Raw genomic sequence first — 72,089 nt, forward strand, 5'->3', positions numbered from 1 at the left:
TGAGAGACATTAACAAGGTGGCATCCACTTGCTATTGCAAATTAAAATTACCTCCTTTCGCTAATCCTAACAAGAAGGCTGGGATTATATTACATTTTGACTAGATAAGAAATGGGGGAGCAGGGATGGCACAGTGATGAGAGCACTTGCCTCCCATCAATGTGAACCGGGTTCGATTCCCGGACTCTACGTCATGTGGGTTAAGTTTGTTGTTGGTTCTCGTCCTCGCTTTAAGGGTTTTTTCCGGGTTCTCTGGTTTTCCACCCTCCACAAAAAGCAACATTTCCAAATTCCAATTCAATCTGGAATCTGAGGGCCACAGGTTTGTCAGTCGTCAGACTGTTTAGTGTCCCCCTCGTTAAACAAAGTTGATTTATGCCAAGGTTTAATTTTGTACTCTTTGTTTGACTGGTTTATCTTCAGAGTCTTCCAGTGCTGAGCATTCTGAAAGCAGTTCTGGTGTGCCTGATCACGAAACAAACTCTCCAAACATGGAATCACAAAAATTTGTAGAGGTTAGTTAATGTTAATTAAATGCTTGTTGATCACCAACTGAAATAGGCAAAAAAAAAAGTCTTCTTGAGAGTAGAGTTACATTGTACAAGAACTACAGTACCGCTTGAAACTATGGGACCATTTGCACGCGGTAAAACCTGGTCTTTGCCGAACGTGATTGCCGCGAATTCACCGCGGTGGGACGAAAACCGCAATCGCGGCAAAGACGAAAGCAACCGAAAGCCGCGGGGAATAAGACGCGGCAATGCCTCGGTAAAAATACAATAATGACTAATTACTATTGTCAGGGTATTGTCAAACATTATCTCACCTTTCATCCTAGAGAAGCCCTCAAACAAAAGAATTTGTAAAGACTCACCGAATTGGAAACCGAACGACCGATAACAATTCGTTTGGCAGTCACTGACGAAAGTTTCTTTTTCTGCATTTGGGACATGTTCAGTTTTTGTCACGCTACATGTACATGCAATAATCATAGAGCAAAAGACATAGTTTCAGTTTAATTCTTGCTGTTTACGCCACACAATCAAGAATGATATTCTATTCGTTTGATAAACCTCCTGATAACCCTTCCTACTGATGTAAAGTGCGCAACAAAGTTCAATCGAAATAGCGACGCTGAATTCAAAATATGCAATCGGATTTCAGTACGGACGCGGAGAAAAACAAAGTGAAAATCCCTCCAAATGTATTGCCAATGTAATCCGGATTCGAAAAACTAAAACTTCGTAATAGATTTGATTCGGTATCGAGTGTGAGCAATAAGATCGATTCACGTGGAGCAAACACAAACGCGGAAAATTACCGCAACGCTTAACATATTTCTATTAATATTTACTTTGGATAAAATGCAAACAGCAACTTTAGCAAAAGTGAAAAGCTCTTTCCGATGTTTTAAAACGTTGAGAGAAGTCGTCGTTTGGACGTAGGAAGGACCGTGCCATGATGAAAACACCGGGAAGATTTCAATCACGTGCTAGGCAACCAAATTCCTTCACGTGTATCAAGTTTCATTCCGCAACAACACAACGCGGAAAAAAAATTATAGTTAGTTAAGTTACGGCAATTCTTGGTAGGAAACCTGGACGCTTTGCAGTTTGTTATTCAGCCACAACGGGAGTAGTAGTGCCGTTTCACTTATGCCCAACTAGTTCCATTGTAATTCCTTCAAAAAGACCTGGAAGCGCTCTCTTCTTTCGTCGACTAGCATTCGAGCTTTCACTGACCTTTGCGTTGCTTCGCGTATCGAAAGGAATTGTGCGAGTGAAGTTTAATGAATTGTTTTGCACGTTAAGCAAATAATTTTTGGCATAATGCAATCCGAAATATTATTACTCCGTAAAAACTAAAATCTTAAACTAAGATTTTACTTTACGTTTTCCGTCTTATGCAAGACCACCACCACATTAAATTGAGACAGTGATCATCTTATTTTAACACAGGAGATCTTAAATGAAGACTATCGGAGTCTCAGTTAGTATATAAGATAAAAGATCGTCTTAAATATTGTCTTTAAATCGTCTTCATTTGAGAAGCGCTTATCTTACTTTTAGAAAGACCAGTCTTAATTATATTAATCTGAGTCGATGGGGTCCTTATTTTAAGACGTTTTTTGGTCTTGTGGAAATTTTAAAACGCCTAAGCAGGCTATAAGATACTGCCATCCTACGTAAGATGCAATACGCCTTAAGCTGGCGACACACATGGCATTTTATACGACGATCGCAGCGAATTTGATCGCCAGCGAAAATCGCAAGGGTTAGCGATTTTCGCAACTGATTGATGCGGACACACCTGGCGATTTTTTTTCGCCGATCGCGGCGTTGTTCATGGGATAAAACCGCCCAACCTGACTGATTGACTTTAGCAGCGATAAGCGTAAAAAAAATTGCGGGAACGGGCACACTGGCATCGCCGATATCTGACATGCCAGATATCGGCGATTTAATACGCCATTTTAGTTTTCGGTAAAAAAAATAAATAAATAAAAAAGGCTAACTTGGAAGAAATAGAAAATTCCAACACAAAAGGATCCAAATTTTGGAAAGCCCTTCCTGATTGGTTCATTTAAAAAATGCAGACCTCATAGGAAACAGGACTTCTTCTCTGATTGGTTGATTTTGATCTGAACTCTGCAGACACGGAGTCTGGAGCTTTGATCCAACACAAACTCTCACCTTGTTTAGAACAAGCTGATTTAATATACTCCTCATGATCAAGCAGCGGAAAGTGGACAATTTACAAGAATTTTGAGACAGCAACTTCAATATTCAAATAACAAGACATCTGGACATAAAATACGGGCTAAAGCCCCGGTAAACGTGGTAACTTACACGAATTTGACGGCATGCGCGAGACAGAAGATTGAAAATGGAAATGAAGAAATTACTGTGGCTTTTTATTGAAAACCAAAGATGAGCCCAACAATTCTACTGCATCACCGATCAGAGGAGTGATTGTAGTGACAATCTGCATTCCCTGCTATTAGAGGTCTCTATGATTTAAAGGACTTTAAGACCAACAAAACAGTAGTTATTGGCCGCGGCCCGGCCTCTGTTTTCCGGTGAATTTACGGTAAGCTGATTTCGATATGTTGTCTCATTTAAATAAGATTTGGTGTAATAAAGTACTATGGATTGAAATTCGTTGTGTTTTCGTTGCTCCATATATCATGTTCAAGCTTAATGGTATTAAACGCTCCCTGTCAGTTTTTAATGTAGTGACCGTTGCAGTTAGATTTATACCTTGCTTCGAAACTTAAATCAGTTGAGATTCTAAAGCAACTAGAGTAAGATTGTTCAAATCTTGAGTTAAGATGAAAATGTGACTTACCACAGCACTTTGAATCTAAGAAAAAAATCATCTTAATCTAAGACGCCATCATCGTATAAATAAGACGAAAGTCGTCTTATCCTAACATAAATCGTCTTCAAATGAGATTTACGCGCTGTCTTACCACAGCACCAGAATTAAGTGTAAAAAACGTCTTAAAGTAAGATTTTAGTTTTTACGGAGTACAGTTACCAGTTCAATTCACGAGTTCGCTCACAGAGCGCTTTGATTATTTCCCTTGAGAGCAAATGCGCTTCCGTGAAATTTATCACATCTAAAACCCGACAGTTCGCTTATTGTCCTCAAAGAACATGAAAACAAAGCGAACAATTGCCTATTCAAACCCAACCGCGTCCTGCCTTTCACCGCGGCTTAAGTCAACCGAAAAAAACCTAGGTGAAACCGAGGTTTTTATTGCAGTTAGACGAGGTTTTGCCTAGGTGAAACCGCAGATCAAAACCGCGAATCGACCGAGGCAAATTCGCGGCAAATGGTTCCATAGTTTCGAGCGGTACTGTAGGGTCCATTGACATGTTAGACAAAAATCAGATACATGTAATTATGATCAAAATTTATATTAAAAAGGCTAAAGAAAGGAAAGAAAATAATAATTATTATTATAAAGTACATTACGTAACGACCTTGTATAATCTCTTTGGAATAATACATATATTATTTTAGATTTCTAGACTTTTGGTTTAAGAATTTTTTAATTTTTTTGGAGGTGGGGTGGGAACTAAGTACTAAGTACTAAGGCCCTGTTCAGACTAGGTGACCATGCCAGGGCCCTGTGCCCAGCCACTTAATCCTTGGTGCCCAAGGAGCAGTCATATTCTTATTTGTCAATATAACAATCTCCATTTTGTTTACTGTAGGGAAGCACGGGGGAAAAGCATGGCAACTGACAGACCAGTACCTATGCTAATGACCTGTGTCATTGTACTACCTGTGCTTGATCATGGTACTGAGATTTTCACTTCGGCACCAAATAAAAGCTATGGTCTGTATGTTCAGACTATTGCCTGTTCCAAAGAATGTTACCTAAACACCTAGTCTGAATGCGGCGAAAGTCTCAAGAGGAGCACTGTGATTACTAGACTGGAAAAGAGAACATCGGAAACTCAACTTGAATAATCTTACAGAAAATGTTATTTTCCTGCTCTGATAAAGACATAAATGTTAAGAGAATTCCAAAACTCAGGGCAAATTATTAATAACATTTGTATATTTCATTCAAATCACTCAAACTTCATTGTCTTTTTTTGAGTGATTTTGAACAGAAAAAAAAAATAATTATTGCAGTACACCAATGCAATGTTATGTAATCGCATGAGGCCAAGTAGAATTAAGGATTCATTTTCATATGTATTTTCAAAGTTTTTGCAAATTGCCTAGTCGTGCAGCAAATATTTTTTTTGCTGTTTCTTGTAAGAAATGAAAGTTCACTCTGAGGAATTTCCTTTGTTGCTGTAGGACTTAATTTCCAAATATTTTTTTGACACAATCTGGCTTAAAAAGTCAAACCCCAAAGAACCTGAAAGAAGTCATCGTTGCCGCAGCACAAAATGAAGAAACAAACTAAATGTAGAAGTTGGGTGCTCAGATAATCAGTGGCAAGAAAATGCCCTCTGTTTCGACCAATTGGCATTCAGTAACTTTGCCCCCTATGTAATAAAGACAGTTATCCTTTTTTCTACAGGATGAGAAAGATGCTCAAAAAGTGGATGAGGAAGAAAATGCAGAAGATGAAGAGCCTGAATTTTGGGATTATTTTCCTGAGGCAATTCTTGATGACTTAAGCAAAGAACAGCCTCTTCCAGAACCACGTGACAAGTCTACAGTCTCCAAGAAAAAAATGACATCCCTGCCCCAGTGGTTGACGTTCTTTTTATCCTTCTCTGGCAAGCAAATTGCAAAATTAGCAACAATGGGCTTGAATGGCTTCTTCGTTTCCTTTTTCAGTTCTTGCATCTGGTTGGCACAACATGTCATTGTGAATATCTTGTTAAATTCTGGCCTTGCGCACGGTGTTGGTTACCACTGTAAAATTTTACTAATGACTTGTGTTTGATTGTAATTTATTGTCAGCAGAAGCCCAATTAGCTCCTGTGTTCCTCACAAATGTGTGGATAGAAGACTAAATATTACTATGTTGCTAGGTAGATGCACAGATAGCCTACCAGCGCGAAGTAAAAAGGGAAAAAATTTCGAAAACCAGTCGAAAAACCGCACTTCCGGCGTAACAAACAAGGAGTATCGTGCCTATCGTGCCTATTGGTACGGTCTCCAAATATCGTGCTTATCGTGCCTATGTTTTCGTTCCCTAATCGTGCCTATTTTGCGTTCCCTGATCGTGCCCACTTTTCGTTCCCTGATCGTGCCTTTTATCGTTCCTGTCGTGCCCTAATTTGCATCGTACACATCGTGCCCTTTATAAGGTATGAAGGTATGATGTGTTGTCCTTTCGTTCCATATCGTGCGTATCGGTTCCTTCCACGCGCATAGTTCGTATATTAAAAAAACTAGACCGACATCGTTCGTTTAGATCGTTCGAAGCGTTTGGCATTTTTAGTTTCGATTGTTTCAGACGTTTGAGAGTGTAGATACATTGGCTTATCTTTCGCATCTCACGGCAACATATTTTCGGTAAACCCTTCGCCTTTTATCAGAAATAAACTTACTGAAGGAATAGCGACATTTTAATACGGATCTGTGCGTAACTACAAAACATTGTGGGACAAATCAAGTAGATATCAATTAATACTACTGTATATTCGAAAAATAAAAGCTACTTAACACGCAACAAAAAAATTTGACTTATCTTGATCAATCAGTTTTTCTCACGCCCAACAGCTCCGAAAGCCGACAAGAATTAGCGCCGCTTGGTGAATTGTGGCGTACTCAAGATATTTCAGCGCTTATTTTGCGTAAAAGCAAAATTTATGAATGAAACCTATGATTTTAATAGCACAGGATGAGAAGGTTTGAGTTTTTCATCAGTTTAAAAAAGACGTAACATCGACTGAGTTTGAAATACTACCATATCAAACCGTTCCTGAAGCGGATCGACCAATTTATCTGATCAAGATAATTAAATTTTACACTCGCAGGAACTGCAAATTTATCGTTATTTGCGCTTCATTACTTCTTTGCTTGATTCAGAAGGGAATACGGATCTCATTGGAAATAACTGCGGTTGGTTGACAGTTTATTTCGATAAGGTCAGATTTAATAACCAGTAAAATTATGCAGAGGAAACGCGGCAAGGTACGTAAACAAATGAAACGATCAAAACGCACCAAAACAGTCAAACGTTTGCAACACTTGATTCAGACGTTTCAAACGCACGAAGTAAACGACATGTAAACCAAAATTTTCATGTCTACGACCTCATGCCGTAGAACTATTAAAAACATGTTTCGCTGAATTGTCATCTTTCAATTTTCAAGGACTGCAAAGTGAATACTAGTGGATATGAGACCGGTACATTTACACATTTTTGCGCGACTGCATTTTCCTTCTTTTTTTTTTAAGTCAACATGAAAAAATAGTTTTTATGCCGATTTGCGTGTACAACTTAGGTTGATGCACATAAAATTTAGTTTTTATTTTTGTTGACGGATAACAAAACCTGAAAACTCAACGGTGCACTACGAGTTAGCTCATGGAACAAGATATTTCCGCGAGTTGATCACGTCCTACTGATCGTTCGCAGTATCGTTCCTGCACGATATTGGGCACGATCAGTTGAAATGGAGCGATTTACAAATAGCCATTGATGAAGGGCACGCAGGTACGAACGAAACGGGCACGAAAAGCGCGATGGCCGGGAACGAAAGGGCACGATTTCCTGGCATGGAACGATAAAGGGAACGAATTTTGGACACGTGGGCACGATAGGAACGGGCACGATAGGCACAAAATTGACTGAAAAAGAGAGTTTTTTGGCGTTAAGTTAGAGTGACATTGAATCAGAGATCTTCTATCCTTAACCCTTCAGGGAACAGGAAATGACTGAATGACAAACGTAAACACAACTCATGTGCATCGTAGTTTTACTATAATCTTTATCGATTTTCTTTTTCAACACGACAATTTCGTCGATTAAGTCGAGAGCGTTTTTCACTAAATGGAGGGAAAATTTTGAACCCGGTTTTCTCTAATCTTGGATCTGTAATTTTCTCGGAGCTATTAAAAAATAAGAACATTTATAGAGTGCACATTTATTCCACTTTACTTTCCCCGATTTTTATGTTTCTATGATTTTCGTAAGCGCCAAAATTGAGAGTTTTCTGATGTCACGCAAAATGTTACGCGTGTGGTAACCAACACCGTGCGCAAGGCCTTCTGCACTATGTTCCCAACTTCCCTTTACGTACTATTTCAACTGGTTAACTTGACCGTGATGATTTTTAAAATACGTGGTGTGTCCCAACTGCTCATCCCTGTATGACCCTGGTGACTACACTCAACGAATTGGAGGAAGGATTGTTGCAAAGTGCTGTACACACAAAGCTTTTAAGAGGGGTAAGGGAGCAAGGGAATGTGGAGCGAGGCTGGCAAAAAGAGTCGTGCCGTCAAACGGAAAGGAATGTTTTTATCCTTTTAAAGTGTACTGTTTTAACAGTGTGATAAACCAGCTTGAGACCTTGCTGAAAAGGCCCAACTTTGCCGACAAGTGTGAGCATTGGAGACAGCGAGAAGTTACAAATGGGCTTATCAGTGATATTTATGATGGCCAAGTATGGAAGGATTTTTTAACGTTCAAAGGACAAGACTTCTTAAAATCACCAAGAAGTTTAGCATTTGGCTTAAATGTGGACTGGTTTCAGCCCTATTCAAGACAGAGTGATGTTTCAGTGGGAGTAATTTACTTGTCCTACTCAACTTACCAAGGGAAGAGCGCTTTAAGTGGGAGAATGTAATTCTTGTAGGTGTCATACCAGATATGGAAACTATGCCTAAGAGTATAAACCCATTTTTAAAGCCTTTAGTAGATGAGATGCATATGTCAGCTCATGGACGACTGGGCATCAGTAACTGGTAAGACATAAGCTGCCTTAAGCTGCCAAGTGCATACAAATTGATGCCTTTGGATTCCGATGATCACCAGCTCCTAGCAGAAACCTACCAAGCTATGTACCCTGAGAAGCACATGGAACAGGGCATGGTCAGTGAAATGTGTAGAAAAGATAGTTCTGTCATATTAGCTGGAGGGAAGATTGGTTCTACATGTATGTTGGAATCCAGGTCCATTCGATCAGCAAGGGTGATGGCTTCATGGGCAGATCATGATGATGAAATTAAACCTACAGCAGCGATCAGACCTGGTTTTCTAAAATGTTTCGTAGTGAGCACCATCCGATTCGAAGAGGATATCTACCGGAAGCATGTTTTTGCATGTGTCAACTGCTACAAAGAGGATTCGCAGAGGGAACTTTATCGTCGCCCTTTGGAGATCTGGAAATTAAAAACTTTCAATCAACCTGGACCTGCAAACTTTATGCCTGTGCAAAGATGCCATTGTAAGTTTGCTGCTGCATATGAAAAAATTAATGGAGTTAAGAAGCAGATAGTGTGTCCAATCCAGCGCACTTTCTGCTAATTCTATATGTACCATGATGTATTATCAAGAGGGAGATTCTTAAATGTAAGTAAATTAAGATGTTGTTACTAGGAAACATTGCTTAACATCATATCTTGGAAATTCAGATTAGCCGTTTGGTCATGTTTGTTGCATCAGAAAGATTCGAAAGTTTTCTATTCACAATCATATTTGGTCTAGCTCGGCCATTTGGCTAGACAAAAAAAAAACACTTTTGCATGGACACACTTTGCCTTGAAAAGTAGTTCACAGTTGTCAATATGCAAAACATGGTGTGTTCATTTATTAGAATTTCCGTGATGTGAATAAGCACAATGTATTTCAACATTTTCTATTTTGTAGCATTTTTGTCTTTATCAAGAGTAATTATTTAGGTCAAATTATAAAGAAAGGCTGGATTCTTTCTGATTTGTAGAAAAAGATGGGTAATCTACCTCCCTTCCTTTGAGTTCAGCCAGTTGAGGGCTAAATGTAGCCTAGTTTCTGGGTCTCTTTCTGTCTTTCATCTTGGTCTATCCATTTCGGTTACATCGCAGAAAGGAAATAATTTGCGAGGACCTGGGAGAAAGCCACACACCTGCCCGACTAGGCAATGTAAAATGCCTTAGCCCGCCATGAAAAATGGCAATTTTTGAAAGTTAGATTTATTCGCCCTAGGACGTCTTGCCTAGGTACATGTACTTTAGAAAATGCTACAAAATAGTGAAGTATGACATAATACTGTTAGCAACAGCAGTTCTGTAGGTAAGAGTCTCGTTAAGCTGGACCTATTTAAAGAGAATGGAAGACACAATATAGGTCTTCTTTGAATGCATCAAAGTGGGCTGATACCAGTTTTTCAAATTGATATCATACCACGATAAGAGTAGCAGTTGTTTACCCATTTTGAGTTACCGTAACTCAGGTCTAAGACTCAAGCTCAGGTTAACGTTATTACTCCTTAAGTACTCTTTAAATAAAACAATACAATTTAGCTTCTGTTAAAGAACAAAAGGTTAATTATTTATCTAGAAAATGATGGCATGCTTTAAACAATTCTTTCTGTAATACTACAGATTGTTAATTGAAAACTGTAACACTCTTGTATGGAGTTACACAACTTAGCTCAATATATATGTAATTAGCATACCTCAGTGACCGACTATCGCGTAACGCGCAATCTGATTGGCTACACAGGTGTCGTCTATCGATCGATAGACGGCAGTTTGTCAGAGCGCGCGCGATTTAGCATGCATCATTGCACAAATATATCAAAATTAATGAAATAAAAAGATTTTTTTGCTTGATAGATCGATCACTGAGGTATGCTAATTGTAAAACAATTAGACGGCTCGCTCTCGGTTTCTATCGCCTTTGATAGTTGGCGAGGGGCGAATAGAAACCTCGAGCTCGCCGTCTAATTGTTAATTAGGATCTTATTACTGTGTTTATTTTCAAGACTAGGAAAAATTGTCTTACTTTGAGGGGCGTGGCCTCAAAGGAAAGATTTTTGGGTTTAGAAGTCACAATAGTGCCAAGGACTTTTTGGGATCAGTTTTAAACTTGCTATTTTTCTTGTTATAAGTAGGCTTTTTTTTGTCCTGGCTTGGTTAGACCTATGGATATTTTTGTGTATTCAACTACCTCTTCATTCGCACGTCCACGCCTGTTTCAGGCCTTCCTAAGGGGAAAGGGTGGGGGGGGGGGGGGTGGGGTTTGGTGCCTCTTTGAGACGCCAGTACGTCTCAGTGCATTATGTCTAATTGCAAAACTATTACTGTAGACTAGGGTGTAGGTTGTTGACTTGACCAGATTTAGGACTGTAAAATTTTACTCTACAAGTTAGATGTGTTAAACTAAAAGGTTCTTATTGGATTGTAAATACGCGGCCTTTAGAATTGCATTGTCTCCGTGTGAGTATTAGAAGTTCTACACTGCAGAGTTTATCGTTTTCCCCATTTTTGTATAAAATCCCATTAACGTACATTGCACATTGTTTCGAGCTCTGATTTGAAAATCATGACCAGCTTTATTTCGTTAATTTTCAATGTAACTTAATGCTGAAAACACGCGCCCAAACTCGTCACTGTCTTTGTAACCATTTCAGCGTGCCACATCACCGTGCTATCGCGTGTTTTCGTCATCCTAACTCTGTGAAGCACGGGCGAAGAATTTTGGTTATATTTGTGACCGTTCATAAGATCGTCCCATACTTGTTCATCCGAGTATTACTCTTGCTCCAGAGGCCCGTTGACTTTAAAATCAAGAAGATCAAATAACTCCATTCGGTGCCCGAATATCAAATGTGAATTCTGTTGCGGCGATACAAAAAGTTTCAAATATTCACATTCAATATAAAGAGTGCTCTTGGCAAAGGGACCATGGGACGGGCAAGCAGTAGAAACTCCTGATTGTGTTTAAGAATGCAGCCAATCAAGAGTCTTATTTGATCCTTATGTCCCTTTATTAACGACTTAAACCTGATCTTTACTTTACGTTACTTCATAAACATTGAACTTTATGAGGCTACGTGAAGACGCGTAAAGTTTATGTACAGCTTTGCGCAAATTTACGGTCTCTTCAAAGTTTTGTCAATTTGCGATTTCGTCATTGTTCTGTTTTGTCCGAAAGTTAACGTTTAGTCTTCTAAAAATCGCTAAAATTTCCAAACACTGTTAAATACAAGCACTAAATCCAAAAACGCGCGGTAAAATAATCTGTCTCGTTTCAAAGAAGAATGGGTGACGTAGCGCAGTTCTAGGTATGTCACAGTTACATCGAGTGACTGCAAAGGCTCTACCGATAAAGACGACTTCGCCAAAAATTTCTCAGTCTGCAATTCTCCTTCGATTTGGAGGACTATCTAAAGCAATTAAAATCGAAAAAATAAGCCCTGGAAAAGTCCATCGGTTTTTTCATTAAAGACTGCAATTCGTAAATGTTTTTATCTTCTGAAAACAAGGTTGACAGAGTTAAGTTCTTTTGGGGAAATTATCATCGAGCAAAACTTCCCTTCCCGATAAAAACTCTATAGACTTTTGCCAACTCCACAACGTGTTTCCTTCACGAAACTAATGACAGAGTGGTTTCTAATTAAAACCGTTTGATAATAACAACTACACATGTTAAAAAAAAATTTCCAACGGTTTTTTCGGAGAATCTTTAGCGATTTTATAGCGTCGGCCATCGTGGTGTATTTCTTTTATTTTTTCTCGCGCCAGGCCGCCAGTCGCCCATTCCAAGCTCTGCCGCTAACATTTTCACTTGCGTTATATATTTTTTTTGTTAGGAGAGTAGCCAATCAAATCCTGTGTCCCCAGAACCTCCTTACCCTCGTGCAAAGGCCCCGCCGGCTAAGAGGGACAGGAGGCTCTGGGGACTAGAATGTAGAGAATACCAACAAAAAAAAAGAAAAAGAAAAAAAACACGGAACAACATTAATACCAAACAATTTGTAAATGAGACAAGAAATGTTTACAGTGTAATACTAAATCTTTCCAATAGTTTGGTCAGTAGTGAGGTAACACTGGCGTTTTCAAATATCAGTTCCTATCCTTTCCTGTTCAACAGCCTAACACGCAGGCTAATCCTAACGTCACAGGAGTTCACCAGCTGTTAAATTTTACAACGAACTTTCGGCAGCTGGATGGAAAGAGTTGCCACAAAGGACGTACATACTTTGTAAAGGATAGACTGTCACAGTTCAAAAGGTCAATTTCTCAAAAGCTTCTTCATGTATAAAACGTTCGAATTTTCAGGGAATTCTTAGATTTCAGATTCGGTTCATATGATACCAGGTGTATCTAATCGTAAATCGTACGCGTATTTTGGCAGCCGATATATTTTAACTTTGGCTGGTATTAGGGCGGTTTGTACGAAAGTGTCCGCTCGATTTGACAAGAAAGCTGGTGCTCTGCAACTATTTCCTGAATCAAGACTCGTTTGGCTCTAACTCGTATGTCAAAATAGAGAGAATATTCGTGTTCCGATACTGTCGAGCCTTAAGATTCGCCGACAAGTAGTAGCGCGCAACCCAGTCCTTACGGACTGCATTAAATTGCAGCTCGTCAGCAAAAGAATGCAAACAAACATTCTTCTCTTAACCTAAATGCCGTGATGGAACTCTCGTTTCCCCTTTGGTTACAAATTTATCATCCAAATGCTGTTTGCGTGTACACTGCGGGAAGGCTCATAAATTCCGCCTCAAACCTAAGCAAAGATCTTTTAATTGCTTTCACAGCTCAATAAATTTCCACTTTTTTTTTTCTAGATGACCACGTCTTTTGAGTTTTGTAAAAAGCAAAACAGAAAGACAAAACAAAAACACAAACAAGAAGAAAAAAAGAGCAAAAGAGAATATAAAACACACACACACACACACACACACACACTGAACAACAACAACACGAAACAACTTGTCAATGAGAAAAGAACTGTTTAAAACTATATAGTTCAAATAGTTTGGTCAGTAGTGAGTTAACACTAACGTTGTCAATATTAATTGCTATTACATTTTAAACTAGTTTTTACGTTTTGATTGAGAATTGATTCACACCCAGTTACTGAATTGAGGTTGCACGCAAGAAAAAACGTCAAGAATAAACACAATATTTTTCAGCAAGCAGCGCTAGTCCCTAAAGTTTAGTTTTACAGACAAAGGAGAAGTTATACTTACAGCCAGTACAGCCGTTTATTGTTATCAAAAACTCCTTTGGGTAGTTCCTTCAGCTGGTTGTTATTCAAGTACCTACCAACAAGAAAATGAGGATTGTCAAAGTTCTTAGTAAGTTTACATTATATCCACACCCTTTATTGGCCAAAACTTTTAAAAACAGGACCGCTTCAGTTGATGGAATGGGTGATTCGATAAAATAGTCGTTTCTTCCGACTGCTTCAGAATCCTTTTTACTTAAAACCAAAGAGGCAGTTTGTATGCATAATTCATCAGACACTGGAATACTTATAAATAGCGGGCCTAGTTTTAATGATTGTTTTTTCTCAGAAATGTTTGAAATATGTCAATACTGACCAAGTCCCTTGGATGCGGGAAAAAACTTTCCACTTCAAGATATCACGAGCAAAGACCGCTACGTTTCAAGTCATCCGTTATAACTGCGAATATGCCGTCATTCCAATTTCCGCGTTACAGAAAAAAAGCCATTACATCGGACGACCACTAAGGACCCAAGAAGCTCACAGTTTCACTTTGGACGCTTACAATTGTGAACTGTAAATATAATTCAAGTAAAATTGTTGCAATAAAGGTGGACGTTACGCTGCGATACAGTGTTTCTTTTTATCGTTGTCTTACCGATCGTAGCATCGGATCCCACGTTTCGCATGTGACTGATTTCCCTCCACCCTCCCCTGTTCTAAAGCCTCACACGCAGGCTAGGCCTAACGTTATAGGATTTCACCAGCTGTTTAATTTTACCAAGAACTTATGCCAGCTGGATGGAAAAAGTAGCCACAAAGGAGTACATACTTTTTAAAGGCTAGTTCAATTTCTCAAAAACTACTTTATGTACAATCTTCGAATTTTGAGAAAATTATAACTGTATTGCCGGGATATTTCAACTTAAGGCCGGCTGACATGATACCAGGTGTATCCCAATGTAAATCGTACGTGTATTACAACATCCGATCTTTTTTTGTTGTTGTTGTTTTTTTGTTTTTTTTCAATTTTATTGGCATTGCGGTTTGTACGAAAGTGTCTGGCCGAACTGGTGCTTGTCAACATATTTCCTGACTTCAGACGCCATTGGCTGTAAATCGTCTGTCAAAATACACAAGAGATTCGTTTTCCGATACTCTCGAGCTGTCAAATTCGTCGACAGGTAGTAGCTTGTAAACCGGCCCTACAAAAAACATTAAATTGATGCTTATCAGCCAGCGACAAAAAAAAGGATTCTTGTATTGATTAAAACGGCGTCATCGAACTCCCGTTTCCACTTTTGTTAAAAATTTGTCATCCAAATACTGTTGAGATGTCCACTGCGTGAAGGCTTATCCATTCCGCATGCATCACATATAACCAGAGATCTTTCAATCGCTTCAGTAACTTAATAAATTTCCACTTTTTTTGGTCTAAAGCATGCCCCTAATCAGTTCACAACACGAACGGGGACACTTTTAAACGACCACGCCTTCTGACCGGTAAATTTTAGACTCCTTTTCAGTTTTTATTACGCTGGTGTCATTTAAAGTGTTAAATTCCTCTTTCTTTGCGAGTTTTTCAATGCGGTCGTGTAATTTGTTGGCACGAATTGCAGATAGATTACATAGATAGAAATAAGTTAACATACTTTCAAATTTATGGAATCCAAAGTTGATCTCTGTTCAAAGAACTTAAATAACATATTTCATGGCTCATCATCTGCCCTTGCGTTTCTCTTGAATTTCTCACCCAAGTCGATAGTGACGACAAGCGCAATGACCGCGACCAATCAGGCCTACGGAATGTATTGATATTGCGTAACGCGACAATATGGAGGTCGCTTTCTTGGTCACTCTATGTTTCTGTCTTTCTTATACCGGTAACCTGTGACTTGTCACCTGCGACCTTGTCGACCGCAAGCTGTGGCCCGTAACTGTTGCCCTGCTATTTTTATTTGATGGTTATGCCTTTCGGCGAAAACAATAACATTGCATGTTTAGCAAGTCTTCTCTTAGCATGATAATTTCTTTTGATATTATAAACTAATTCCGATTTTGAGACGGCAATACCGCATTATATTGACGGCTAGTTGGGGAAAATTATATTCCGTATTAGGCGGAGTCGCGTAGCGACGAAACCCAATACGGATTTTTTTTTCTTCCAACGCCGTCAATATAATGCGTTTTGTATCGCTATTCATCCATTATATATACAAGTAAAACTGAAAATAAATTATTTCGCGCCTGGTCAAAATCATATTTTTGCTTCCTGCAAACGTATCCATGGCAACATTTTGCACGCGCAAACAAATTTCGTCGCGTGATATTCGAAATTTTACCGGCAATTTCGTAATTTTTCGTGTCTAAGTGTCAGAAATCGTTTAATTAAAACAGAAGAAGCGTGGAAATTCAATGGAAGAGTTGTCGAGGTTCCATATCGTTTCCCGTGGTGATGAATTGGGCAAAATGCCAAATGTTGATATTTGCGGTACTTTTTTCAAAGAGTTGTTTGACAACGTCGATACCAAAACCGAAACAGGAGAGTCACCAAGTGAAGATAGCGAGGCGGAAGCTAACGAAACTGAGCCCCAAACTGAGCCAAGAAAGAAAAGAAGGTGCATTGTTATCTTAGACGACGAGGAGATTGAAGGTTTCAGAAAAAAAAGCAGGTCGCGAAGAACACTGTCAAAGGAACTGAGTGCTGTTCGTCGCCTTCAAGCTTGGTACAATGATCGATATGGCCAGAAACTGCAGTTGACAAGCATCAACAAAGCCAACGCTTCCGACCTGCTTAAACACGGAGCGATCCTATAAAAGGGAAGGACACGCCCCCTTTGAAGCGCTTTGTTGGCTTCCAAACGGATCAGTATAATGGTGGATGACGTCGGTAACGGTCGAAGAAAAAAGAGAGAAGAACTATCGTTTGTAAAATCGAAGAGGGAATCGATTTATCAATAAAAATAAGCTAAATGCTAACTATATATCTTGTAAAACACCAGAAATTAGGGATATTAACGATAATAACGGAAATAATCAAGTTTCGTTGCCGCAATCGAAAGATTATACGAAACTTACCTCGAAATTCGAAATCTTTCTACCAAATACACAGCACAAAGATCGAAACCATTATAAACTGAAGCCTGCGACGAACTGGACATCTGTATCCCTCCATCTGAACATGCCGATAACCAAAACGAGTCTGTGTTGTTCGCCAAAACTGGCGGGATTTTCAAAATTTGGCAGATGTTTTCCGCTAAACGGCCGCTCGAGTCGTTATATTGGGTTCAAGTTCATTACCGCTTGTGTATCTATCGATCACGTACGTGAAAACTAACTCTACTAATCCGCTGGAAGTGGCAGTAATGAATTCTAAACTTCTATGCACAAGTCAAAAATAAAAACATCTAAACGCATTTCGTACCTGATCATGCATATTTGCATAATTTGCTAATTCGAAAAATCACCAAAGATATAAACAAAACACGACCTGATGTTGCTCTCATGTATCTTATGGCTGAAATGATAATGGCAATGGCTCTGACATCAGTATTAAAATTAGCCAGTACTAAATGTATTCTAAGTTTATACAGTAAGCAATGGAGAGGCCGACTTCAAAAAGATAACCAGCTCCGTCGTCTCGCGTGCGATCACTCGCCACTTGAGACACTTCACTTTTCTCCTCCGTTGCCCGCTCCGTTGTTTCTTCTGGGCTTCGCTTCCCGACTTTGTGTCTTTACTTAGCTCTCTCCCACTAAACGACACAAAGGATCGAAGCGATTCCATCTCGGAAGCCGGATTCAGAAGAACAACCTATTTCGAGACAGAGTTTGTTTACGAACTTTATCCTAATCATTTCGGAAATATCTCGAAAGGATAAGATTTTACCAGCCGATAAATGAATTTCCGATCTCAAAATAGACGGATAACTTAACTTTCTAAATTCTTCTCCTGTAGCCATATTCGTTGGATTGATTTTCAAACAAAATAATTCGAACTAAAACAGCTTTTCCGCCAACTCGTCACTTCCTTTGGAATCGAAGTTGCGGGAACTTGAACGTGCTAAAATAAGACCTTTGGTAATCAACCAATCCGATACGCGCGTTTGGGATTTTTGATTGACAGTCTGAACTGTTCAGCTTGGTCTTATAGGATCGCTCCGTGTTTAAGCACTTCTTTCTCGAAATACGAGATACAAGAAAAGATAGGCTTGGCGAATAATACGAGCCGTCCGCCCTGAGCACTTACCAAAATGGTTTATAAGAAGATTTTTCCTCAAAAGAAAGGACGACGAGTCTTTCGACAGCTGTGAGGATGAAAATCCTAAGAAGAAGCTCGCTTCAAAAAGAAAGCAACTAAAGGGTGAAGGAAAAGGAAACCGTCCTAACAGGGCTGATCCGTTAGATGAAAGTCATATATAGATAAGCTGTGGACGAGTGTTGCTATTGGGCGGGATAATTCCGCGACAGTTATTACATCTTATATGGTGGAACAACACCAGATTGTTAGCCATGAGAGGCCGACAAGAACAATTCAACTGCTTCACAGACCGAGGAATCTTCTATGAATACATAAAACATTCCACAAAAAGGAGAACTGAGGAAACTGACAACCCAAAAGCAAGACGGAAGCACAACAACAAAATATTTCAAGGAAAGGGTGGTGAGAGCGATCCGTACCTTGCGTTGAAGAAGTATTTAAGCCACAGACCAGTCAGAGTATCGGCGAATTTCATTTGCAGCCCATCGATAACCCCAGAGAAGACAGCCTGTATAAGAAGCTTCCACTTAAGAGAGACGGACTGGCCAACATCATGAAAAAAATGGTCGAGAGGGTAGAAATCCAAAAGGAAGGGAACTTTACCAACTCGTCGGGTCGAAAAACAGCTATTTAAAGTCTTCGAGGTCATTTCGATCTACTGGCAATGTCTGAGCTCACTAGCAACGCCAACCCAGCCCCCATCCAGTCCTACAGTGAAAACGCCGTACAAACCCAGAAGGAAATGTTTGATTGACTGGTAGAACCGGGAAGATGCTCTACAGCTGTTTACAATAGCACGGCCACAACTGTAAACGCGACGAGAGCCGAACACCGACAGTTGTTCTGCAATCTATTTAATTGTTCCACTTTAAACTCTTGCCAGATTAACATTGTTTTCCCAAATGGCAAGTGACTTTCCATTTTATGACAATGTTAACCTGTTGTTAAAGTGACATTGCCTCGGTTAATGGAAAAATTAATTTACAAGACTTAAGCTTAAGACAATCAGAATAATTTTAATTGGAGAGGCGTGATTGTTTTGGAAGTTTGTTTTGAAGTTTTGATAATTTAATCAATAACCGGAATTTCAGATCTCTTAGAACTGCAGGTTTCTATTAAAATGAATTGAAAAGTATTGTATAATGAACATACCATTTGTAATGAAGATTTCCAGTGAAGTGGTAAATTCGACGAAAATTGTTGAAATGAGAGCACTGAAGCCCGTTTTCAATCAGTAAACGGAAAGTTCAATCAACTCTGCATGAGAGTTTGAAAAGCCATTTGAATAAAGCGACGCCAGTCACAGTCAGTTTTGACCAGTCACAGGCTAGTTTTTTGGCAGAACATTTCGAATTTGATGCGTACGTGGGCAACCCAGCTCAGTGTCGCAATGTCAATTACTATTTTGGGACCAATCACAGCCCGCAAAAGTGACACGGCAATACCGCGTGATATTGACGTCTCTCTCGTAAGACAGAACTATAGGAAAATCGCGATACCATAGCATAAGGCCATATTTTGCCATGTTCCTTTTTGCTGGTTTTAAAGCAAAATGATATCCGTGTTGTCAACAAACCACTCAAAACCCTTCAAACAGAATTCCCGTCTCCGAAGTTCAGACAACCCTCGGATCTTCAATGCAATGTTGTTTACAAAATTCCATGTAAAGACTGTCCTTGGAACTACATAGGAGAAACCGGAAGATGCTTCCAAACCCGCAAAAAGGAACATCAATGGAACTTGAAGAACTGTTCTAATGGTTCTAATGTTGCCAACCATGCGTGGAAAACCAATCATTGCATTGATTTCAAAAATTCTTTTGCCATAGACAAAGGCGATTACCGCGTTCATAAAACACTCGAATCCTGACACACAGCAAAAATTGTAGACGAGGATGATAATTCAAAACCGTTGCTTAGGCAATATTCCATTTTATTGTAATTAGACCTCATTTCCATTTTTATCTTTTAGCTTTTTTCACACTTTTTTTTTTATTCTCAAGTTTTAGCACCCTTTTTGTATATATTTCCGTTTACGCGCCTCATTTTTCATTCCTTAAAGGCTATAGACTGATAGCCGAAAGCTCATGTTTTTAATCTTTTTAACCACAGAACGCTTTTTAATGCAATATGTCTTATCCTGGTTACAGCTCTATTTTTACTCGTATCCGCAAAGACTCTTCTGTTAATATAAATGCTGTGATGAAACTCTCGTTTCCCCTTTTGTTACAAATTTATCATCCAAATACTGTTCGCGTGTACACTACGGGAAGGCTTATAAATTCCGTATCAAACCTAAGCAAAGATCTTTCAATTGCTCTTACGGCTCAATAAATTTCTATTGTTTTTTTTTTTCTAGATGACTACGTCTTTTGACTTGTGTAAAAATCAAAACAGGAAGACAAAACAAAGGTTCAAGAACTCCTTTGGGCAGTTAGTTCAGCTGGTTGTTATTTAAGTACCTACCAACAAAAAAATGCGGATTGTCCAAGTTCTTAGTAAGTTTACATGATATCCACACACTTTATTGGCTAAAACTTTTAAAAATACGACCGCGTCAGTTTATGGAATGAGTGAATTGACAAAAGAGTCGTTACTTCCGACTACTTCCTTGTTACTTGAAAACAAAGAGACAGTAAGTATGCATACTTCATAAAAGTAGACACAGAAACACTTATAAATGGCGGGATTTCTTTTAATTCTGTGTTTTTGTCAGGAATATGTGAAATACGTGAATATGTAAATATGTGGAATTTCAAGTCCCTTGGATATCACGCGCAAAGGCCGCTACATTTCTAATCTTCAGTTATAAGCCCAAATATACCGTCATTCAAATTCCCGCGTTACAGAATCAAAGGTTATTACATCGGACGACCAATAAGGACCCAACAAGCTTACACTTTATACGCTTATAATTGTAAATTGTAAATATAATTGAAGTAAAAATGTTGCAATAGAGGTGGACGTTGCGCTACGATACCGTGTTTCTTTTTATCTTTGTCTTACGGAATACGTTAAATTGCAGCGTATCAGCCAACGAATGCAAACAACAAAAATTATTGTATTGATATAAATGGCGTCATCCAACTCCCGTTTACCCTTTTGTGATAAATTTTTCATCCCAATACTGTTGAGATGACCACTGCAGGAAGGCGTATCCATTCTGTATGCATCAAATATAACCAAAGATCCTTAAACCTCTTTTTTACCTTCTAAGGCATGCCCCCCCCCCCCCCCCCAATAAGTTTACAACACAAACGGCGATACTTTTAAAAGACCACGTGTTCTGACCAGTAAATTTTAGACTCCTTTGTAGTTTTTGATTGAGAATTGATTCATGCCTAGTTAATGAATAAAGGCTGCAAAAACGAATTTATTATAGGAGACACAATATTTCTTTTCCGGCAACACCAGCACCTCGATTATTATTTCACAGACAAAGAAGAAGTTATACTTACAGCCGCCCCAGCTGGGTATTGTTAGCAAAAACTCCTTTGGGCAGTTTCTTCAGCTCGTTGTCAGTCAAGTTCCTATGAACAAATAATCACACCTTAATGCATATGGCTTTCATGTTACTTGTGTAGTATAAGCTATAAATGTACATCTTTGCTAGTGTTGGCTAACCAATTTATTTTTTGTCTAAATAAATAATAAAGACAAGGCCTTGTTTGAAACTCATTTTTCCTCAAAGGAGCCAAAAGATAAATAAATTTTATACCAACAAGTCGATCATAATCAAACTTCTTTTATTTATCATATGTTCATGTTAACTTTTGAGTTTTCTGCTATCACGGATGGCTTTAAACAAAATATAGGGTAAGACCCTAATATTCTAAGACTATAAAGAGATTTAGAGACTCTCTGAACAAAGTTGCAGTTCAATTGCCTTGATTTTTCTACATGACCGTTGAAGCATAATCCCATTTTATAGGCTTATTTTTTCTTGAATAAGGTTTTCCAGGGATTGTTAACAAGTCGCCTGAGAGAGACAACTTCTGAAGCAGTTGTCCATGTTTGTTCTCTGGATGTGGGAAACTAACTGTCACGCCCTCTTATAAAGAACTGTTCCATGTGATAGAGGTGGTAATTTCATCGATGATCTGTTCGCGCATTATACCAATTTTTCGAAAGGGTTAGTAAGACCGCACGTCGGATGGTCGTGAAAATTAGGCTTGTGGTCGTTTAAACCGACAAATGTCTCTTTCTTGGCTAGTTTCTCAAGTGACTTCTTCTGAAACAGTCGTCCATGTTTCTTCCCTGGCCGCTAATAAAGAACTGCTCCATATGATAGAGGTGATAATTTCATCGAGGCTCTGTTCGGTTATTATACCGATTCTGACTTGGAAGGGTTAATTAATAAGACGGCACGTCGGATGGTAGTGGAAATTAGGCTTTTGGTCATCTAAAGCAATCAATGCTTCTTTCTTCTATTTGAAATGCTTCTTTCTTTGCTAGTTTTTCAATGCGGTCGTCTAATTTGTTAGCACGAATTGTAACTTGTGCCTTTGTGAGAGATACTTTCTAATAGATAGAAATGAGTTAAGATGGAGCTGTAAACATTCCAGAAAATTTCTAATAAACACAACCATCAATTAAAGGAAATAGATTTCTAGTCCCCTCCCTCTCTATTCATTAAGGGGGGCGCGGAATAGAAATCAATTTTCTTTTGTTGATTTGGCCGTGCATCACCGATCTAGCGGGAGTGTAGTGAGGTGATCATGATTCCAGAAAATTTGTTGAAATGTCTACCAGAAGCTTGTCATTATAAGTTAATAAAAAGTCACGTTGGCAGCGTAGTTGTTTCAGTGGCTGAGTGGTGAAGGCAGCCGGCCGGTTCAAAATCGGATTCAAATCCTGGGCTAACCAAATCTTCAATCAATTTCTTAGTTGCATTGATTTCTGATTCTAGATTTTAGGTGAGTGATATTAACGAGAAGTCCAAGAGATACATCTACTATTTTGTTATCAGACAAGTCCCCACGAGACCAATGACATAGGTAAACGTTACTTTACAATCAATAAGGGATAATCGTCGATTTAAAAAACGATTTAATGCTTAAAGGACACAGGCATAATTACCAACATTATTGCAATCTTTTTCTCATGATTATGAGTATGTCGATCATAAACGCCCTTATCATTATGTTTTGAAACGCTCCCAGCAAGACATAAAAGGAATAGAAGAAAACAAAAAAGAAAAGCTTATTATGTTGAGCTTGGAACGCATTATCAAACTGAAGCTCATACACAACAAAGCAAAAGAAGGAGAAAAAGTAATAACCAGCTTATGCCACAATGGATTCGTTCATTGAAATGAGTAAGACATAAACTCGGTTTATTCTATTATCAGAATAATAAAACATTGGGAATAGCGATTTGTTTTTTTTTTTTTTTTCTAAAAATTAGAGCTCGTGTCACTAATAACGCACATAAATCCTAATAGAAATAAAAAAAAAAATGTTTTTAACTGATATATGTGTCACTTCTTTACAACTTTTTTTTCCTTTCTTTCTTTTTTCTTACCACGTGTAAAAACTTAATGATAGGTATGAGAGCTAATAACCCTGCTGCGTTTAGCTGGGAGGGGAGGGGGGTGTGGGTTAGCTTGTTTGCATAGTTTTCTTGAGCCACAAGAACAGAAGGAAACTGAATAGAATTTGAATCGTCTGGACTGAAATTACTACTTTTGTATTATGGCAACATTTCCAGATGAGCACAAATGAACGGTGAGCGTGGAATTGCCATTCGGGTCCGAGTTTCACTTATGATTGTGTTGTTATTGTGTTATTACTAGAGGAGCGTTCTTACAGCAATCCAGTATCGGTTGGTAATGGTCCAGGAATTGAGGTCAGTTGTTTCCCTACACACGAAACATTTAACAAGGTGCGATCGTACCGCCAGGGTGAACAAACACAAGGTTCCGGGCAAGCCGCTAAAAAAGGTCAACGGAAAGTAAATATCAAAGAGAAGCGTTTAACATGTACTTTTTTTATTCCTCTATGTGGATATGAAACACACACACACACACACACACACACACACACACACACACACACACACACACACACACTCACGATGTTATTGTTCTGTTGATGATGCTGCTATGATGTAAACAGTCCTTTTTAAACTCCGTGAACACAAAAAATGTAGATCACCGTCTGTCTGTCCGTCTGTCTGTCCATCCATCCATCCATCCATCCATCCATCCAGCCATCCGTCTATCGTTTCAAATAAGAGAGCTTTTGAAAACTGCGAATTTATATACTTTTGAGTTCTCAGAGCGAGTTGACCCCATCCAGTCCTAGATGGGAGGTGGGTACTATGCACACTTGATCTTTGCGACGTTTACACGATTTTTTGCATATGCATAACTGAAGCTACGTTCACAAGGTACTGGACAAATTTTCCGCCGGTTGAAACATTTGACCGGACTTTTTGTTTACACGGAACTGTTCAACATTTTTGCTCTGCTCTGAATGTTAAGGATACTTCCTGGGTTCGCGGGTGTCCTTTGGAAAAAAAAAAATCGTACGCGCGCAAGTTTTAATAAACCTCTAACAAACTATATATCATTATAAAGCTTAATAAATGTAGTTTCCTATAAAAAAATATAATTGAGCGATCTTTTCCTTTTTTAAGTGCCAGGAGCCAGTAGAACCTTGAATCGACCGATGGTCGTTCCATTGAATTAATCGGTTATCGAACGCCGCGCGAAGAACAAAATCGCTGCACAGTGTTATTCACAAGGCATCATTCAACAAAAAGGTGTCAGGCTTTTTCGAAATTCTGATTGGTTATTTAGATATCCACGTCTAAAGTTTGAGTAGCAAAAAATATTTGAGCCGTGTTGCGTAAACAGTCGCCACGCGGGAAAAATATTTTGAAAATCAAAATTCCCTGACACCTTTTTGTTTGTCATTATTCCTCAAATCTTCTGGCCAAATTTCACGACAATCCGTCAAAACCACATACCCTATTAATTCGTTCAAAGTCGACATACTCTGCCAAAAATTCAAGTGCAAGTTTTCGCCCGATAAAGGTGTGCAAGAAAAACAAGCCTCCACAGGAGATTATGACACCTCATTAGGTGGCGAGCCAATCGAGCAACAGGACCCCATGGCGTCAACAACAATAGCACAGAATTTCGCGGAAAATGTATCGCGTTGCAGACACGTTTTAGACTCCGCTGTTGTGATCGAGCGAGATGGGGAAAGTGGCGAAAGGAAAACGTAAAAATCAACCAGGAAAACGGGGAAAAACCAAGGCTAACGAAACCAGAAGCGCGTCAGCGGACAGTTTGCCAAACTGTGCACTCCTCGGAGGAGTGCACCGATAACAGAGATGAAATCTATTGGGTAGGTTGTTCGTTTTCATTGAGTGTAATGTAATTTACGCTTCAAGCTAAAGCGATTATTCATTTCGTATCAAAGGAAATGTATAATGAAAGAAAATCGCATTTTTACTGTTATTTAGGTACGATGGTGATTTCTTCGTAAGAAATATTCAAGATAGCGTGGAGCGAAGCAAAAAGCGAGAGAAAGGGCCACGCAGAACGCGCTATCTCCAGTATTACACGTGGGCTGATACGCTTCTGGTGAGTTCTATTTCATCGGTCTAATTCTTGCTGATTTTATTCCAATGTTTCATTACAAACGCGCAGTAAAACGTTATTTTGTTTCATCTCGCTGCAGAAGAAAGAAATCGGCCCAGAGGATGCAGAATATGATATTTGATATTTTCACAGGACGCTTGCAAAGTTACCCTGCAGGACTTTTGTACGGTAATCGACCTCTGTGTACTTGATCCAATAACAGTGGATTAATTTGAAGGCCGCTGCTCCAGTTCTTCGTGATCACCTTCAACAGAACCTTCAACGTCGACTAGAGTTTCTTGGTCGAACCAAGAGCCTTTGTTGCTCTCTGCAAGATCACGTTTTCGATCTTCGCTGAAACCTATCTTTCCCTTTTTCTTAGGCCCTGGCTTCTTCCGGGATTTTATCCACAGGCTCTTTTCGTTTTTTGATGACTTTTCCAGGTGGGAAGCGCCGGCAAAGAATATAAAATTTGAAGTGAGAAATTTTCTGCAGGCGAGATGTAAACAAAATATGCTTATTTCTGAAATAAGAGCTCCCGGATGAAGCGTTTGCCGCGAAAATTCCTCTGGGGCGTCTCGCACCAAGAAGATTATGACACCTTTTTTATTTATTTACTTTTAGATGGAAATACCTTTTCCTAAATATCTCGCGCGCTTTTTAATATTTTTCAATTTTTTTTTCAGTAAATGTTAGATAAAATCCCCAAATTCTATTTGGTCGAAAAAAATGTTTTTTTCCCTTTTTTACCCTATCGAACCCAGGAAGTATCCTTAACTTTTGTCGGTGGTTTTACAATTTGCCCATGCGCAGGGCACTACTTTGCTAAATACAAAATGGCGTCGAAGAAAAGAGAGGCCAACATTGGTAGCGATAAAAAGGTTAAAGATTCGACGCCTGAAGGCGTTTCAGACACAGTTGATTTCCCCTGAGTCCGAGTGCATCAGTAACCTTTAGGTATCTCCCCTCGTCCGATAGGTATTATAGCTACTTGTTTTTCAACATTCATTGAGGATCTCATACAGTTGAACCTCGACTTAACGAACCTCTATTTAACGAAGTCCTCGATAAAACGAACGATATTCTATGTCCCGGCCAAAGTTACAGTAAAATGTATGGAATAGAACCTCGATATAACGAACATAATCGGGAAACCCAAACGTAAAATCTACCTCAATATAATGAGTTACAATGTCAACACGCGACACGCAACACGCTGAACAGATCAACAGTCAACAAATCCTTTAATCCTTATGGTAAAGAGACAGCAACCTTTCAGTCAACGGCTTATTATATTAGATATTGGCACTATAGTATTTCGACATCAATTACAGTCGAACCAGGTCAAGCGTACCCCCCTAGACCCTATTAATGGATCGATTATTTGAAAATTGAACCCATTAGTCGTTTCAAAGAATGCATTCATTTATTCATTGTTAACGCGGATCAATGATCAAATTAAAATTCGCAGAACATAGATCAGCGCTAACAGTAAAAGCAATAGCCTGTAAAATTCAAACTACAGTACATTTGAAACAGCTCGTCCGTTCAAACTGTTCCTGCATGTTGTTGACACATTCATATAATTCGTTATGCAAATTTGGTCATGGCAAAAGCACAGAGTCAAGCGCTTGCAAATGAGTCGGGCTGAAAAAATTCCAATTTATCTTTCATGTATAGCATTACCTACCTTGTAGCATGAAAAAGTTTGGTATATATTATTATTTCACCAGACTGTCCATTATACGTCGACGAATAGCGCAACACATGTGCTGCCATTGTCGAAGGTCAACTGAAATGAACATCTTCCATTGTGAGTTCGCATACTTTTCGCTAAATTATAAATTTGCATATACCTCAAAAAGAGAACCGTTTATTATAATAAAACGCCGGCTTCCAGTCCTTTTTCATTTTTGTTTTTGAATAACTTACGGAAAAAACGCAAGTGTACAAACGTAAAATGTTCATTTAGTGATCATTAGTGAGTTTAAATTTACGCGACAGGACCGTGCCTGGTTTAAAATGGCGAATTTTCTTTCTGACAGTACGCGTCGACTGCTGTAAATCACGAGAAATCTGCTTTTTGGAAAATCCACTATTATATAAATCAAGAATTGCCGCTCTGAATATATTGAGAGGAGTTTTTCCCGCGGGCTTTCTGGTTTTCTGGTTTCATGCATTATTTGTACCCTGGTTCGTATAATCCAATCAGAAATCTAATTTTGATTTAAATACTTGAAACGACTAAGGGGTTCAATTTTCAAATAATAGATTCATTAATAGAATCTAGGGGGGTACGCTTGACCTGGTTCGACTGTAACTTCTGCTCTATCTTCTTTGTCTTTTGTTAGTTCTATTAACTTATTCACTTTTAAAGGCTTCTTGTGATAAAACGAATACGTAACCGGAATTTCTAGTCCAATGCCCTTGTTTTTCCGTTTGCCAGTCAGTTCCACTGAGATTTGTCCTCCGTGTTTTAAAACAAAGATACAGATATTAAAGCAAAAACATCAAATCTTTGAAATTCGAAAATGTTGGGTAGTGCAACATATCAACACTAAAGTCCGTTTCCTTGTTTACTTCGACAATTTTCTGTATAACCTCTATGTTGGAACATTTAGTTTAAGTCGCTTTTCTGAAAGTCTCGTTTTTTTTGTGAACGAAAGCTGCGCGTCTGCTCAAAAGTGAAAATTATTGCTACTTAAGAGTGATTGTCAGTATTACTGACAATAAGCTTAGAATAGAACATTTTTGTCAAAATTGAAACACTTTGTTCCTTTCAAACATACATTGTACCACAAGTGGCCCATCTTATCGGTGTGTAGAGACAAATTTGCACCACTCACGGAGCCAATCAGATGGCTCCTTTTCAGTGCAGACCAGTTCAGCTATAATTTTAATATCAATTTAATTAATATTTATTTAACTGCTTCCCTTGTTTTGCTTGACAACTATTGACATTGTTGGTGGAGAAAATTTTTCTTTCTTGTCAGCAAAATGTATATGTAGGCAAAACAGGCATTTTAACCATTGGGGTGGATAACAAATCCTTATCCGCCTTGTTGCAATTTATTTTAGTGATTGAAAATACATGTACCTATCATTATACACTGTATTGTTAGAACATTGTATTCAACTTTGTTGTGAATTGCAAGTTATGAAGCATTGAACCTTGGGGAAAGAAATACCGTTAAAAAAACTTTGAACCAAATTTTGTGTATTATGCAGTTTGTAATCATGCTCAAATGCCATAAAGTTTGAGATCATGAAAATGAAGGTGCAAGTAACTACAGATGTATTTTAATGCATTTTAAACATTTTTTGTAGGCTCTCCCATCCTCTAAGAACCACTGAATAATTGTGTAACTTTAAATTAATATTTACACATGTATTTCCTCACCTTTTTTCCAGGTCCATTCCTGAAGAAGAATAATAAATTTCCAAGCAGCAGAAACAGAGCAATCATTGACATCAAAATCAGATAAGAGTTGTATAATGCAACATGTACAATTTCAATGAAGTAAACATCAGATCATTTATGATATATGTATTATTTTCCTGACACCACGGAGGCATTGGTGTGAAAAGGATTTTTTTCTCAGAAAGTTGTTAACCATCAATTTCTTTACAAAGTTTATGGTTGTAGCTGTCAAGAATTTATCTTCTCAGCATGTGTACATGTACATTCTCCGTTTTAAATTCCAAGGAAAGTGTAAGAAATTGCACAAGAGTTTGCAATAAAAGTTGTTACAATCTACTTGAACTTGAATGGGAATTTTGTTATTATTGTGATTTATGATTTTGTTTCTGATTGGTTAAGAAATTTGCGCACATTTTGCTACCCAATCACAGAACGTAGTAAAGTAGAACTATAGCCAAAGCAAACGTGAAAAAACGCTTGGATAAGCTAGACTTCTCTGTTTTTCTAGTTTGTTTTCCTACTACAGCTGCGTATGCACCCTTTTACTGAGAAAACCAGGCTAAACCTTGCTTTCCAGGTAATATTTGCCAACCATACCTAACCTGAAAGCCTGGGGAAACCAGGCCAACCTAGCTTTTCAGGTTATGCTTTCCCACCACACTTACCCTGAAAGTCTGGGAAAACCCGTCTAACCCTACTTTTCAGGTACGGTGTTTTAACCACGCTCACCCTGAAAGCGTGGTAAAACCAAGGTTACCTGGCTTTTCAGGTTCTAGTTTGCGCGCCGAAACCAGCTTTACCAGGCTTTTTAGGTAACTTTTGACCAAGCTAACCAGGAAAGGCTGGTAAAACCAGGCATACCAGACTCTTAACCAGACTTGAGTTCATACCAAAAGCCTGGTAAGCCTGGTTGAACCAGACTTCACCAGGCTTACCAGTCTTTTTACCAGGCTTTTGTTGCAAGGGAAAAATCAAAGAAATCGTGGCCACGGTCAAAAAATCGATTTCGCTCATACTTTGTCAGTTTGAAGGCCTAGGTAAGTAACTGAAGGATATGAGGTTAGTTTTTTGAAATACTCCATTTAACGGCAGAAAACCACGAAAAACGGTCACCCTACCGGAAGCTCGGATTTCACCTAGCGGAAACTCGAAATTTTACACTTTTCAGCTTCTCGCTACACAGACGTTTACATAGCTGTGAATCTTTCCTAAGTATAATTGAATACATTGATTCTTCCTTAGTCAAACCATGGCAATAATTTTTATCTATACTCATTTGTCAGCGAACTGAGATCCGATTAAGAAGACACACTTTTCTCATTTACGCGAAGGTGTAAAATAATCCAAACTCAGCGGTGAAGAAAGCTGACCGGTAGTTCTTCAAATCCTCTGATATTATAACCAAAGATAGTTCAGTCATTGATATTTAGGTCTACGTTTTTAAATCTTTAGGATCTAGTAGCACTTTTGCATGAACGCCGATCAAAATTCGATAAAATTCCAATTGAGCGCCTTTGAAATCTACAACTCCACATAACAAAGCGCTATTGAATAAATTAACTCCTCGGCCAAAGGGAGGGTTTTACGTTTTTAGCGGTTTGAACCGTTTTAAAGTATTTATTGTGATGTTAAATATTGTCTACACAGGTAAAAGAAACTATGAAACACCGAAACTACCACGACCTGAAATTAAGTCTCACAGGCTCGCTCCCTAATCTGTGTCACGCCCGAGCGACTTAGCTACAATTAGTACAGTAACAAACAGATATTTACATCTGTTGATGTAAAATAAGTCTTTTTTTAAATATCTTACTCAACGATGTGCCAGGCTCCCCAATTAACTTGCTGAAATAAAAATAAAAGAAAACATCAATTCAAACTGAAACGATTAGAATTGATTTTATTAAGAATGAGAAGCTTTATGCCGTCGATAACCAATCAGAAGTACCTGTTCTCACGAAAATTGCATCGTTCCCTAAAAAAATAAATAAATAAATAAATGGAATTATCTTTATCTGTGAAACATTGTATCTAAAACCAGAGTTTATTGTCGGGGAAGTTCATAGAACAGCGATGTCTTGTTCGTTCTTGAATATTGCTGATGGGATTTGCGGCGCAGACGAACGCACAAGTTCTTCAACTTCCGTCACGCCACTCACGCGGTGTAACAGGGATATAAAAAATCACAAAAAGTCGTTGAAATTTTCCGGAATTGAAACGGAGGTAGAATTAATTTTGGCGAGATATAGATGTTTTCAGAAGCCGGCGAATTTATCGGATATGACTATCTGTCCGGTTCATCGTGCCAAGTTAGGTATAGGTTGGCGAAGGACGGGTAATCTTTGCACCACCCCAGAAGTTGTTTCTGGTCACTGCATGCAAGGAGCTGAGGAAGGCATCCGCACTGGAAAAAGGAACAAATTTATTCCAATCTATGAAGATATTTGAACTTTCAAAACAGCTCGTCCCTGTGGGCTCAGGTAAGCAACCAATTACTTGATGTTCTACCAAACAGAAACTGTCTCCAATGAATAATTTTTAGTCTAAAAAAAGAGCAAGGTTTATTTCACGGTCAGGGAAGTATATTTTCCAATATTTCGAAAGGCACGGCCTTTCTTCTACAGGGTATGTTTGAGACAAACATACCCTCAAACATACCCTGAAAAGAAAGGCCGTGCCTTTCGACATTTTGGAAAATATACTTCCCTGACCGTGAAATAAACCTTGCTCTTTTTTTAGACTAAAAATTATTCATTGGAGACAGTTTCTGTTTGGTAGAACATCAAGTAATTGGTTGCTTACCTGAGCCCACAGGGACGAGCTGTTTTGAAAGTTCAAATATCTTCATAGATTGGAATAAATTTATTCCTTTTTCCAGTGCGGATGCCTTCCTCAGCCTTCCTTCCTTCAGTTACTTACCTAGGCCTTCAAACTGACAAAGTATGAGCGAAATCGATTTTTTGACCGTGGCCACGTTTTTTGAATTTTCCTCGATTTTTACTGACATTTACTCTTAAAGCCACCATGCTTAATGAATTGCATCTCAAAACGCGTCACTTCTGGGTGAAAAAGATTGCATTGAATGGTGTGACAGAAGTCACCTGTGTTACAAATCAATCATTAACTATGACCTCGATATAACGAATATTTTGATCGTTTCCCCTCAAGTTCGTTATATCGAGGTTTTCTTTAAAACGAACCCTCGATTTAACGGACAAATTTTGCCGGTCCCCAGCGACTTCGTTAAATCGAGGTTCCACTGTAGTTGTAGATTGCTTCTGCAAAAAAGGTCTGACCTTATCACAAATTTTCACGAAATTCGCCTTGGACATTGGAAAGTTTTCACGCCACTCATCAGTCACGATGAAGACATTAACAAAATAATAATAATAATAATAATAATAATAATAATAATAATAATAATAATAATAATAATAATAATAATAATAATAATAGTAATAATAATAATAATAATAATAATAATAATGGGGAGAATCTCTTTATTTACATATTTCAAAAAAATTGCTTATTTACAAGATAAGAGTATAAAAAAGAACTATTAAAACCTATTTACAATTGTGAAACGGATTACTAAGTAAAACTGAGTTTTTTCTTTGAAATGATACCGAAAAGCAAGCGTAAATCGGTTATTTGCAACTAAATGTTAACTTTTTGTTCACAAAAAGTGTTGGAAATTTCTTAGAGTCGAATCACATATAACGCGAGTTTGTAACTTTTCAACCATCCTGAAGTAGACGACTGACAAAAAAGTCACTATTTAAATTCTGGCTTGCGCAGTTTCTGATGTAAGTTTCTGATATAATAATAATAATAATAATAATAATAATAATAATAATAATAATAATAATAATAATAATAATAATAATAATAAGAGATTTGCTCAAGCATATAACAGCAAAAACGAACGATAAAAGCCAACGTTTTGGAGTGATCATGACTCCATTGTCAAGGGAACAATGTAACAGATTATGCAAATTGCATCATTTAAAACGGTCTTGGCGCGAAAATTAATATAACAGGGTGCGAAAATTACACAAGTACTTTCGCACGAATAGAGTCCTTCATCCTCTCTTGCAATTGTTTGCATTAAGACCGTACTACTTCGAAGCAAAGCGAGTATTAAAACGACACTTTCCATGTTCGCAATCTAGAGTTTCTTCCTCTATCTTTCCAGCTGAGTTATCACGCATTGATCAATGTAACCATGCCTTTGCCGTACCAAAATTTAGACGGTCAAGGTGAAATTTTGGACCGTATCGGCTTAAAACTCGTCTTCAAATTTGGAGGTCGAATTTTTGAACAGCTAGACGTTTAAATTTCATACGGTTAGCGTGGTTCAGTGTCAATAGAACACCTAATCGCGCGAATTTTCAACCGGTCGAAAAATCGTCTGGTACGCTGTGAACGTGGCCTAAAACAGCCACCAAATTTGGTGACTCTTGAAGGATAATCTTTATTTGTTCTCGAACAAAAAAAAAAAAGAATAGAAATTGGTGTCCAGGGATAATTATAAAGGGGGGGGGGGGGGGGGTTGGGGGTCTGACTCTTGAGAAATTCGGCTTTGCCAATCAGAGATGTTTGCCGATTATTCACTTATGATTACTTTTAAACTTTTGAGAAAATAATAAGAGCAAACATAATAAAAAGGGGAGCTGGTGGATCAAAAGTGGTCGCTACATGGACGTTTGGACGCATATCTAAGTTAATGTGACATCAGTATCTCATAGAAGCATTTTGAGCAAGCTATCATTAATCTTTGTTAAGTTTTCCTTGCTTTAATACTATCAAACTTAAAGAGTTCTAGTATCAGAAATAAATAGGAAAAAATAAATAAACAATTTGTAACATATGAAAAACTGGTCACAAAAAAAAAAAAAAACATCAAGAGTGCGAGTTTCTAAGCTCATTTTAAATGAAATAATCTTCGTGACTCACTTTCCACAACTATGAACTTTCTCTCGTCAGTGCCATATTTGCTTGTCGCCCGGCATATGTAGTTTCCCTCCTCTTTTATTCGGATGCGTGCAGTGTTTGTTGCATTGACAAGAGTTGTTGAGTTCCTTATCACCGCCATATATATAGGAAGGGTTCCGTTGGCTGTGCACAACGTACGCGTGGCGTTTAACACCGCTCGCACGACAGGAGCTGGTGACACAACCTTTGGTGCAACTAAAATGAGGATGATTAAATTGAAAACCGTCCGTCAATGATGACGTGACGTTGGCAATAAAATGACATGACTGAATTTAGGAAGTGGCATTTGTACAAAAAATTTAAACCTTAATTTTAAAAGAAGAAAAAAATGAAGCTAGGTGTAGCAACGAAATGTAGGGATGCAAACCACAGCCATTGAAGATTTCTTCAGACCTGGATACAAACCTGGCTTTCGCAAGATACAAAGAACTGGATAATCTTTTACCCGCATATATTTTGCTTTCTCTGCAAGTGGTGAAGCAGTTACCACAGTTGTTTGTCTGACGGAATTTTCCATGAAAATTTGTGCTATTGCAAAGTTAGAAATAACAAATGAACTTGAAACAAGTTTTAGTAAGTAGCTGCTGTTATTATTATTATTATTATTATTATTATTATTATTATCATTATTATTATTATTATTATTATTATTATCATTATCATTATCATTATCATTATCATTGTCATTATCATTATCATTATCATTATCATTATCATTATCATTATCATTATCATTATCATTATCATTATCGTTATCATTATCATTATCATTATCATTATCATTATCATTATTATTATTATTATCATTATTATTATTATTATTATTATTATTATTATTATTATTATTATTATTATTATTATTATTATTATTATTATTATTATTATTATTATTATTCTTTGCTATAATTTTAATGCCAGCGCGATTTCTTCAGCCGGTATGTTCTTACCAGGTGAACCAGTGGTGAAGGATAACCGAAATCCTCTCCTTACAACAATAATATCTGAGAAGAATGTTATTATTGCTTGGTCTCCAGATACAGAAACAGAGTTTCCAGTCATCTCCCCACAGTACACGCCGAAAGACTCTTTCTTGTCATTAGTAATCTTCAAATAGTCATAACTGCAAGGAAAATAATTTTTCTAATTATAAAGAGTAATGTGGCGGAAATGGAAAAATTACTTTACTGTGGCCGATAGATCACTTCGTCTAGAGCCAGTCCCATCCTTCGATATGAGAGTCTAGTGAAATTTTTTTTTTTAATCTTTTTCGTGTTCGGTGACACTTTCGCACGTTTAATTAAAAGGATTTGCTGGTACTCTTTTCAACTGCCCGTAGTGTTATTATTATTATTATTATTATTATTATTATTATTATTATTATTATTATTATTATTATTATTATTATTATTATTATTATTATTATTATTATCATTATTATTATTATTATTATTTTTATTATTTTTTTTTCTCTCAAGTGGGTTATTCCTTGCTTGCTATCTTTTCCGTTTTCCAACCCACTATCAAGTAATCCTAAATCAGGCTTCTTCTGCTCGGATAACTGCTATATGAGACACGTTGCTTAAAGAGAAAAAAAAAATGTCTAACAGCTGGTCTCTTGTTTTTTTTTTTTTTTTCAATGCTGACTTAAACAGAAAAACAGAACACCTCCAACACAATAGTGAAATGCCTGAACGCTTCACCGAGCAATTTTCACGTCATCGCGAAATGTAGCGGCAAATTTGATTGCCTCGTTAGAGAAATGCTCACACATTCGCATGCGTAAACCAACACTGAACGTACTAACGGATTCCATCCTCGCCAAGGTGTTTGTTTAGGCCGTCTATTCTTATTTATGCTTATCTTGTACCTCAGGCTTTTTAACTAGTCTCTTTATAATGGAGTCACGATGACCCCGAACCTTCGAGCAATAAATCTATCCTGGTTTTTTCCCCAGAAACGACACATAATTTATTTAAAGTGTCTTTCTAACATAGTTTTTGTTTTGTTTTGTTTTTATTTTTTAGTACTTGTTTGAGATAAAAATGTGTTCAAGACCTTTTGCATCTAATCTACTTTCAGCGATTTATACGTCTCAATAATTGAAACGTCGTTTTTAGGACAACATGAATGTCAACAAATTGCGCATGAGTGGAAAATAGGTATTTTAATTGCTCGAGGCCGAGTAGAGTTTAGGATTAATTACATTAAGGATTAATTAAGGATATATTCTTAATTCTACGAGGATTCATTGCGATTACAGGACAAAAATTTTTAAAACCATTGAGCTGTTCAAGGCACTTCGTGAAACACTCAGCCAAGGAGGAAAACCGCTTAAGCCGGCGACACACTTTAATTGGCGATTTTATACGCCGATAACCGCGAAACTCGCCAGGTGTGATTGCGATTTTCGCCTATAGCTTCGATCGGCGCATAAAATCACCGATATCTGGCATGTCAGATACCGGCGTTTAAATTCGCCGGCATTCGCCAATTAAATGTGCCCGTTCCCACGATTTTCTACGGTCATTACTGCGAATCGCCAGTAAAGCCAACCGAGCAGGTTGGGTGATTTTATCACATGAATTTTTAAAACTGCCACATCACCTCGATCGGCAAAAAAAATCGCCAAGTGTGTTTGCACCAATCGTTGGCGAAAATCGCTGGCGATTTTCGCTTTCGATCAAATTCGCAGGAGTGCTGCCGGCTTCACCAAGCGCGCAACACGAGAATGCTGATCGTTATAAACATGTAATTAATAGAAAGATACGGCCTTAATTCATTAAAACAAATGTTGCTTATAAATTATCTGATTCACCAGCGCTGTAAAGCTTTATGCCACCACGCGACAAAACATTGATAAAAATAGTAAACGGTGCGTCCGAAGCAAGAACTTGGATTCTGCCGCGGGGACTTTGAACCTGACTATTTTTTTTAACATTTCCGTAAACGCCATGAAACCTCAGCACCTTTCAAAAATTTATCTGGGGAATATTTTGTGCGGTCGTTTAGTGTTTATCGACTTTTATGATATCATAAATTGACCGGCCGTTTTTTTGCTTTTTGTTGTTGTTGTTGTTGTTGTTTTTTTCTTTTTTCAGAAAAAGGAAAATCTCATTTTAAAATGAAGAAAGTTACCTTTCTTAATGTAAATTGTGTGTTTCTACCTCATATTAGTGCTCCTTTGATCGTGTTGAATACTTTTCGCTTAATTTCAGTGCTTTCCTGAAGTTTTAAGGAAATCCAGAAATCCAAGATGGCGGGTCCAAGATGGCCGCCATTTTGAAATCATGACGCCATTATATATTACCACCTTAAATGACGTCTTCACTTCCGATTGTGAAGGTCAAACGAAACATCATTCAATCTTATATCAATTCTCCAAGTTTAATTGTCAATGCTTTTATAATTTCGAAGTTATAGAGGGGTGGGGAGATCCCCCTCTCCGGCTCTAAGAGACATAGGGTTAAACTTGAACCATTTCACTTACCCCTAATATTATGATAATAGAGTTAAATTACTTACCGACATTTTTCATGCCACTCTAAGTCAAATAAGTCAAAAGTAACCAGCGTCATGCCGTCTGGAAGTGGAACCGAATAACTACAATTCATATTATTTGGGTAGTTGTTTGGATATCCAGGACTTGAAAGCGAGTTGTTTACCGCTGAACCACATTCTGTTAAAGACAAAACTTAATCAACGTCAAGCACACAGGTGTGCACAAACAAGCAGATGCAATTACTGAACAGAAAATTATGACATTAAGACATACTGCACAGCCTACCAGAAGTGACAATAAGTACATTTTACATATCACATGGCAATAAGGCCTGTAATACCACGGTTGTCCGTGTATAATTTAACTGGAGCAAAGAAAAGAAGCATGAAGTGAACTTACCTTGGCTGGCGAGAACGCCGTTCTTGTTCCAAAACAGCACAAATAGCAAGGTAAGCATTGCCATGCTGGAGAAGTGTTTATTCACCATCGCAATTGCTCAAATTACTGATCTTTATTGGAGTAATGACTCCTGCGGGTAAACAGAATCAATTGCTCTAATAAAGTGAGTTATTAAAAACACTGTCCTAGATTACTACTGCCTTATCTTACCAAAGAAAATCTGTCAATTTACCTCACTAATCTCAAGTGTCAATCTGAAGTAATTTATATTTATTGACTGTTTATATCGTATGACAGGAAAACAAAGGTTGATACTCGGCTGAGGTGCGACATCTTGCTTTAAGTTTGTCTTCGTATTGCGCGTTAACAGTATTGCCTTTTCACAATTGAAGATACCAAAGTCTTGTTGGTAACCTTGGTGATTTTAAAGTTAAAATAAATCATGAAGTAGATTTCATGCCGCGGAATAGAAATAAAACAAAACCTGAGACGACCTTTTGTGAGATTATTGTTATAAGTAGAGGGCCATCATGTGCTCTTCAAAGTAACGTGCTCGTGTTTGGAAAGATGACGACAAAAGACTAACGTAACGTCATTAATATGACAAACAATTATTTCCTGGAAAGTCGCAGTGAGCCTTACAAAAGAAAAGGAAACTTTTGTACGAGATTACAACGGAACATCTTTCACCGCTCCTGGCAAAAAGCATGAAATAAGGCACATCATAGTTGTTACCCATATTGAATTTGTCTGGCGCACAAGGACATTAACTGTTATTATACCAACTCTTAAAAACGTTGGGAACATGCCACGTTAGAAACCCGTAAAAAAAATACTTAATGTAGTCAAATTGACTCCATGAATGGGAGAACACCTTTTAAAAGCCAGTATAGGCCACTAAACACACAGACGTCACTGTATAGCTTAATACTATTCCGAATTTCAAGGCCATTAAGGGTAAGGCAATGAGACTTTTTATAAGGTATATAGTATGTACCAAACTATTTCCTTTGTGTCCGCAAAGTGGACCGATGACGTTAATAAATAAGGCTAAAAATGGTATAAAAATGAGTACGTTATGATAAAAAAGTTAATACTTCTCACAAAAAAATCAAAACTTGAGACAAAGTTGTCGTCATGGAGACAAGAAGTCAATCAATCATTTTATCATATTGCTTTCTAGTTAGGTACCAAGTTTACTGGTCTAGTTTTCGCTCCCATTACACCCCAAGGCTGCATAAGGTACAGATGAGAATCGGAAAATCATTAAGCATGCCAACTTAAATAATTTCTCACTATAGAACATCCCAAGACGCCAACTATTTTGTCAGCGTTTTAGCCAAAAAAACATACAATAAAAATAATCGCCTGCCTGCAAGATAGCAACATCTCAACCATTGCTAACATTAAAAATTTGCTTGCGCTGCCACCAAAAAACAAGGTTAAATAATAGGCGGTAATAACCACAAGAATTGATAAATTATTACCGCGTAAGGCGCATTCATTCACTAGTAAATAATCAACTATAAAATACATAAAATTAAGTCTCACGCACCAAACTGAGGTAAGGCCAGTTGTCTTGTAATATTTATAACTCTGAGAGGATAACAGTTTAACTGACAGCTACTGTGTGTTATACAAGTTTTATTTCTGGCAATGACAAAGTTTAATGACTCAATGTTGACCTGCCTAGATTCTTCAATAGATTTACAGCTGTTTTTGTCATAGGCCATGTGCTTCCTGTAAGATGTAAGGATAATTTATATTTCACATTTTAACGACCCAATTTGGAATCTTTTCCATAGCACTTTTATGGATACCTTTTTTTGACATTTTAGTTTAATTTTTTAAAAGGTTCAGTGTTTTAAAGAAGATGCAAAGGAGCAGGAGAGTTTTGGTTAAAGAGTTATCTGAACGAATAATGGTATGATTGATTGTTCAAGTGACATAAGTCTTGCATCACCATATTTATATTGGCTTACGTATAATTTCTTTCAAATATAAGATATATGTACACTTTTTGAAAAAAAATTTCCCCGTAAGTTTTAATTTGTCTTGGTTCAAATAAAATTTATACTGTTTGTTGAATGTGATAATTTTTTCGCGTTGGTAGAGACTTCTGGTAGAGTCATTCCAGATGACTTAAAACTGGACCACTCGTACAGCTAATCAGGTTGCATAATTCGCCTAAACAGAAGGAAACTAGTATTTGCCCTGCCGAACTCAATCCTTAAAATGTTGCTTTGACCAGCATTTACTAAAACGCTCTGACGATACATTGACGAAGTCCATAATAACGAGTTTAATTGTCGGTATTGTATGCTTCGCAAAGCAATAAAAAACGCAAGAAGAAAGTTGATGTTAAAAATTTTTGGCAATAAACATTCATGAAACATTCATGATAATTTTTTTCCAAAATATCAGATGACCTAAAGTGTCTTAAAAGAATTGAACGTAGCCCTCTCTAAAGTCATTGCTGAAGTATTAATAAAGAAAACGGCATCTGGTAGCTCGGACATTTTAATCAGATTTTACACCGGATATGCAATTTCGCTATAACAACACTTACAGAGCCTTAGACAAATTTATGAGTTAGTTACTCAAACACATTGATCTGGCTTTTCATATTATGATGGCTACAATTGAAATACTGAAAACAGTTAACCAGTAAAAATCTGGAATGATCATTTACAAGAAGTTTTCTACTTCGTTAAAAGAATAACTAAACAAACCTAAGTTTAAATTTTTGTTAAAAAGACATTTGAGAAAATCAGCATAATCAGCAATTTCGCATTTTGAGATGCTAATTTTATTTTCTAAAGAAAAAGCTTGTTTGTAAAGAGCAAGTTGTAATTATTTGCTGGTGAAGAGCATCCGTTCTTATCAGTACTCGTAATACGCTTTTTCCTGTGATATATTCTTCTAACTTTTGGGTAGCTCTTAGTAATAATTATGCTATGCAAAATAGCCATCTGGGCTCATACGATGTATTTTTGCAACAAAAGTACTAGAAAGCAGGTCACTCTCACTAATGGCTCAAACCAATGGGTACGTTTTGTTGGCTGAGTTTAAGATCAGCTCAAACGATATTCATTTGTGTTTATTGTGAAATAATCAAAGTGTGCAGTGTTGTGTTTATTTCTTCGCGCCAATGTTTTCACTGCTATTTGCGTCAGTAGCTGGATGTGTTAGCTAAATATTACTTGAACAGTTAAATTGGACAGTTAATACACAAAGGGAACAACAACTATAATTTCACTTACCTGAATGACTGATGACAATCGATTCTCTCTGCAAGAAGTTGTTCCTCAGGATTACAAGCGTGGGCAACACCGAACGCACTTAGAAAGTACAGCCCTGTCCAGCTGTGGTTTGTGATAACAAATTGCATAAAATGTTCACTTGACTTCCGCGGATGATTTGTGGCCTTTTATTCTTAACTCCACAGAGAGTTTGCTTAAAAACTAGTAATTATGTTGATTATAGAAAAAAATGACCAAAACATTGACCGAGTTTCTTTTTTATTCCCCTCAAGAGAAGCAGCTGTTAATTTTTTTCGCATAACTTAACTTCAATAAGCGGAAATTTGCTTGGTTTAGCATTTAAATAAAAAGGTCGTTCCATGTTGATGAATGAAGGAAATATTCCTCTGATACATTTTCTCTACCCTAAAATATAAATAGTGACTGTTAAATTTCTTCTGTGTACACGTGGATATATGTGACGATTAACTCTTTTCAGTCGAAAGATTAAAAATAAGCATATAATTATTCGAATGTTATTTTTGAAATGTGATGCAGTCTTGTGTCTTGCTTAGTCTAATTTATACCTAAATAATTTATAATTTTTGCTTCCTATAAGTTCACTTTTTTAATTCTAATGAAAAGATAATTTTGACTTTTTTCGAAGAATGATTCTTTTTTATAATGCAATGATAGCATTTAATTTTGATTTAGTTGCAACTGACTGTGTGATGGCATTTGTGAGACTTTAAACATTTAACATCAGGCCATTATTGTGTAATTTTTTTTTTTCATATTGCTAACATATACTTCTCCGATGGGTTTTCAGAAAATTTTCTTAAATTGACGCTAGTAATTAAAGAAATTATTATACTACTTTAAATATTTTTTTTATGAAAAAAAAAATACAGGTAGCCTTGTGGGTAATTATATAATAAATTACTATTTTTCAATGTTTAACCCTATAACCCCAAATATCAAAGAACAAATTCTCCTATCTTTTTCCCATACATTTCTTATAAAAGTACCAGGGAGAAGTTATTAAAGTATCAAGAAAATTCACCTTGAGTGGTCATATCCTTAATTCTCATAACCTTAGGGGTTCAAGAAGCATTGATATTACAAGGAGAAATTTGATGCTAATCAGTGTAAGGGCTTACAGGGTTAACATCATCTTGTCCTTCTACTGTTAAAATAGAAAACCTTGTTAACAAAATTCAAATTATGTTGGCTCAAAACTTTCATTACGGTTGTCGAATGAAAAAACAAACAAACAAACAAACAACAAAACAACAAAAAAAAAACCTGCCCTTTGCACGTGTGATGTTAATAGAACTATCTGAACAGCACTCAAATGCATTCCTTCTCAGTAACGTGGTACCTGTATAAGTGCACAGTGAAGTAACATATTTTTTTTTTACCTTTGTTGATCATATCAGCACAGGTCGCTAGCTTTGGTTTATGTTAAAGGGAAACTCCAATTTTTAAAACAAATAGACAATAAATTGTTGAAAACAGTATATAAATTTCAGAGCTAAAAAAAATGGATTTTACTAGTCGCCTATTTTCATTTTTGCGCACCGCCATTTAGGATTCCATGACGTCTAGCGCCTGCCCAATTATTGCGTTCGGGAATATAACATTATCAATTTTTCTTTTCCTCGTTTGAGGAATATACAGGTGTCAAATTTCACTTCCGGTTGAGTACAGCACTGTGCAAGACAGGAGACTGGGCATAGTAGGGCTGTGTTGTCAATACAGAAATGCTACTCTCCCAATTTCTCTATTCTTCAATGTTTTTTTTTCTAGCGCAGAGGAAGAAAACCTGCGATATGAACATATCAATGGCATCATTGAATGAATGAAACAACTAAAAAATAAAGATTACCCACAAGACTAAACATTCATGTATTGACGTCACAGCCTAACTATCCCCAGTCTCCCATCTCGCATGGTATTGTACCCAGTGGGAAGTAAAATTTGATGCTTTTATACACCTCAACCTAGTCTCCCTCTCAGCCGTTGTCTCGTCACGCAACGCTCCTGCGGGGAGGAGAGTTGCGTGACGTGACAGAACGGCGGCGAGTGAGACTAGCCTCAAACATGAAGAAGAAAAATTGATAAGTTCTTTTTTTTTCAATTTTTATAGGAGAACAACAATACCATTTAATCAAGCAAACAAAAAAAAAATCTGTCAATACACTTTAAGGTAGTTCCCACAAAAATAATTAAAGACAAAATTTAGTTGCTATAAGGAGTACTCCATGGTGACAGATGTCTGATAGTGCTGTTTCGAATTCACCAAGACCGCTGGATAAAAAGACAAGAGATGCACTTATACAGGGTTACCCTCAATCTGAAGTAAAATATTCACAAATACCAGTGAGAAGATGAACTTTTCACAACTCTGTGTATTGTTTTATATTAGGATTCAGCACTTTCCTGCTAACATTTGTGAATATTTCGTTTCAGGTTGAGGCTAACCCTGTATTAATGCGTCCTTTGTGTTTTTATCCAGTGGTCTTGGTGAATTCGAAACTGGACTATTCTTCATACAACATTACTGTTAAAGGAGAATTATCATGCAAATTTGATGTCATTAAAAAACCAAAAATGTTTGTCTGTCAACAGAAACAAAACAAAAAACCAATAACAATAATTGTCTAGGTTTGTTATAAATTACCATCCCATCGTAAGAAAACTCTTGATCAGTGCCTGTGGCCAGAGACAGACTAGGTCGAAATGGATTCAAACTTGAAAGATGATAAGCTAAACGTTTTTCAAGCTCTCACACTTTTGTCTGCAAAATGTGCCAAAACATTTGGCTGTTCCTTTCAAGAATTGAGTTGATTTCTCTCCTCTCATTGTTCTATAATTATTTTGTAGCTACTGTGTAAGTGAAGGTCTAAAATGTATTTCACCATTTTTAACAAAAGTTAAAAAAAAGCCTGACACTTCCCCTTTAAATCAAACATATATGGATAACAAGAATAAAAGGAAATGATCAGCTTAGATTAAACTTCTTGCAGCTGTTACCAATAACATGCGAGCCACACTGTATTAGATTCAAAAGAGTTAGGTAAAGTTTTTTATTTTTTATTTTTTGGTGTAGATGCCAATCATTAGTATTCTGACAACATTTCAAGGCAACAGAACCAAGAAATTGACAGCTTTATCTTCTGACAGATGGTAAACTTTATTTAAGTTGATTTCCACGCCATTTTATCTAGAAGATAGGGCATCATTTTCAGGATACTGTATTTATGATGAATAAATTAGAATCTTGCAAAACCAGCAGTGTGTGCAATCACTCGTGAGTTAACCAATGATCACATGCCGTGAAATCTAAAAATGGCTTTTCTTTCCGCTTCATCTAGCTCGGAAATCAATTACAATAAAGTTTTACCTTTTCCTACCAAAGTCGAATTCTTTAGTAAGTTTCTTGCCCTTGGATCTTGTCAAAATTCAACATAATTTCAGCAGCTTTAAGTTTGATTGATGTCCACCAAAGTGCAACTTTATCCGAGTCTTTTGAAGGTGGTCAATGAAGATCGTTTGTTATCCAATTAGTAACCAAGTCTCCTCGTTAATGCCATAAGAAAACTGTGGTGAATAGTGAGGAGGATACATGTAACTATGTTGATCATGGAACTTAAGGACACTGCCTACTTATGTTACTCCGCATACCTTCTGCGCATCTCGAGATACTCGGGTTACCTATGGGTGGTGCCTACTAATACAGGGGTATTTTTGTGCGGTTTAAAACTATGCAGAGAAAGCAGGACCTACAGTGTAGCACGTGCTCTTGGTATCTGCGTGTATAAAGAAAATTGGGGCAATTATGTATTTTTCAGAGATATATGTAACAAAGCTTCAATTTGGAAAAAAAAAACATAAACTGTTCATTGCTTTGTATTTTACAGCTTTTTAGAATAATTGTTACTTAACTACCCGTACAAAAATGTGTGGCAGAGTACCACCAAGTTTGGTTTTTGATTCTAATGGCTCTTGCTAAGATCTGCTTTTCTTGCATAGTCATAAAGCATGCAAAAATACTTCAGTATTAGTAGGCATCCATCCTTAAATTAAGGGCTACTTCAGATTGTTGGCCGCATTAACAGTCCTTTTCTAGTTAGTCAAAGGAAGTGGAGTAACTACATTGTATCTAGAAAGGCACTGCTGGAGGTCTGCTTGGAAATCTTCTCAGATAATGAAACTGCAATGTTGGGGACTGTTTACATGAAGCAAGTAAGATCCTAGTAGTAGAGCCCCGACGGTGAAACAACTTTTCTTTGGTTTACATGCAGGGTGCTTACCACACGGGGAGAAAAGAAAGACAAAGTTATTAGCCTTTAGAAGCTGAATGCCCAACCATCACCATGTTTGTCTCCCCTGTCCCTAGTACTAGGACCTTCCAAGCGAAGGTACATGTCTACATGTACATGTAGTTTACTTAGTTTGTGCTAGGGACTTCCTGTCTCTCAGCTAGGATTCAAGAGGAAGACCTTGATTCAAAAGATCCAAGTGCTAACACCAAGTACAACCTTTTTCATGTTAAATGAATGCAGAAAACATGGTGCTAGAATGATCCACCTTCTAGGGCCTTCGTAGTGTTAAGATCTTCCTCCCTCCATGTAATAGCGTTGCCTAAACAAAGGGTTAAATGAGCAGTAAACAACAGCGCTGTATGTTGTGGTACATTTCTGTATATCATGGCTCATTTTTGTCCTGATTCACTGTGATACAAAGGTCAATCAAGGGTTGACTGACTGAGCAAAGTAGAGGCAATTTTAGCTCAAAGGTTTCTGAATCAAGTCCTCAGACATTGGCTTATTAGCCATCCAAGACAAATATGCATTCCAAAATATTGCCACCAATTGGACAACAGCGATGCGGTGCTGAATTGGAACGAAAGTAAAGTTAAGGGTTTGTGTCAGAGGCCATATCTTGTAATTTGTAATCAAAGTCTCCACGTAGCGTTCCTGAAGCATCTTCTTTATTTCATCCAGCCTTTTCCCAGCGAGTGTCTCCGTGACGCCAAAAAAGAAGCATATCATAACAGGAGCAAAGAGGCTTTGATCTAAGAGCATCTTTTTGAAGCCCACAGTTTTAGCTGCACCAGGTACAATCCTGTCGAGGGATAGGTACCATGTTCTAAGCACAGGAGCAATAATCAAGCCCACCACACCCATACGAGCAGTTCGGACAAAATCATGGTTAGTTCCTTTGTGTTCAACAAGCTGCTGAGTGACAACATCGCCTGTGGCTACAAGGACACCTAATGTACAAGGGCAGAACATTTCAGTTAGAGAATGGAGTATGAGTTAAGTAACAACATAATATACTCAATACAGAATATTGCAGCTGTAATCTGAGTTTTTCTCTTCTCACATTAAAAGTAATAAAAATATTATACTCTGTACATGTACCACTCATTACTTATTTGAGGGGGGTAATTGTAAAACAAGCACAAGTGATGACGAAAGTTCTGCGAATAATTATGCTCCAGATAATTATAAGCCAAGGTCAACGTCTCAGAAAATAATGTAGTTGATGGTTATTTTGTGCTTTAAGGGCTCGAATTCCATGGAAGCTCAACATGACTTACAGTCTGTAACCCTAAAACCTGAATCAACACATGGAAGATTTCTTTCATTCTCTTTTTGCCAAATAAAAAAATCAACCACACATCTGGGCTTTGTTTCTTGAGCTTTAAGCAGAATTTCATAAGTCAATTCATCTAATTCAACCCTTTTGGTGACAACATAAATATGGGACAGTACTATAGTACAATCTATGTTTTTGGCATGATAACTGATGTAGAACAAATAGTGTTAGATAATGTGCCCTTCATTTCGAAAACCTTTTATAAACCATTTCTCATTTGGCATACAGACCCAACAAGCTTATGACTTTAGCCTGAGAACTAAACCAACTGAAGTGATGCTTTCAGAACTGATTTTTCTTCGTCTCTTTGTAAAGCTATTAACGAAACTTTCTAACATCACAAATTTGTGGGCCAAAGTAGTTTGGAGAAATTTGAATTTTAAAGGTCAAATCATCACTTATGCTTGCTTCCACCCAGGACTTCAATTGATACATGTTATTGCAGTTTCACACAGTCTCATTGTACTTGAACTCATTATTAGCCAAGTTGGTGCTACAGTATTTGCTTTAAATTGGCAATCACTTCATGACAGTGTTTATTAATCAATAATTTTTTTAAATCAGCAAGGAAAGCATACACTGTACACGCATACCTAGAAGATACACCGTACATGTACTAGGCTAAAATTTTTGCAGGTACCACTTCAGGTAATAGGCCTTATCACGGTTTTCGACGCCATTTTGATGGGTAGGCAAACAGGCTTGAAATAACAGTGTTTGTATGGGAATCCGATATCAAATAATTTTCATAAAACATCGCTTCTGAAAAATTCATGAATTGGAAACTTTTTGTACTAGGAAAAGGATTTTAAGAACAAAATTGGAGGGATGTAGCAGTGACAGAAAGCGTCCAGTCGTGTTTTGAACTTTCCATACTGTACATTTCCCTGTATATTTTCCCGGGAACTATTTTTAGCAGCAGCTCACGGCTGGTTCGCTATACAGACAAATGTACCATTGAATTACCGGTAAGTTCAGCATCTGAATCAGTTCAGCTAATTAATTTGGGCAGGCTAAATCTAAATTTGTTGTGGCTCATGTAAAGTACATGTACAGCTGAATTAAGTTTAGTATGTGAATCAATTCAGCTGGGATAAATTACAGTGTAAGTTGGGTGGATCTAAATTCAAATTTGTGGCTCGTGTGAAGTACGGCATCTGAACTGGGCGTTAGTCTTATTTCTCTGCATTGCACCCCAGTGACATCTAACATCTCATTTTTATCATATTTAGACAAACTTAATCACAAATTTATCATCTTTGCCCAAGAAATTATAAGTGAAAAGTAAGTGACAGTGGGTGTGATCAATACTAAACCAAGATTTCCGGAAAATTTCGGTCCAAAACTGAATGGATTGGTTCGGTCCAACCGGAAAGGTTTTGAAAAAACGAGTGGACCACTTTTCTCGGTTGGACCGGTCCGCCCGAAAATTGACCGTTCCATTTGGCTATTTCTGGAACTTTCTCAATCTCAGTACCTGGCTGTTCGCTATTTTTGTTGAGCATGGAGGAAAGTGTGGAAAGCACTACTTGCACTTCTAATTATCAGTGCAGCCTTTGCGGATGGTTGTAAACGGATTTATCGGAGCTTCTTGTTCACCCGTGCACAGTTGCAACAGGCATGCAGTTGCTTTGCAAGCTACAAGTGTTTGTTTTAGTTGTTAAAAGCTTTTTATTTCCCGATATTCCCAATGTTTTCGAGCACTTGCAAAACTCCCGCCATTTTATTTGGTTTAATATCTGTATTCATTTAGTTACACAAGATTCAACTTTTACTTCAGTTCCCGATGATGTTCAATCTCAGCCAACCGTTGGATGATGGGAAGACAGACACGTCCGGTTGCTAATCGAAAGCTATCTTAAATTCAAAGGCCTAATTGGACAGGGAAATAACACGAAGAAAGGTTCGGACCCGTCACAATCCATTCGACCCCAAGAAATTTTCGAACCTCAGCCCGGAAATTTTGGTTGAATGGATCGCGCCCAGTGTTATGAGGTGAAAATCACGAGGCCGACTAATGCCCCGAGGTAGGTTTTGGGCACTACTGGAACTAACTGATGCATTATAAGCTTGACAAAATAAATCAAGTTCCAGAACATTTAGATTTTGACGACATTTTTATAATTTACAACAGACAAGTTGTTGATTTGTGTAGAGTTTACGAAGGAAATCCCATAAATCTAGCTACGTTTTGTGTACCCTAAAATCGATGTCCACAATTCAACTGAGAATAAGCTTAATTTGAAACCGAAAACCCCACATGTATTACAGCGGTTACCAATAACACGCAACCTATCGCCTTCATAAGACTTCGACAAAGTTGCGTTTTGGTGGACGTCAATCAAAGAAAAGCCGTTGAAACTATTTTTAATTCTGACAAGATTCTAAGGTGACCCGGCAAGAAACTGAGAATTTAAGCTTCGCTAAGAGAAGGTAAAAGTAGTATGACACTTGAGGGTATAAGCACACATTTTAAAACTGTGCACAAACTGACCCCCAACTCACCCATAATCATCGCTTAAATCAGCCCAACTCATCAATTTTCGATTTTCATAAATGACACATTATTTGACCCCAACTCGCCCATTATCATCGCTTGAATCCAGCCAACTCATCAATCGCTGATTTTCAAGGTAACTGACTGTAATCATCGTGACCTTGACCTTGGAAAATCCTCGGTTCCTAAATCCTCGTACCTAAATTTAGCAACCTAAATCCTCGCAACCTAAATCCTCGGTTCCTAAATTTTCACAACCTAAATTTTCCTTGGTTGGTTCAAACCGGTTTAAACCGGTTTATGTTTTTCCAAAACCGGTTTTGTAAAATTATGTAATCTATTTTATATTCAGAAAATGAGCAACACATTTGATCACAATAACAAGACATATTTTATCCATCCAACTTTCCAAAATTATGGAGCATCCACTGATGGTTACATTATCAACCGAAAAAGATTGGAACCAAGAAAAGGATATCTTTCTCCCAATGGATATTATATCATTTCTCCTGGACGATACAATACATGCCAAGCCCACAGAATGGTTTGCATGGGAGGCTGTAAATCAATCAATAATTCCTCCTGGATTGCAAATAAATCACATCAATTGTGACCGCCAAGACAATTCAAGCAAAAATCTTGAGTTGGTGACAGCTTCCGAAAATATCAAAAAGATGCATCAATCAAGAAAAGCTTCTTTTAATAGCTCTTATAATGAAGATGAATTGAGAGTTGTCAATACATTAATGGCATTTCCAATTGAAGACGATGATTGTGAGTTTACAAAGACTGAAAACAAGATTATCAATAAGATGTATTATCGTATGTGTCATCATTTCGATGACACTGATTTTCCACTTTACAGGGATTAATGACGTTGAATTCAATGGTTGTTTGACTATGTTTTTGATTTTTTAGACCTCAAAAATGGTATAATTGTCTCTTAAATTGGACCAACTCTGAAAAATTTTGGTATAAAGCTTTGGTGATTATATAGTATTGTATAGAAATGGAGAGAAAAAATGAAAAATCAGAAATCGCATATGTGATTGATTCAGCTGGTAATCAATCATCTTCATCCAATCCAGCCGCAAAGACTATTATTCATAATGAAAAAAATATTATATCCATCCAATTTATAACAATTATGGATGTTCAAAAGATGCGTATATAATCAATAGAAAGAAATTAATCCCAAGAAAAGGTAGATTAAGAAGCAATGGTTATTTGGATGCTACTGTTTACAATCAAAATGGAAGAAAAAAATATTATTCCCATCGAATGATTTGGGAAGCCGTTAATCAAAAAATAATTCCAGATGGATATCAAATACATCACATCAATTGTGATATACAAGATAACTCAATTAAAAATTTAGAACTTGTAACAAGACAACAAAATATGATATATGATGGTATTCGAAGAAAGGGAATGAAATATAAATCACCACAAAATGTACCAATGAAATGTGGAGTTTTTTATTATCATCATATAGATATAAAAACTATGGAGCTAATAAATATGGGCAAATATACAACAAATAAACTAAGAGAGTTTCAAATGGTTATAAACATGTAATGGGTTATTTGATGATGACGGCACAACAAATTGGATTACCGAAGAAAAACTATTATATTCACAGACTCGTTTACGAATGTCATTATGGTCCAATTCCTGATAAAATGCAAATAAACCATATTGACTCCAATAGACAAAACAATTGTATCAATAACCTTGAATTAGTTACTCAATCAGAAAATATGAAACATGCTTTCAAAGCCAAGAAATATAAAACAAAGATTGAAATTACAACTGATAAGCCCATTGAATCAATCAAATTGGATATTAAAATGAAAGAATCAGATGATGATTTTACAGATGAAGAAAAACAGTTAATTGACAAAAAATATAATGCAATTGTTGAAAAAATCAAAAATGGTGACTTTCCATATCGAAAACAACTTCAACAACATTTTCCAGATGTTGAATTTTGGTAATTTTTGATTAGACCTAAGATTTCAATTAATTGAGATTTTAGGCCTATGTTGCCGCACACAAATAACAAAGCAATGCACCCGTCAGATGTGCAACTGATATCTGACATGAACGTTGTCGCCAGTCCTCGTTCATTAGCAAAACTGGCAAACGCAGTCAATAAAAATAATATAACATATAATATTATGAACAAAAATAGTTTAAAAATATGACTTAAAATCAATTGATAGCATTATTAATGGAAAAACAAAAACCTGTGCCAAAGCCACGAACCAAGAAAGTTGTTCCCATTCCATATCCAAGGTTGTCAGTCAAACAAATGGTCCAGAATTATGAAAACAATATTATCAAACCACCAATGGAATTTAGAGATAGACCTCAACCTTTGCCGAGAAACAATATTATCAAACCACCGAAGCAATTTATGGATAAGCCAATTGTCCCACCCAGATTGATAAAAAAGATTGCTCCAACTCCTTTGCGGAGAACTGAGATAACAGAAGTTGCACAAGCATTCAAGGGATACACAAAATCATATTCAATTGGAATCAAAAATGAAACAGATCCTTTGGTTCAACTAAACACAACCAGATTGGCAATCAAAACTTTTATCAAAAAATTATTGCCTCAAATGAAAGGCTTGAAATTTATTGAAACTTTGTCAATCTATTTTGAACAAAAAAAAGGAAATGAAACTGTCTCCAGAATGGGATATTTCAATAATAAACCAAAAACAATCATTAATGCTGATGATTTAGCACCATTTTTGGATGTTAATGTTGAACAAATCATGGAAGATATTCACAAATGGATCAGTCAAGGTTCAGCATGGATAATCAAATCCATTGAAGGTCATTATATCAATATTATCCAATATGAACCACTTTCCGGCAGCTCATATATTCAACTTCCAATTGAACTGCAGAATTCAAAACATGGTATTATCAATCCAAAGAATAAAGACAATGAATGCTTTCGATGGTGTCATGTCAGACATTTGAATCCACAAATCAAAAATCCACAAAGAATCAAAAAAACTAATAAATCATTTGTCAAACAATTGAATTATGATGGCATTGAATTCCCTGTTTCCATCAAACAATATAACAAAATTGAAACCCAAAACAGTATTAACATCAATGTATTCGGTTATGAAAACAAGCAGCCTTATCCAATTTATGTTTCAAAAGAAAAGTTTGATGATGTATTGAATTTGCAGCTTATTGCTGAAAATGACAACACACATTATTGTCTTATCACACATTTCAATCGATTTATGTTCCATCAAACAAATCACAAAAATAAGAAACACTTTTGTATGCATTGTTTGCAATGTTTCTCATCTGAAGGAGTGTTATTGGATCACAAAGAAATATGTCTGGAAATCAATGGACAACAAGCTATAAAAATGCCCAAAGTTGGATCCAAAATTGGTTTCAAAAACTTTAAAAAACAATTACAAGTTCCATTTGTGATATATGCTGATTTTGAAGCTATCACTGAACCAATTCATGGTTGCCAACCATCCAATCAAAAATCATTTACTGAAGCATATCAAAAACATACTGATTGTGGTTATGGATACAAAGTTGTTTGCTGTTATAACGACAAATATACCAAACCAATACAATATTATCGAGGAGAAAAAGCTGTTTACAAATTTATGGAATCCATGCTGAATGAAGTCAAATACTGTCAAAAAATGCTGAAAACAAAGTTTAATAAACCATTAAAAATGACTCCGGATGATGAAAATGACTTCCAAACAGCAACTTCTTGCCATATCTGTGGAAAGAAATACATTGAATCAGATGTCAGAGTCAGGGATCATTGTCATGTTACTGGAAAATATCGTGGTTCAGCTCATGAATCATGCAATTTGAATTTTCAATTAACAGATAAAATCCCAGTTATTTTCCATAATTTGAAAGGATATGATAGCCATTTTATTATGCAAGAAATTGGATCAATCATTGAAAATAATACTTATACAGACAAAAAAGGACAAATCAAAAAGCATAAAATCAATGTTATACCACATAATATGGAGAAATGTATGGCATTCATGTTGGGCAATCATTTGGCATTCATTGATAGTCTCCAATTTATGAATCAGAGTTTGAGTAATCTGGCTGAAAACTTGCCTGAAGAAGCTTTGAAATACACGAAACAAGTGTTCAAAGATGATAAATTCAAGCTAATGAAACAAAAAGGTGTTTATCCATATGACTATATGAACAGCTTTGAGAAATTCAATGAAACACAATTGCCAAGTCAAAACGATTTTTTCAGTCAAATGAATAATAAACATATTACTGATGAAGAATACTATTATGCGCAAACTGTTTGGGACACATTTGAATTGAAAACAATGGGAGAATATCATGATTTGTATCTCCAATCTGATGTATTGCTGTTAGCTGATGTATTTGAAAATTTCAGGAAAACATGCTTGGAGTACTATCGATTGGATCCATGTCATTATTTCACATCTCCTGGGCTCAGTTGGGACGCAATGTTGAAGATGACTGATGTTAAATTGGAACTTATTACTGATATTGATATGTATCAATTTGTTGAAAAAGGATTACGTGGCGGCATCAGTTATATCGCCAATAGATATGGAAAAGCAAACAATAAATATATGCAAAATTGGAATCCAAATGAAGCCAGCAAATATCTCATGTATTTGGATGCAAAAAACTTATATGGTTGGGCAATGAGTCAATATCTCCCAACAGGAAATTTCAAATGGTTGACTGAAAAACAAATAAACCAAATCAATTGGTTCAATCGCAATGCAGAAAGTAATAAAGGATACCTTTTGGAAGTCGATTTGGAATATCCCAATGAATTGCATGACTTCCACAATGATTATCCATGTGCAGCTGAGCAAATCAAAGTGACACAAAATATGCTTTCAGATTATTGCCAAAAAATTGCAAACAAATTTGGAATAAAAACTGGACAAGTCACCAAATTGATTCCAACTCTTGCCAATAAAAACAAATATGTGCTGCATTATAGAAACTTGCAATTATATCGTGCTCTTGGACTAAAATTAACCAAAATCCATAGAGTACTGTCCTTTAATCAAAGTCCATGGCTAAAAAGATATATTGACTTAAATACTCATCAAAGAACTCAAGCCAAAAATGCATTCGAGAAGGACTTTTTCAAATTAATGAATAACAGTGTCTTCGGTAAAACAATGGAAAATATCAGGAAAAGAGAAGATATTAGATTAGTTACAACACCAAAACAATTGACAAAATTAGCTTCAAAACCAACATTCATTGGCAGCAAAATATTCAATAAGAATCTGGTTGCAGTTCATAAAATCAAAGAATCGCTGACTCTCAATAGCCGGCATATGTTGGGATGTGTATTCTGGATTTAAGCAAGACTCTCATGTATGACTGCCATTAAAACTTTATCAAAAGAAAATATGGTGCCAAAGCTAAGTTATTATTCACTGATACTGATAGTCTTGCATATAAATTAAAGCTGAAGATGTTTACAAAGATTTTTGGAAAAACAGCAAGATGTTTGATAATTCAGATTATCCATCCAATCATCAATTCTTTGATGCCACAAACAAAAAAGTAATTGGCAAATTCAAAGATGAAGCTGCTGGAATCCCAATCACTGAATTTGTTGGATTGAGATCCAAAATGTACTCATACATCAAAGACAATAATAATGGTGGAAAAACAGCCAAAGGAATCAAAAAGAAGGTGATCAAAAAAGAAATACAACACTCTGATTACAAAGATGTTCTTTTCAATGAGAAACAATTGCATCACCAAATGAAAACAATCAGAAGCCACAATCATGAACTCGGAAGCTTTGTCATCAATAAAACATCATTGTCATGTTTTGATGATAAACGATATCTACATCCGAATGGTCTTGATTCATATGCTTATGGACATTTTCGTTTGTAAACAAAATTTGTGACAAAACTTGTGCCTCAAACTTTGTGTTTAAAACTTGGTTTTCAATTTCCATTTTTCATCAATTTTCGACTATTTTTTCATCAATTTTTGAATGTTTTGTTGGGTGTATGCCCCATAAAACAAATAACAAGAATGGTACGATGGGTGCCAGACACATATCAATCCCCATCAAAGATGATTCCACGCAGGTGGAATCATCTCTTTGTCAAACCCTGCATTGCTATGATTATTGCTTCTTTTGCAACTATCACAAAGAATCATCCAATAAAACATCAAATATGCCATATTGTTGTGAAAATCAAAACATTCGAGATATCTCTGGTCAATTGACCTGCGTTTATTGTGGACAAGTTGTTGGTGAAGATTTCAAAACAGAATACATCAATTTTCATGCCAATTTGTTCAAAATATACAAGAAAACAGTGTATAATAGAAAATACCATTTGTCGCATACATTAGATCAATTTATTTTGAAAAACAAAGTTGAAATCAGTTGTTCAACCAATTTCAAAATTCATAAAATATTCGTTGAAATAAACAAAATCTTGCAACAAATCAATGGTAAAAGAAAGAGAATAATCAGTTTGAAATATCTTTTGCATAGAATATTGCAATTGATGAAAATTGATTCTTCCCAAATTGAGTTGACAAAATCTAAAAAAACGATGAAATTATATAATGTTTATTGGGATAAAATTATGAGTCTTATTGGACCTGAAATAATCCGCATAATCAATTATACATAAGTGAATATCTGATATTTTTTATCATATTTATCATCCCATTTATCGACAATCGGCGAATTATCCAAAATGAAATCATCATTTTGAGTAATCTTGTTTGTCAAATCATCTCTATCAAAATGACCATTTCTCATTATTTCTTTTATTTCATTCAACAAATGACCATAGGTTTGAAAAGCATATTGGCATTGATACAACCTTATTTCAATATTTTTATGCTTCATATAAGCTTGAATTACGACAGAAACTGATGATATTGCCAATAATGAAGCTCCACTGGTTGCGATTGATGATGCAATACCACCAGTTGCAAACACAATGGATGAAATATTCCCAGCGAATTCCCATTTTTTTAATCTTTTGTATGCACTTTTGTACATCCACATCTTTTTGTGATATGACATGTAATAAGCTTTCAATTCATCAATTTCTTCTTTTGATAATCGATTTGAAATATGATTGAAATCAATTATTAATCTCTTCTTTTGTTTTGAATTGTTTTGCATATATTATATGGCTATCTTATTTTTGATGCAATAATAGAGACCAGTTATTTGACCCAAAAACATGCATTTTTTCATCCAATTGAATGTTTTTTCTCATTAATGGTGTACATATAACCTTTGCCTTTTCCATATCTGTTGTAAAATTGACCATAAGTAGTTAGATGTTTGAGGGTATCAGCTCACTTTTCAAAAAATGATAAAAAAATCCCATACGAAACCTTATAAATCCAATATTTTTCCTAACTCCTGCAACGGAGACGCCATAAACCACACATTATCTCACCCCAATAACTACATAAAATACTATTTCAGCCTTTGAATTCAACCCTAAACTCAAAAACCTAAAAACCTAAATCCTCGGTTTTCAAAAAACCTAAATTTTTTTCCTCGGTTTTCAAAAACCTAAATCCTCACTTTCATAAATGACACCAAACTGATCCCCAACTCACAAACAATCATCGATTAAATCCAACCAACTCATCAATCGCTGATTTGAATTATGAATACAATATTTTTGAACACCAATTTGGATATAATTAACCTGTAATGGAGAAAAAAAATAATCATAAATAATTCAAATTTATGGTTGTTGTGTGACTGGGTGTCGTTACTGTCACGCGTGACGTTGTGTGACTTGTCATGAAAATGGACAAAACCCTAGACGTGGGGTGCTCGGTTGGCTGTTTACTTGCCTGGCCCCAGCCAGGTCTTTTTCCCGCCGCTGACAAGGCGGCTGTCCCTTCCCAGTTTACCTCTGGGACCGAGGTTGAGTCCTGGGACGAACTCTGAGCACCCCGCTGTGAACCAGTAGGGCCTGAGCGGGCTCACCCTGGAGGTACCGTCCACTGGAAGACATCCCACACTACTCAGTAATTCACCCTCTGCACAAGCCGTCAAACAGGTTTCAGTCAGGGGCCAACTGACACCACCCTAGGCTTCACCAAAGTTTGTGAACTAATATAACAATGGCCCGATTACCTATATATTACACTCAGTTCTGAAATTTTTACACTTGTGGTGCTATTTTTCTGTATATTGCGTAATATTGCTTGACTTGGATTAACACGCATGCGCTTTCATGCATGTTCACGATGACACAACCCAAAGGGGACTGGACACTAGTTTGTTAATACACGTGTCGGCCATTTTGTCGCCATTTTGTGAAGAGGTTGTGTTTTGATGTTTATGGTTCCTGTTTTGGGATATATTGGACATTTATTTCTCCACTTTCATCGTTCTGATGTTTGTAGACGCTTTTTGAGGTAAGAATATCATTTATCTTGCACCCAACAATAGATTTTTTTATTGGATCGACTCGCTATCGAATATTCGTGAGGCCGTGACTGTATCGAATAGAATGAGCTTATTATTTTTGCACATCGACTAAATCCTTGATTGGGATCCAAGAGTTGAAGGCATCATTGTATCCTTTCCACTTTACCAAAGCTTGTTTCTTCTTGTAATCTCTCCTGATAACTTTATCGATTCTGAATATCTCCTGTTTAGCTTTCAATAATTCCGGTTCATAAAAGCTCCCTTTAATATGTTCATCGTTTAGATCTTTCAGTTTATAAGTGATTGGTGTAGTGTATTGAATTTTATCGATAATGAAGACCTCTTCTGTCCAGTTTTCTGTATAACCTCGATCAAACAGCTTTCTTTTATACTTTGATATTCTAACCTTATCACCAACTTTAAATTTTGCTTGGGATGACAATTGTGTTAAATTGCCAAATTAATTGAAGTAAACAGTTCCTTCATTCTTTTTCTTAGATGCTTCTGTCGGTGTCATTGTTATTGAACTGTGTTTAGTGTTATTATACTGATTCAATATTTCAGGCAAAATATCCAGATACATTGTATTGCCTTGGGCAGTGAATCGTTTCCACATTTTATTTTTAATCGTCCGGTTCCACCTTTCCACCACTGATGACTTTTCTTCATTTTCAGTCGAATACAGTGTAATGTTATGTTTATTGAGCAAGTCTTTGAAATGTTTGTTGTAGAACTCTGAGCCTTTATCAGTCCACAGATACTTTGGTTTTCGACCGTCTTTGAATATGCTTTGAAATGCTGTAGTTATGGTCTCACCTTTTTTATCTTTTAATGGAACAATCCAACCGTATTTACTGAAAACATCTATAGCCATGAGAAGATACCTATTACCTTTATTCCATTTACTGAATTGTTGCATTTCAACAAGATCAGCAGCCCATATTTCATCAATATTATTTACAATAACACGCCGCCGAGTAAAGTTACGCCTTATGGGTTTATGCAGCTCATAAGCTAATTCTTCTTGCCAGTTTTCCTCTTTACCCGACGGCTTTTGACGTTTTTTGGAACCCCAAGACCCAGTTTCTGTTTTGTATTTATTGCATTTCTTGCCAACCAATGTCCCCATTGTCGTTCGAAAAATGGAACAGCATCCAATGACTTTACCATCTTTTTGTCAGCTTTTAATTTACATTTTTTGTCATCTTTGCAGACTGAATAATCAACATCATGTTGCATGGCTATTGCATCTGTTTTGCCTGTTGGTTTATCATATATTTCCAATATTTGCCCTGTTTTGGGGTTATATTTTACTTGTTTTTCCAAATCATTGTATGGACCAGTGTATTTATGCCCAGGCATTACCCAACCAGCTTTTGAGCGAGGTAATTTACCAATCATTTTGTGTATATCAACTGAACCACCGCTTAGGACAGCGGAACGACTTTTGGGTCGTCGTTTCATTTCTTTTTCATACTCACCCCAATTTGGTGGATGCCAACCAATTGCATCATAACTTGAGCATTTCGGTGTGTTATGATATTTGCTTCCAATTTTTACCATGCTTTCACATGGATAATCTTTGTATTTTTCTAATGTCTTTTTCCCAGCCTTGCCAGACCAAAATTGACTCGACAATATGCCAGTATCTGTGCTAAATGCACTTTTGGCAATGTCTCCAGATTTGTATCTATCAAAGACTTTCTTTGTTGATGGAATTAATGTTCCAACAACATCCATCGACTTCGATGCAACCTTACCTGGTGTACCGAGTTGTTCCAAAATTGTATTCAAATTACCACCATCAAGTTCTTTTCGGTCAGTTTTGTACCTTCTTTTTGGTCTTACTTTGGTTGATAATTTATCAAACATCTCTGATCCAGTCTTTTGAACAAAAGGAGTTGCTTTAGAGATAGCATAATCAATAGCGTTCTTCTGCAATTTGGGGTTTCTGAGAGCTTCAGACCCATAATATCGACCCATTTCAACTGCTTTCTTTCCCATCCATGGTATTGCATGTTGAATTAACATATCAGCACCAGTTGATGCTAAAGTATCCATTATGCCCGCCCCTTCGAACGGGCTATTTAGTTTCCCTGTTTTTTAACAAATTTGGTTTTAGTTATACCACATTCAGCACATGTACAGAAGAACATGAGCCGACCATTTTTGGCTTGCTTGTAACCTGCAGGCTCAATACATTCAGTTTCTTTCTTTTGTTTAACACAATATGATTTGACCATTTTATATCACTATATTAGATTAATTATCATCAGAGTCAGACTCATAATCCGTCTCATAATCCTCTGACTCAGAATCTGTTACCAATGTACACCATAAACATAATTTTCCTGAAAATTCTGTGTATTCATCACATTCTTCACAATATCTTATATCAACCATTATACAAATTAATTAGATAATTTTTTAAAATATTGGATTATAAAATTATGATTGACACTTTGATTGTTCATGTCAAAATGTGCATTGTGGATTGTTTTCAATATACTTGTACCCTTTTGTCTCTCAAATAAATAATACAAACACCAATAGCCACATAATACTGAATCTCTTTCCTGGATTTCATCACCTGAATACATTAATCGTTTGCCACTTGTTGACATGAATTGCATAATTTCTTTTGGCATAATTAACTCAAAACTATCAAAATATTCTACATATTTGTCTCCGTTTCGATACGCAACCCAATGTGTACCTGGTCCAATCTGTGAATCCAGGTTAATGATACCAACTTCATCTTTTTTCATCTTTTGTGGTAGATTATCTCTGCTGTAAATGCCTCTGAAGTGTTTTATTTTGAGTTTTTTGACCCAATCAATGAGTTCAAAGTTACTGAGTGGTTTATTTATGAATTTCACAGAATGTCTCCGATTAATGGAATCCCCTTGAATGGACTGTTTTTGCCTAACAACAGACCTTTTCCTTTTTTGGTTTTTTTTTTCCTTTGCCATATTGATCCCATGTGCCGAAAAATGGAGGCGGCCTATAATTAACTGGTAGGACCAAACCACCATCTTTTTTGGTTGTGTTTGGAACAAAAACTGGGACCGATCTTCTGGATCTACTTTTATCCACCTGCAAGCCTTTACCCATTAATGCATTCAAAACCATTGGAATGCCAATTGAAGCCAGTAAAGTACCCAAGAAACCTCCTGATTGTGTCTTAGTTGGTTTAATTACAATCTGTCCACCAGTATGTATTGCATTGACAATTTGCTTCTTTTGTGCTTCAGTGAGCCAATCTTTGTATTTTATTAATTGATCAATTTTATTTTGAGGAATGAGGAAACCACCAACTTGTCCTCTACCAAATATTTTATTGACTCCCACATTTGCAAGCCCAGAAAGTGCTCCAGTAGCTAATGGTCCAACTGCTTTTGCTGCCATTGGTAGTAATGTTGTGCCAATTTTGAATAATGATGACCAAAGACTGCCTCCTTGTTGTACAGCTTTTCGTATCTGTGTTTTGCTTATTTTAATATCTGCTCCAGTTTTGTTTTGCATTGCCTTTTTCAGCCTATTTATTTGTGTTATGGTTAACATCAGCTGATCCGGTCCAGTTAATTCAGAATTTGATAATCTTATTGTTATTGCTGAATTGTTTTTTAATGCCCGAGCAAGTTTATCTTTTTGCCCAATTGATAGTTTCACTCCATGTGAATGATAAGTTGTCATATCTTTTATATAACTAACGTTACATTAAAAATTTATTCCATTTATCGAAACAATAGTTTGCCATCTTTTTGGATGAGCTCGGCGTCTTGTTCATATAATGTCAATGCATAAACTGAATATGCAGTTGCAGTTGTGCCAGATAATTCATAGTGGAATGTCAGCTTTGTGGTACCATCTTTGATATCCATTTTTTGTTTTGTCAAATCGAAATACAAGAATGGAAATAGTGTTTTGAAGTTATTGATATTCAACAAAGTCCCCTGACTGTATTCATTATTTGCATGCACATATTTGAGGACATCTCTGTAAACTCGAGTCAAATCAGCCTCTGGAGTGTAATGTACATCAGGATATTCATTGCCATTAGCCACAGATAAATGACAACTTAACAATGTTCTGGGATCTGTTGATACACTAAATGTATTGTACAAAAATGGATTTACTGTTTGTGCAGCAAGATTTGCATCATTGATAACGAAAACAAACACATGTCTTGGCTTTGAAATCCCACTTGTTATCTGAAAATGGCCACTTCTTTGTGTTGAAGAATTACTTCTCTCAATATTTTCTCGCAAATAAACCCATTTATGTGGCTTCAAAAACTGACTCATATACAGTGATTGGCCCTCTGAATTGAAAGTTATTCTTGGTACAATCAACTCCATTCTGGTAATAATTACACGACAATCAGCCCCAGCTTGCCATATTAGAATAGTATCAGATTCAATCTGCAAATTTAATTCCAATCTTGTTGATGGTAATAACTCATCCATCAATGCTTCAAAGAATGAGTATCGATTCAATGGTATTTCTGTATTGACAACCACTGATAGACCCAAAAGTGCTTTTCTTGCAGCAAATCCTTTATTGTAGTTATCTTCAGCCGATCGTTCTTCAGCGTGTCGTTTTGTATCCAGATAGAAAAACTCATTTGTTGCTGTCGATTGAGCATATCCTAGACTATATTCCAATAGATTCTTAATATTTACACAATGATTTGCATCATTACAATCATATACCATTTTACCATTCAATCTTACATCGAAATCATGTATAAGACTGTGTGAACCATTTACAATACCATTATGGTCTTCAGCTGCTATATTTCCATTTTGCATTGTTTGGACTTTAAAACCAACTGATATTCTTGCATTATACCAATCAAATGGTGTTACTTCTCCTGTGTTATCGACTACGAAACGATAACCATCTTTCTTTTGTGACCTATTATTTCCTGGATTACCAGTATTCAATGGTGTCTCCAATTGGAAGAAGACATCTTCGTATCTCTCAATGTATTTTGGATTTCTGAATGATTTCATTTATACAGATATGTTACATTATTTTCATTTTCTCCTTCTTTTGAGTTTTCCACCGGATATCATCTGATTGACTCTCTCAGCTATTTGAAAATCAGTCAGTGGCTGCTCCATTTTTGGTTGGCTCATTGTCACTGATTTTGTTTTGGAAGGTTGTTTTTTGCTCAATAATTGAATTATTTTATCACCTGCTTTATTACCAGCAAACTCACCAGTTTTGGTGACTGCTTTTTCAGCTGCAGTTTTGGCTCCTTTTTTAGCTAATTCTTTTGCTGTTTTTCCGAAAAGTTTTGATCCAACTGATCTGAAAACATCCATAATTCCTTCACCATGGATATGTTTTATCGCATAACGACCCAATTCTGGGTCAAAACGTGGCTTAAATTCACTTTTTCGTACCATATATTGATATATTATATTAAACTAGACCTGAGAATCAAGCTCATGATCCAGTCAATGCCATTCAAGTCAATTGGCCGACCCAAAGCGTCAGTCACTGTTATCCCCATTTCTGAAATAATTGACTTGGAAACTGGGCTGAATAATGCTCTTTTTGGCTCAAAAGTAAAGGGATAACTCCTTGTTAAATTGTCAGTGGGTATCATTATCAGTGTATTTGTGAATCGTCCATCACTGAGGCTATCAGTTATTATATCACAATTAATGTTCAAAACGTCAATATCATTGGTAATATTTGGCAATTTTGTCCCATGTTCAGTTTGGTTAATTAACTTTGGTTCAAATCCGATAAGCGCTCCAAAATCAGAGTTTCTAATATCAAGCTTCCATTGGTTGTCCAGCTCAATGACAACTCTATATGATGAAAGCACAAAATATAGATTGATGCCCTTGCTGGAAGATGGTTTATCTCCATTTTGAATTATTGATTGAGTGATATAATCATCAAGATCATCATATGAATACATTCCATCAACAAATGTGATTGTCTTCCATTTTGTACCATTATCTGGGCTGTATTTTATTGTATTATTGTTGTATCCTGCATTGACATTATGCCACGAGTATGTCATTGAAACTCGATCAACAGCTAGCTCATGTCTCATTGTTGTGTCAAGCTTTAATGGTGGATCAAATTTGATAATAAAGTCTTCAGGCCGACTTCGACCTATTTTTTGTCGGTTAACAGATGAAATATGTATCGCTCTTTCTTGCATATATACTTCAGTTACATAATAAATTATATAACTGATTACGCGACCTAGCGGATTATATATTGTTGCAATAAATCAATGAGTTGTTTGTTGTTTATCAAGCCAAGTTGATTCAATTTATGGGCTATTTGTGAAAATTCCTCTTTGACTCCATTATTGCCAGCCAAAATGGATCCACCGAGCAATTCCATTCTGTCAATCAAATCATTAGCATCATTGAAATAAACAACACCAGAGCCCAAATTCTTGAATTTTTTGCTGGATTTATGGATTGGAATCTCACTGAGTTGGTTCAATTCATCAAATACCATTTTGGCAATATCGCTGTATTTCTTCTTTGAATTAAATCTCTTGGTCAATAAATCGATTGTATCGAAATCAACCTTTTTATCCATTACTTTGCGTTTATCTTTTGTTGCCACAAGTCTGAGTTGTCCCATTAATTTTGGAATATCAATCATTAGTCCACCATATTTCCCAGAAGATGATATTTTGTATGCATTTCTCTTTGGTTGCGTATAACCATAACCTTTTTTGATGGTTTTCATTCCTTCTGGGATTATTTTAAAGCGCCCTCTGTATTTTTGCAATAATTTTATATCTTCATCTATTTTATCAATTTTGTCTTTATTCTTGGTCTTTCCTTGGCCCTTGGATAAAGGACCCTTCTTTGTTCCAAGTTTTTTCAACATTTTGCCAATATTAGCATCATAATCCTTGATGTCAATATCTCCTTGCATAGAAGCTTGGAGAACAGAACTCGGAGGTGTAAGATCGTATTGCATCAATTTTTGGAACTCATCATCATCAAAACCAGCATCCAAATTTGACATTGCTGGTTGATAATCTACTGGTAGCTTTGCTTCTGGTAATTGTGGTTGTGGTTTTGTTTCTGGTTGATAAGTTAACATAGCAATGTCTTCCAAACCTGAAGTCAACGCTTTTTGGTTTTTCTCCAATTGTTCAATCAGTTTGTCTTGTTTTTCATCAATTGTTTGTTTTGTTTCCTCTTGAGCTTTAATAATTGGTTTGAAAGTTTCTGATAAACCTTGTTGTAAATCTTGTTTATCATGCTTGTACTCCTTCAATGTATCTCTAACTTGTTTGGTTATTGTTCCAGCCTTAATCTTGGCTTCAGATAATTGTTTTAATCTCTGTAAATCCATTATATTATTAACTTATATTAACTTTTCTCAACTTATATAATGTATTGATATACATGGAAATCCCAAATTATGACAGACATGATAAAAACATTAATTTCAAAAGATTGTATGGTTACATGCCAAATGACACGTTTCGGATGTTAATATGTGGTAATTCAGGATCTGGAAAGACAAATTTATTGTACCATATGCTGATGAAACCACTTTTGTATTATGATAGAATACATTTATATGCCAAAAATTTGGAGCAACAAAAATACAAGGATATGCTACAAACATTGACTGATATATCAAATAGTGTCGGGTATAATGTCCTTGTTTGTAGCAATGATGATATAATTCCAGTAGAGGAATTGAAGGATGATGATGCCCAGAAGATAGTCATATTTGATGACTTTATTTGTGAAAAAAACCAGAAACCATTGATTGATTATTTCATTCGTGGCAGACACAAAAACTGCTCTGTTATTTATCTGAGCCAATCGTTCTACAAAACACCAAAAGATATTCGACTCAATTGCTCTCATTTCTGTGTCTATGACTTTCCTAGCAGCAATGAAAGAGGTCTGATATCCCGTGAGTTGGGTGTCGAAAAGGATAAATACATCAAAGCAACCAAAGAGCCATTTTCATTTCTATATGTTGATAAGCCCATGAAGAGAATTAACAGGAATTTTTATGGAACAATATAACCAAATGATATAAATGGGAATATTCAACGAACACAGTTCATCGTCTTCTTTCACAACAGGAGGATTCAGAACGGTTCCTCTTCAAGGAGCCGCTGGGCCTCAAGGAATAGGGTTTAAATTAACCCAAAATGGAAATTATGATATACAAAACAAAAAACTTGTGAATGTTAAACAAGGAGCTGATCCCAATGATGTTGTCACAAAGAGCCAAATACAATTGTTGGATAATGCTCCTGGTGATGTGCGAGCTAATAAAGCAGTAATTTACAGCAACAGTGGAAGTGTTCATACCAATAGTATCTATCTACAAGACACACCAGACGGGGCTGGTAGCTCCAATGATGTTCGATTATTGACTGAGCATCAGTCTTATGAAAACATTCATCTTAATATACCAGATTTGAAAAACTTTGATGGCCATGGTGGACGAGCTAAAAGCGAAATAATGGTTACATCAACAGAACAACATATTACTGGACGGAAAACATTTTTTGATATTAGTGTTTTAAAACCTGATAATAACGATCAAGCGGCGAATAAAAAATATGTCGATGATGAGATTAAAAAAATACCATCACCTGATTTATCTACATATTTGAAAAAAGATGGCACTGTTGAAATGACTGGAAATCTGGATATGGGTAATCAACAAATTACTAATCTTGGAGCCAATATACAAAATACATATGATGTCGTTAATTTAGGTTTCTGTGATACAAAATATTTACAAAAAGTCTCCAATAGTGACCTCGATATGGACAATCATAAAATCAAAGATATGGCTCAACCAACTGATGATAACGATGCTGTTAATAAACACTACGTTGATCATAACTTTCTCAACAGGTTAACACCCAATGCTCTTGGTGGTGAATTAGATATGAGAGGTCATAAAATAATCGTTCTTGGAAATCCTTCCAATCCCAATGATGCTTCCACTAAAGCATATGTTGATACAGAAATAGCCAAAATAAGTGGAAATATTGATTTGAGTGACTATTTAAAAAAAGATGGAAGTGTTGCAATGACTGGAAACCTTGATATGAATAATAAACAAATCAAAGATATGGCTCAGCCATCTGATGATAATGATGCTACTACCAAAAAATATTTTGATGACAAATTGGAGCAAAGTCATCTTGTCAGCAGCCATAAAACAAATGAATTCAAATATCTTACAGATACCGATGAAAGCAGTTCAGAATATAATATCACAGTGAATGGAATAGCTGCTTTCAATCAATCCCCACATCAGAATAAAAAAGCTTATGATATCACATTGATTAAAGACAGTGGAAGTAATGATTACAGATCAAGGATAGGTTTCAATATTTATACTCTTGCTATTGGAACATACACAATTGTGTTTGAATTCTACCCACCAGAAATGACTAATATTCAATTATCATGTGATGCTTCTGAAGCATACATCCACAAAGCTGTACAGCGTGATTTCACTGCTTATAGCAAGCTATTGGTTCAATTCAATACCAACAGCAAACAAACTCCAAATTACATCTATTTGACGATGCATGGAACAGCTACAGCGACTCCAGTACAATGTCATCTGGTTGTTTATGGGGTGAAAGATTGGTCAGATAGCGTTTATCCAGGAGTGTATGACGGCTTGGATAATGTCATGTTTGAATATAAAAATGGAGATATGCAGATGCAAGTCAATTTGGATATGAATAATAAGATTATTTCTGGTTTAATAAATCCGATATTTGATTCTGAAGCAATGAATTTGGGTTATTTTACCAACTTATTCAAAACGAAATACACTGAAACTATTGCCAGTGGTGTTTTTCACAATTTCAGTATTCCTGTCTCAGGAAATATTTATTTCAATTTGTATTCAGTTGTTTTGGTAAGCAATATTCAAGTTTCAAATGCACAAATATTGATTAGGGGGAAACTGCAAGGACAAACATCAAACACTGACACATATGACAGAATAGGAAACATAATCAATGGAAGTAATACGTTTAATATGCCCAAATCAAGGAAATTTGTCAGTATTGATTCTATGTCAATATTGGATAATATTGGAGCAGGAACTGCTGTTAATGGAACTTTTGAATTGAAAGTATTATACTCTGATTTTTTTGAAAGATATCATGCTGACAATAAAAGTTGGTTGTCAAATATTGAAACTTCAAGTGTTGTTAACGGCGACATAAAAAATGGAGTTTTTGAAAATGTACATGGTTACAATTTTGGAACATTAGGCCCGGTTAAAATAAAAAATATTGTAATTAATACAAAAAATCAATACCAAGTTTCTTTTGTCGCCATTGCTAACAGTAAAACTTTATTTTCCCATTTAATACAATTTAATATGAAAATTGGGAGAAATTTTGTAACTACAAATACAACAATCAAACCCATGATAATTCAAATGGGAATTTTTAAAAGAATTCCAGGGTTTAATTCTCCAATTATAAACAAAGAAGTCACAGGAACTTTTGAAATTTATTTATCAACACTATTAATATAATGCCATACGTTGAAGACGAAAATGGAAACCATATTCTTGATGAAAATGGAAATAAAATTGAATTTACAGTCACTTATGAAAATTTACCAGATGGATTCAAATATAGAGAACCAATACATCTGAATGATGATGGTCATTTGGATACAGAAAACAGACATTTGGTGATAAAAGATGGAGTTAATGCAAATCATGCAATTTCACTCCAACAATTAATAAACAACAATGAAGACATCATCAAACCATATTTTGGAACCAAAATCCAACAATCAATGGTGCATTTGGATAATGATGTCAAAGGGTTGTTGGATTCATCAATAAAAAAAACAATAATGCCAAAAGTGGATGAAAAAATAGACACAGCAATCACACTCTTTGCAAATAAATTGAAAGAAGATGCATCAAAACCATTTGAAGATGACCCAATGGATGCAATAATGGCAGCAGTTGATAAAAGAATAAATACTTGGTTAACTAATTTCAAAGCTGAGTTGGTTCAAGGTGTTGATGAATATTTGAACAACCAAGTTGCAATGAGAATAGGAAGACAAAGTGGTACAATACCAAAAACAAATTACACATGGATAAAATTATTGAGTAAAGATGACATTAAAGGAATCAATACATTGCAAGAGATTATTGTGATAAACACATATATCAGGAGAAATGACAGATATCATCATTCCAAATCCGATTTGGTGTCATCATCATTTGATCAATTGGAATTCTTCTTTGATGTGTCATTTGAAAACTATTATTGCTACTTCAACAATCATCCATCTGATTGGACAATGAAGTATTTTGTTGAATATATTAGGATACAATTACCTGACAATAATGATGAATAAAAATATTGTAATCAAATTGTATAATGAAAGAATTGTCAGAATTGCAAGAACACATTCGAACATCGATGATAGATTTTCACCGTAAATTGAGTCTTCCAATATTACCCAGACAGGAATGCAAGATAAAAAGTATCGTAATATTCACATATTTGCATGAAAAACATTACAACACAGGTTTACCTGATGAAGTTTACAAAGAGTTAATTCATGATGGAATCGGATTAATTGGACCTGGAGATGGATGTTTGACAGCTATTCTCCATCGATTATTTGGTTGGCAACCATATATCAGATCACATGGAATATTACATGATGCCTATGGTCAATTTTACAACAAATATCATCATGACAAAGGATACATGTACACCATTAATGAGAAAAAAACATATCCTTGGATGAAAAAATGCATGTTTTTGGGTCAAATAACTGGTCTCTATTATTGCATCAAAAATAAGATAACCATATAATATATGCAAAACAATTCAAAACAAAAGAAGAGATTAATAATTGATTTCAATCATATTTCAAATCGATTATCAAAAGAAGAAATTGATGAATTGAAAGCTTATTACATGTCATATCACAAAAAGATGTGGATGTACAAAAGTGCATACAAAAGATTAAAAAAATGGGAGTTGCTGGTAATATTTCATCCATTGTGTTTGCAACTGGTGGTATTGCATCATCAATTGCAACCAGTGGAGCTTCATTATTGGCAATATCATCAGTTTCTGTCGTAATTCAAGCTTATATAAAGCATAAAAATATTGAAATAAGGTTGTATCAATGCCAATATGCTTTTCAAACTTACGGACAGTTATTAAATGAAATAAAAGAAATAATGAGAAATGGACATTTTGATAGAGATGATTTGACAAACAAGCTTACTCAAAATGATGATTTCATTTTGGATAATTCGCCGATTGTCGATAAATGGGATGATAAATATGATAAAAAATATCAGATATTCACTTATGTATAATTGATTATGCGGATTATTTCAGGTCCAATAAGACTCATAATTTTATCCCAATAAACATTGTATAATTTCATTGTTTTTTTGGATTTTGTCAACTCAATTTGGGAAGAATCAATTTTCATCAATTGCAATATTCCATGCAAAAGATATTTCAAACTGATTATTCTCTTTCGTTTGCCATTGATTTGTGGCAGTATTTTGTTTATTTCAACGAATATTTTATGAATTTTGAAATTGGTTGAACAACTGATTTCAACTTTGTTTTTCAAAATAAATTGATCTAATGTATGCGACAAATGGTATTTTCTATTATACACTGTTTTCTTGTATATTTTGAACAAATTGGCATGAAAATTGATGTATTCTGTTTTGAAATCTTCACCAACAACTTGTCCACAATAAACGCAGGTCAATTGACCAGAGATATCTCGAATGTTTTGATTTTCACAACAATATGGCATATTTGATGTTTTATTGGATGATTCTTTGTGATAGTTGCAAAAGAAGCAATAATCATAGCAATGCAGGGTTTGACAAAGAGATGATTCCACCTGCGTGGAATCATCTTTGATGGGGATTGATATGTGTCTGGCACCCATCGTACCATTCTTGTTATTTGTTTTATGGGGCATACACCCAACAAAACATTCAAAAATTGATGAAAAAATAGTCGAAAATTGATGAAAAATGGAAATTGAAAACCAAGTTTTAAACACAAAGTTTGAGGCACAAGTTTTGTCACAAATTTTGTTTACAAACGAAAATGTCCATAAGCATATGAATCAAGACCATTCGGATGTAGATATCGTTTATCATCAAAACATGACAATGATGTTTTGTTGATGGTGTAACTACCAAGTTCATGATGGTTACTCCTGATTGTTTTCATTCGGTGGTACAATTGTTTTTCATTAAACAACACATCTTTGTAATCAGCATGATTGATTTCTTGTTTTATTACATTCTTTTTGATTCCTTTGGCTGTTTTGCCACCATTGTTGTTATCTTTGATGTATGAATACATCTTGGATCTCAATCCCACAAATTCAGTAATGGGTACACCAGCGGCTTCATCTTTGAACTTACCAATTACTTTTTTATTTGTTGCATCAAAATATTGGTTATCAGATGAGTAATCACTGTTGTCAAACATATCTTTGTGTTTCCAGAAATCGGCATACACATCTTCTGCTTCAATTTCGTATGTCAAACTATCAGTATCAGTGAATAGTAATTTGGCTTTGTTACCATATTTTCTTTTGATAAAGTTGCAATGAAAGTCATACATGAGAGTCTTACTCAAATCAAGGATACACATACCAACGTATGCTGGTCGATTGAGAGTCAATGATTCCTTGATTTTGTGGACTGCAACCAAGTTTTCATTAAATATTTTGCTATTGATGAATGTTGGTTTGGAAGTCAGTTTCGATAATTGTTTCTCATTGGTAACTAATTTGATATCTTCCCGTTTTCTGATATTCTCCATAGTCTTACCAAACACTGAGTTATTCATCAGTTTGAAGAAATCTTTCTCAAAAGCATTCTTTGCATTAGTTCTTTGACGAGTATTGAAATCAATATATGTCTTCAACCAGGGTGATTGGTCAAATGACAGAACACGGTGAATTTTAGTTAATTTGAGTCCCAATTCACGGTATAATTGTAAGTTTCTATAATGTAATACATATTTTGTTTTGTTTCCCAATGTTGGAATCAGCTTGCTGACTTGTCCACTTTTGATTCCAAATTTTCCTGCAATTCTTTGACAATAATCTGACAGCATATCTTGTGTCACTTTGATTTGTTCAGCGCCACATGGATAATCATTATGCAGGTCATGTAATTCATGAGGATATTCCAAATCAACTTCCAATAAATATCCAGTTTTGTTTTCTGCGTCAACTGTTTTGCAATTAATATTTTTTATTTGTTGTTTATTCAACCATTTAAAATTCCCAGTTGGAAGATATTGTGACATAGCCCAACCATAGAGATTGTTTGCATCCAAATACATGAGATATTTACTTGTTTCATTGGGATTCCAATTTTGCATGTATTTGTTGTTGGCTTTACCGTATCTATTG

The 72,089-nt window shown here is 36.1% G+C and overlaps 1 protein-coding gene and 2 pseudogenes across 3 annotated transcripts in view; 1 reads left to right on the top strand and 2 right to left on the bottom strand.

Annotated features, from left to right (window-relative positions):
- Positions 1-10,600, top strand: part of LOC146450239 (uncharacterized) — a 12,441-nt pseudogene extending 1,841 nt beyond the window's left edge. Inside the window, exons 2-4 of the transcript XR_014860355.1 lie at positions 424-515; positions 5,048-5,352; positions 7,691-10,600. The product of XR_014860355.1 is annotated as an uncharacterized LOC146450239 (transcript). The remainder of the gene's footprint in view (positions 1-423; positions 516-5,047; positions 5,353-7,690) is intronic.
- Positions 10,601-21,266: 10,666 nt separating this feature from the next.
- Positions 21,267-37,458, bottom strand: LOC146450240 (mannan-binding lectin serine protease 1-like). Of its 2 annotated transcripts, none has more exons than XM_085100587.1 (4): positions 37,374-37,458; positions 34,799-34,971; positions 33,813-34,046; positions 21,267-21,374 (listed from the first exon to the last, which is right to left on the bottom strand). In XM_085100587.1, exons 1-4 carry the CDS (start codon positions 37,424-37,426, stop codon positions 21,367-21,369), a joined length of 468 nt encoding a protein of 155 aa, XP_084956713.1. In that variant the 5' UTR covers positions 37,427-37,458; the 3' UTR covers positions 21,267-21,366. The 2 variants fall into 2 exon arrangements, with proteins under 2 accessions (XP_084956713.1, XP_084956712.1); XM_085100586.1 differs by lacking the exon at positions 21,267-21,374 and adding an exon at positions 23,582-23,776.
- Positions 37,459-43,173: 5,715 nt separating this feature from the next.
- On the bottom strand, positions 43,174-46,814 carry LOC146450241 (mitochondrial inner membrane protein Mpv17 pseudogene; annotated as a pseudogene).
- Positions 46,815-72,089: the final 25,275 nt, after the last annotated feature.

This window comes from Pavona decussata, unplaced genomic scaffold (genome assembly GCF_977016875.1).
Source record: "Pavona decussata unplaced genomic scaffold, jaPavDecu1.1 SCAFFOLD_474, whole genome shotgun sequence".
NCBI classification, from domain to species: Eukaryota; Metazoa; Cnidaria; class Anthozoa; order Scleractinia; family Agariciidae; genus Pavona; species Pavona decussata.

Coding starts and splice junctions, on each gene's coding strand:
- LOC146450240 (XM_085100586.1), bottom strand. CDS start 37,426: ATGACGCTGGTTACTTTTGACTTATTTGACTTAGAGTGGCATGAAAAA. Junction 34,972..37,373: donor GAGTGGCATGAAAAATGTCG/GTAAGTAATTTA, acceptor TTTTCCTTGCAG/TTATGACTATTTGAAGATTA. Junction 34,047..34,798: donor CTTCACCACTGGTTCACCTG/GTAAGAACATAC, acceptor TCCTCATTTTAG/TTGCACCAAAGGTTGTGTCA.